Below are 67,725 nucleotides of genomic sequence, written 5' to 3'. Positions count from 1 at the left end.
GGATAATGGATATGACATATAGCTTTGGCAAAACAAAATAAATCAGTAACAGACGAGCAAAATATGAAAAATATGCCAAAAGAAAAAATAAATAAATAATCCAGTTAGAAGCGGCAGCACAAGTGTGCACAGCGTGCTGTAACTGGAAGTGATGTTAATCATGAAAGGTCTCTTATACTAACACTCTTACACTCTTACAACTGATAATGTACATAATTACTGATATGAAATGGCATTTCCATTTAATGTAGAATATTAGCTGGTTAAATGTCCGCCTGTATACCTGTGACTCTTGCAGAGGGACCTTGCTCTTGCCTGGTTGTGGTCTACAGGCTTGCACCACCTGTATGACTTTTGGTACAGGGAGAGCCTGAGCTGAGGTGCAGCTAAACCCCTGGAGTACTGCATCTGACAATCTGCAGAAACACACACACACAAACTTCAAATATTTTGCTTTTATAATCACATACAAAAATTATATTACATATAGCAACATTTATTGGACACATGGAACTATTTGTGTTTGTGTACATGTTTCATGTTCACACAGGTTATGTGTGTGTGTGTATGTGTGTGTGTGTGTATATACTGTGCAGCAGAGTGTGTTATTTAACTCACTCTTCTACATTTTTACTGACACTGACCACATCAGAGAAAAGCACAAGAGCCTAGAAAAAGCAAAACAATAATGACGCATTTATGTATTAATGTATTTTCCATACACATACATACATTTCATACACATAACAGCAGACTCCTTAAAAGAAATGAAAACGGTATGTATTATCTTACCTGTTCCTGATTCCAATTCTTTGGGTTCACAACTGAAATGTTAACAGTGTCCAGTGATGCCAGTATCACACGTGGGATGTATGTTGCTAATGCGTTTGGAACGTTCACCACTGCCTGAGGCTCATTTATAGAGACAATCTAGAAGAAAGTGTATTAGCATATCACCTTTTCTAGAATAACAAAATACTTTAAGTTGTTTTTTTTTTATATTTTGTACAGTGCTTTAAATCCTATATTTATAGCTAATGGCAGATTATTATTGTGAATGTGTGTGTCTCATCTGAAGTACCTTCCGAACATACGTCTCCTGCAGAATCACTGGTGCTGTCAGAATGTTGTTAATGAATGTTGGATTCTGGGATACAATCTGAAGCTGAGAGGATGGAATACTGGACATGGTTGCTGTGGAAACACCTCCAATGAGCGTGCCCAGAGTCACCAAGGAGGAGGCACTGTTGATCTGTCAAAACACCATCCAATCAGAACACAGATCAACAAAGTACAATAGGTCATCCTTCAGAATGAAGAAGTTGAGTGAGCTACAGTCAAATACCTACAGAGACTGAGGTAAGTCCTGAGATGTCACCTGAATGTGAAGGACACCATCTGGGCTATCAACACTACCAGTCAACATATATCCTGCTAGCATAAAATGTTGGCCAAATGACACTGACATAAACACAAGGAAACCCACCACAATGCACAGAGGGTTCCATCCCAAGTCCAGCACTCAGAGACTGTACAATAAGTGGAAGGAGGGGGTCTGAGGACTAGTGAGCATCTGAGCTACTACTCAGAACAAATCCTACCAATGGACTGAAAGAAGGCACTTAGACACTAGTCATAGCAGCCCAGGAACAAACTCTGAACACAACGTCAATACAGACGGGGATCTACAGCACAAGGCAGGACCCCAGGCACAATCTCTGCCCTTGAGACAATCAAGCATATCACAGCAGGATGCTATATAGCAGGAGTATATATGAAAAACCACATCATATATCATATATGAAATATATGGAACACCATCTGGGCCGAGCATGGACTGGAAGTCCCAAAGTCAAAGTGTGGCACTCCCTGCTAAACTGGGACATCATCAAACATCAAACATCTCCATCCAGAGAAGTGCAGATCTAGGAACAGCTAAGAGTGAAGGAAAAAGACTACCCATAGGAGGGCAAGTGGAGGAGTCTTAGGTTGAACATTAACACAAAAGAGTTTTGGTTGTGGGCATTGTTCTGGAATTAATTACAGGCACTACTGTAGTGTGTAGAGTGTCTCACATAGTTTACACTTACCTGATACCCTGAATTAGTGACCCTCTGAATGATGTCGTTGACCTGACCTTGATTCCAGCCTGTGACTGTACTGAGAGTGGATATAGAACTGTTAATGACGCTTGGGTTCGCGGCCAGTATCTGACCCTCGGTCAGGCCGATGTTCTGTGTGCCAAGTGACTGGATAGTGTCTGTGGTTAACGTGGAGTTAAAATTTGCTACCAGCGCTGTTGTGACCTGTGAAGAGAGAATTATGGGTAACTGACAAGACTGTTCACACAAATCAAAGGGTAGTGAGAGGTTGCATGTTTGATTACCTCTAAACTAATTGTTGCATGTTTGATTACCTCTAAACTAATTTTTGCATGATTGATTACCTCTAAACTAATTGTTGTATGTTTGATTACCTCTAAACTAATTGTTGCATGTTTGATTACCTCTAAACTAATTGTAGTGCAGCTGTTGTTGAGGACTTTCAGGATGGTTTTACTTTCTGATTCTGGACGATTCACAAATGCAGAAGCAGGTGTCGCACACAGGAGATTGGCTGGCAAGCTGCAGACACACACCCCACACAGAGCCACACAGCCATGCAGAGATAAGACAGATGCACATATAGAACAGTTTTCTCTTTTTCTTTTAACATCTGAAGCAGGACAACTACAGGGCTCCAGTAGAGGGATTGTAACAGGGAGGTGACATGGGAGAACTTTGGGTTCCTGATAACAAGTATGACATGCAGCTGCATTCTGGATGTGTTGTGCAGGTCTAATGACACAGTGGGGAAGGTCGACTAGGACCAAACTGCAGTCATCCAGTCTCAGGATGACAAGGCACTGAATAAACACCAACATGCTCACTGCCAACATATACAACATTGACTTTCTGCACAAACTGCAACATATACAATTAAAATTCATGAAGGCATTTGTGAAACATTCTGGTAAGCAGCTTGGTTCCATCAAATTTACTTTTATCAATGCAATTATGTTAAATTATGGAATTCCCTGTAAACTATAATCACAATTTTTGATTTGCTGACAAAAAGTATTGACATTTATATTATATACAAATAATTTTTTCTATTTAAATTATAACCAAGGCTTAAATCCTTTTAATTACCTAAGCTTAATTACCTAGCTAGCTTGCTACATTTAAAGAGCTAATTATATTAATTATTCTACTAATTACTAATTCAGTCCCATTCTATGTAATGAGATACTGTACCAGGTACCATATAATGACTCTTACCAGGTCATGTTTAGTCTATATTGTGGAAGCGTTTTGAAACATATTTATCATTTAAATGACCTGTGATAAAATCTCTTACTTTTCACTTGGCAGTCACTGCTTATATCACTGGTTAGCTTAATGCTCTTCAAATGTAGCTAGCTGGGTATCTAGACACTTTTTAGCTCCATTTAAAGAACTTTACTACTTAAGTCCTGTTCAACGTAATACAATACTGTATTACACAAATCTTTTTTCTGGCTCAAAAACTACAGTCCCTGCTTAAAATAATTACAGAAACATTTCAGTTGTGTTGTGGCCCACTGCCATTGTGTTGTGACTGGATTTCAGCGTTTCTGAATTTACAGCGCATTTCCGATATGTAGTGTATGTGTTGTGATTTTGATTAATTTGCTTTGTCTATTTGGAGTGCGATTTTCTTTTGCAGCATGATGGGTTTTCTCAGCCACCGTAGATGTGGGCTTTACTGATCATAAGCTTATTGAATGTCAATTCAGTTTGTCAGCTTCTAAAAGTCTTTATTTCCATAAGCTTCGCCCCACTGCCTCCCCTCTCCACACCTCATTTCATTTTCTCACATTGTAACTATTGTATCCAACACACTCAATCGTTTTGCTCCTCTTAAGACATATCCCTGCTATACATGCTTCACCATGGTTTACTCCCGAGCTCAGGTTTATGAAGGCTGAAGTTAGGTGTCTTGACCATCTTCATGAAATGACTGGACTTTCTGTTATTCTCATCCTCTTTAATGAGCAGGTCAAGTTTAAACACTGGCTGATCTTCCCACTACTCCAGCATCATTAGTGATAGCAGACTCAGGCCTGTAAGCCTTCAGCCTTGTTCAGTACCATAGCTATGCTGCTCCAACCAAGATCCCTATTTCCCTTCACAATAAAATTTACCTTTATCAGCTTTTTCCACTCTCACTACCTCATCTGCATCTCACGCTTCTCTTTTAAATACAAATCAGTGTCTCTCTCCTTTTTCTTTAGTTGATCCTTCTGCTGTGACTGATATCCTTACTAAATCCTCTTCTTCCTCCTGCTTACTGGACCTGCTGCCTCTCATTTCTGCTCCAATTTCACAACTGATGAATCTGTTTTTCTTCTGGCACTGTTTACTCTCCTCTAAATCCTGCTGTTGTCACACCTAGTCTGGAGAACCCCGGACCCTTCTGTGTTATCTAACTTTAGACCCATCTCAGATCTCTTCACCACTGCTATACTGTCTCCTCTTCATCACTTCACAACTGTTCTACTGTCTCCTATTCATCTTTTCACCACTGTTCTACCATCTCCTCTTCATCTTTTCACCACTGCTCTACTTTGAAATCTCAACTCCAATCTTTCTTTATTGTTTCTTACTTTTCCTTAGTCTTTTTTATGTAGAGCATCCTTGGGTTTGTGAAACAATCTACATAAATATAGCATATTATTATTATTATTATATATAAATATTATAAACAAAATTAAACATTCTAAACATGACTGTGTCATGCCTCTCATTTTGATATAAAAAGTCTTTTATAGATATTTTTTATTTTTGTATTCCAATATCACACATTATAAACATTCTAAAATTATTGTTTTTTATTGCTAATGTGTGTAGTGTATAATCTGAAGGAACTGAAGATTCCGGGTGTATAACTGTGCTGTAGTGTATAATATATCATTTATGTTGTATGTAGTGCACAATGTGTGTAGTGTATAACCTGAGAGGGTCGAATTTAGGATTCGTTGCAAATAGCCGTGCCATGTAATGTGCAGTAACGTTGGCTGCAATTCCTGGAGTGCTGAACAACTGAAGGTTGTCTGGATTCACTGCAAACACACTGATCTACAAAACACAAACACATGCATTTAGCTATGAGAACAATGTCCATCCATTCATGCATCCATCCATTTATATTAGCCCAAGCGAAGAGGCCCAGTTCAGCATGCTTCAAACCCCTCACCAGGGAGGTTCACGGGAGGGGGGGGGCATCTGGCCCACATGCCAGAAACACCTCAACTGGCTCCTCTACATGGAGGAGCAATGGCTCTCTCTTGGATGAGGAAACATCTCACCCTATTTCTAAGGTAGGTAGCTAATGAAGAATTGCCTTTGCTTACAACTTTTTCATCTTCATGACTGGTTGTCAGACACAACCATTGATGGGGATTCTATGTCACCTGACTGTGTGTGTGTGTGTGTGTATGTATGTATGTGTGTATGTGTGTGTGTGTGTGTATGTGAGTGTGTGTATGTGTGTGTGTATGTGAATGTGTGTGTGTATGTGTGTGTATGTGTGTATGTGTATGTGTGTGTGTGTGTATGTATGTGTATATGTGTGTGTGTGTGTATGTGTGTGTCTGTGAGTGTGTGTGTGTGTATGTGTGTGTATGTGTGTGTGTATGTGTGTATGTGTGTGTGTATGTGTGTGTGTGTGTGTGTGTGTCTTACCTGGCTGTCTGACACAAATGTCTGAAGGTCACTAAGAGACATGAAGGTGATGAAAGGTCCGATGTTGTTGGTGAACCAGGCGGTGGAGTTCAGGTTGGGATCTGAGGAGTTATAACAGCGAGGAGTGCCACCTACAACACACACACACACACACACACACAATATAAGTACTGTTTCTAAAACATGAACATAAAACAATAAACAGAAAGTGAATTGTAACCATTCTTACTGCTGTTGGTCAGATAAGCCTTTATAGACTTGTACACATCAGCTGAGGTGAAATCAGTGTTGGAGAAATTATAGTTGTTCCCCAGGACTGACACTCTATACACACACAAAGACACACACACACACACACACACGTGTGTGTAAAAGTTGATGAGACGATGAGAGTTTAGGTCTAGTGGTGGGTCAATACATTAAGCAGTTTATGCTATATCAAATAAAAACGTACAGTTTCCTGTATGACAGACAGGAGGCGCTGTTGAGTTGATCAGGTCTGATCAGCTGATAGCTGAGGTAGGGCAGGTAGTGAGCCAGATAGACATTAAACCACTGATTTACATCAACCTGAGATGATACACTGAGAGCAAAAGGCCACACACACACCAACGTCTGTCTGGCGAGAACTGGAGACTGAACTGGATGCTGCAGAGAGAGAAACAGAGAGTAAAAGAGAGAGAAAGTTAGGAATAGAAAGAAAAAAAATTTAAAGTTTGAAAATTTAAACATGGATTACTGCACTAAACAATGATGAGATGATGAAAAATCAGGAATGAGGAACAAGCTTGAGACACATGGAGTAGAAAGTTAGACACAGACCATCTGCAGGTACAGGATGGCTTGGCTGTAGTTTCTGAGGAGTGTGCACAGGTCTGACCCATTCTTAATGGTGTTGGAACTTGACAGCTACAAATAGAAGAGATGGTTTCTGAGATGTCAGAAGTAACATTTGTGGGGGGAAACATTGCTGAAAGAAGATGTTGGGGATGAGTATATTGGAGGAAGAAGAATGTGTTGACATTGGTGTTTGTAGATAAACTAGCAATGGTGCTTGTTATTGGTTTTTCCTAAAAGATGTAGAAATATTCGTTTTTTCTTTTTACTAACGTGTACAGTCTGGCTGTTTTATGTATTGTGGATGTGGATTTCCCATTTATCTGTCTTAACAGAAGCTCTGGTTGTGGTAGGAAAGGTAGTAGAAAGTTAAGTGGTGCTAATGGTAGAAATTTTCTAAAGTAGTAATTGTGTGTAGTGGTGGTACTAACCGTAGATGTAGAACTGATGGCATGGGTGATTGTCATTGTTTTGATGGTCTCAGTGGTTGTAGCAATAGAGGTTGTTGATGGGGTGGATGTAGTGGTATGAGTAGTGCTGGTAGTGGTAGTAGCAGTAGAGGTTGTTGATGGGGTAGTGGTAGTGGTAGGAGTAGTGCTGATAGAAATAGAGAAAGTTGTTGATGGGGTGGATGTAGTGGTAGGAGTAGTGCTGCTAGTGGTAGTAGCAGTAGAGGTTGTTGATAGTGTGGAGGTAGTGCTAGGAGTAGTGCTGGTAGTGGTGGTAGCAGTAGACGATGTCAAAGTTGTTTTGATTTTGCTGGAAATGGGAGGAGCAGTAGATGATGATGGGGTGGTGGTAGAGGTAGGAATAGTGGTGGTAGTGGTAGTAGCAGTGGAGGTTGTTGGTGGGGTGGTGGTAGTGATAGGAGTAGTGCTGTGAGTGTTAGTTGCTGTAGAGGTTGTTGATGGGGTGGTGGTAATGGTAGGAGTAGTGCTTGGAGTGGTGGTATCAGTAGAGGTTGTTGATGGGGTGGTGGTAGTGGTTGGAGTAGTGCTTGGAGTGGAAGTAGCAGTAGAGGTTTTTGATGGTGTGGTGGTAGTGATAGGAGTAGTGCTGCTAGTGGTAGTAGCAGTAGACAATGTCAAAGGTGTTTTAATTTTGCTGGAAATGGGAGGAGCAGTAGATGATGATGTGGTGGTGGTAGTTGTTGGAGTAGTGCTGGTAGTGGTAGATGCTTCAGAAGTTGTTGATGGGGTGGTAGTAGTGAAAGGAGTTGTTCTGGTAGTGGTAGTAGACGTAGGGGTTGTTGATGGTGTGGTAGTTGTTGGAGTCTTGCTTGTTGAGGTACTAGCAGTAGAGGTTGTTGATGGGGAGGTGGTAGTGGTAGGAGTTGTGCTGGTAGTGGTAGTTGCTTCAGAGGTTGTTGATGGGGTGGTAGTAGTGGTTGGAGGAGTGCTGGTAGTGGTAGTAGAAGTAGCGGTTGTTGATGGTATGGTGGTAGTTGTTGGAGTCTTACTTGTTGAGGTAATAGCAGTAGAGGTGGTTGATGGGGTGGTGGTAGTGAAAGGAGTAGTGCTAGTACTCGTAGTAGCAGCAGAGGATGTAAATGGGGTCAAGGTAGTGGTAGGAGTAGTACTGGTAGTGGTAGTTTCTTCAGAGGTTGTTGATGGGGTGGCAGTAGGGTGCAGAGTAGTGCTTGTAGTGGTAGTAGCAATAGAGGTTGTTGAAGGGGAAGTGGTAGTTGTTGGAGTGTTGCTTGTAGAGGTACTAGCAGTAGGTGTTGTTGATGGGGTGGTGGTAGTGGTAGGAGTAGTGCTGATATTGGTAGTTGCTTCAGTTGTTGTTGATAGGGTGGAGGTAGTGGTTGGAGTAGTGCTTGCAGTGGTAGTAGTAGTAGAGGTTGTTGATGGGGTGGTGGTAGATGTAGGAGTAGTGCTGGTAGTGGTAGTTGCTTCAGAGGTTGTTGATGGGGTGGAGGTAGTGGTAGGAGTTGTGCTGGTAGTGGTAGTAGCAGTAGAGGTGGTTGATGGGGTGGTGGTAGTGATAGGAGTAGTGCTGGAAGCGGTAGTTGATTCAGAGTTTGTTGATGGGGTGGTGGTAGTTGTTGGATTAGTGCTGGAACTGGTAGTAGCAGCAGAGGTTGTTGATGGGGTGGTGGTAGTGGAAGGAGTAGTGCTGGTAGTGGCAGTTGCTTCAGAATTTGTTGATGGGGTGGTGGTAGTTGTTGGATTAGTGCTGGAATTGGTAGTAGCAGCAGAGCTTGTTGATGGGGTGGTTGTAGTGGAAGGAGTAGTGCTGGTAGTGGCAGTTGCTTCAGAATTTGTTGATGGGGTGGTGGTAGTTGTTGGATTAGTGCTGGAATTGGTAGTAGCAGCAGAGGTTGTTGATGGGGTGGTTGTAGTGGAAGGAGTATTGCTGGTAGTGGTAATTGCTTCAGAGGTTGATGATGTGGTGGTGGGGGTTGTGGTTGGAATAGTGCTGGTAGTGGTAGTTGCTTCAGAATTTGTTGATGGGGTGGTGGTAGTGGTTGGAGTATTGCTGGTAGTGGTAGTTGCTTCAGAGGTTGTTGATGGGGAGGTGGTAGTTGTTGCAGAAGTGCTGGAAGTAGTAGTAGCAGCAGAGGTTGTTGATGGGGAGGTCGTAGTTGTAGGAGTAGTGCTGGTAGTGGTAGTAGCAGCTGAGGTTGTTGATGGGGTGGTGGAAGGGTTAGGAGTTGTGCTGGTAGTGGTAGTTGAAATAGAGGATGTGGATAGGGAGGTGGTAGTTGTTGCAGAAGTGCTGGAAGTAGTAGTAGCAGCAGAGGTTGTTGATGGGGAGGTCGTAGTTGTAGGAGTAGTGCTGGTAGTGGTAGTAGCAGCAGAAGTTGTTGATGGGGTGGTAGTGGTAGCAGTAGTGCTAGTACTCGTAGTAGCAGCAGAGGATGTAGATGGGGTGGTGGTAGTGGTAGAAGTAGTGCTGGTAGTGGTAGTAGCAGTAGCGGTTGCTGATGGTTTGGTGGTAGTGGTAGGAGTAGTGCTGGAATTGGTGGTAACAGTAGATGTTGTTGATGGTTTGGTGGTAGTGGAAGGAGTAGTGCTGGTAGTGGTGGTAGCAGAAGACGATGGCAAAGATGTTTTGATTTTGCTGGAAATGGGAGGAGCAGTAGATGATGATGGGGTGGTGGTAGAGGTAGGAATAGTGCTGATAGTGGTAGCAGCAGTAGAGATTATTGATGCAGTGGTGGTAATGGTAGGAGTAGTGCTGGTAGAGGTAGTAGCTGTAGAGGTTGTTGATGGGGTGGTGGTAGTTGTTGCAGTAGTGCTGGAAGTGGTAGTAGCAGCGGAGGTTGTTGGTGGGTTGGTGGTTGTGGTTGGAATAGTGCTAGTAGTGGTAGTTGCTTCAGAAGTTGTTGATGGGTTGGTGGTAGTGGTTGGAGTAGTGCTCGTAGCAGTAGTTGCTGCAGAAGTTGTTGATGGGTTGGTGGTAGTGGTTGGAGTAGTGCTAGTAGTGGTCGTAGCAGTAAGGGTTGTTGATGGGGTGGTGGTACTTGTTGGAGTGTTGCTTGTAGTGGTAATAGCAGTAGAGGTGGTTGATGGGGTGGAGGTAGTGGTAGGAGTAGTGCTGCTAGTGGTAGTTGCTTCAGAGGTTGTTGATGGGGTGGTGGTAGTGGTAGCAGTAGTACTGGTAGTAGTAGCAGCAGAGGATGTAGATTGGCTTGTGGTATTGGTTGGAGTATTGCTGGTAGTGGTAGTAGCAGTAAAGGTTGTTGATGGGGTGGTGGTAGTGGGAGCAGTAGTACTGGTAGTTGTAGTAGCAGCAGAGGATGTAGATTGGCTTATGGTATTGGATGGAGTATTGCTGGTAGTGGTAGTAGCAGTAAAGGTTGTTGATGGGGTGGTGGTAGTGGGAGCAGTAGAACTGGTAGTTGTAGTAGCAGCAGAGGATGTAGATTGGCTTGTGGTATTGATTGGAGTATTGCTGGTAGTGGTAGTAGCAGTAAAGGTTGTTGATGGGGTGGTGGTAGTGGGAGCAGTAGAACTGGTAGTAGTAGCAGCAGAGGATGTAGATTGGCTTGTGGTATTGGTTGGAGTATTGCTGGTAGTGGTAGTAGTAGCAGAGGTTGTTGATGGGGTTGTCGTAGTTGTAGGAGTCATTCTGGTAGTGGTAGTAGCAGCAGAGGTTGTTGATGGGGTGGTGGAAGGGTTAGGAGTTGTGCTGGTAGTGGTAGTTGCAATAGAGGTTGTGGATAGGGAGGTGGTAGTTGTTGCAGAAGTGCTGGAAGTAGTAGTAACAGCAGAGGTTGTTGATGGGGAGGTCGTAGTTGTAGGAGTAGGGCTGGTAGTGGTAGTAGCAGTAGAGGTTGTTGTTGGGCGGGTGGTAGTGGTAGCAGTAGTGCTAGTACTCGTAATAGCAGTAGCGTTTGCTGATGCTTTGGTGGTAGTGGTAGGAGTAGTGCTGGAATTGGAGGTAACAGTAGAGGTTGTTGATGGTTTGGTGGTAGTGGAAGTAGTAGTGCTGGTAGCAGTAGATGATGTCAAAGGTGTTTTGATTTTGCTGGAAATGGGAGGAGCAGTAGATGATGTTGGGGTGATGGTAGAGGTAGGAATAGTGCTGATAGTGATAGTAGCAGTAGAGATTATTGATGCAGTGGTGGTAATGGTAGGAGTAGTGCTGGTAGAGGTAGTAGCTGTAGAGGTTGTTGATGGGGTGGTGGTAGTTGTTGCAGTAGTGCTGGAAGTGGTAGTAGCAGCAGAGGTTGTTGGTGGGGTGGTGGTACTTGTTGGAGTGTTGCTTGTAGTGGTAATAGCAGTAGAGGTGGTTGATGGGGTGGAGGTAGTGGTAGGAGTAGTGCTGGTAGTGGTAGTTGCTTCAGAGGTTGTTGATGGGGTGGTGGTACTGGTAGGAGTAGTGCTGGTAGTGGTAGTAGCAGCAGAGGATGTAGCTGGGGTGGTGGTAGTGGTAGCAGTATTACTGGTAGTGGTAGTAGCAGCAAAGGATGTAGATTGGCTTGTGGTATTGGTTGGAGTATTGCTGGTAGTGGTAGTAGCAGTAAAGGTTGTTGATGGGGTGGTGGTAGTGGGAGCAGTAGTACTGGTAGTGGTAGTAGCAGCAGAGGATGTAGATTGGCTTGTGGTATTGGTTGGAGTATTGCTGGTAGTGGTAGTAGCAGTAAAGGTTGTTGATGGGGTGGTGGTAGTGGGAGCAGTAGAACTGGTAGTTGTAGGAGCAGCAGATGATGTAGATTGGCTTGTGGTATTAGTTGGAGTATTGCTGGTAGTGGTAGTAGTAGCAGAGGTTGTTGATGGGGTTGTCGTAGTTGTAGGAGTCATTCTGGTAGTGGTAGTAGCAGCAGAGGTTGTTGATGGGGTGGTGGAAGGGTTAGGAGTTGTGCTGGTAGTGGTAGTTGCAATAGAGGTTGTGGATAGGGAGGTGGTAGTTGTTGCAGAAGTGCTGGAAGTAGTAGTAGCAGCAGAGGTTGTTGATGGGGAGGTCGTAGTTGTAGGAGTAGTGCTGGTAGTGGTAGTAGCAGCAGAAGTTGTTGATGGGTTGGTAGTGGTTGGAGTAGTGCTAGTAGTGGTAGTAGCAGTAGAGGTTGTTGTTGGGCTGGTGGTAGTGGTAGCAGTAGTGCTAGTACTCGTAGTAGCAGCAGAGGATGTAGATGGGGTGGTGGTAGTGGAAGGAGTAGTGCTGGTAGTGGTAGTTCCTTCAGAGGTTGTTGATGGGGTGGTGGAAGTGGCTGGAGTAGTGCTAGTAGTGGTAGTAGCAGTATAGGTTGTTGATGGAGTGGTGGTAGTGGTAGGAGTAGTGCTAGCAGTTGTAGTAGCAGCAGAGGATGTAGATGGGGTGGTGATAGACGCTGGAGTAGTGCTGGAAGTGGTAGTAGCTGCAGAGGATGTAGATGGGCTGGAGGTAGTGGAAGGAGTTGTGCTGGTAGTGGTAGTTGCTTCAGAGGTGGTTGATGGGGTCGTGGTAGTGGCTGGAGTAGTGCTAGTACTGGTAGTAGCAGTAGAGGTTGTTGATGGGGTGGTGGTAGTGGTAGGAGTAGTGCTGGTAGTGGTAGTTGCTTCAGAGGTTGTTGATGGGGTGGTTGTAGTTGTTTGAGTGGTGCTGGTAGTGGTAGTAGCATTAGGGGTTGTTGATGGCTTGGTGGTAGTGGTAGGAGTAGAGCTCATAGTGGTAGAAGCAGGCAAGATTGGTGATGGGGTGGTGGTAGTGGCTGGAGTAGTGCTAGTAGTGGTAGTAGCAGTAGAAGCTGTTGATGGGGAGGTGGTAGTTGTTGAAGTGGTGCTTGTAGTGGTAGTTGCTTCAGAGGTTGTTGATGGGCTGGTGGTAGTGGCTGGAGTAGTGCTAGTAGTGGTAGTAGCAGTAGAGGTTGTTGATGGGGTGGTGGTAGTGGTAGGAGTAGTGCTAGCAGTGGTAGTAGCAGCAGAGGTTGTTGATGGAGTGGTGGTAGTGTTAGGAGTAGTGCTGGTAGTGGTAGTTCCTTCAGAGGTTGTTGATGGGGTGGTGGTTGTGGCTGGAGTAGTGCTAGTAGTGGTAGTAGCAGTATAGGTTGTTGATGGAGTGGTGGTAGTGGTAGGAGTAGTGCTAGCAGTTGTAGTAGCAGCAGAGGATGTAGATGTGGTGGTAGTGGAAGGAGTAGTGCTGGTAGTGGTAGTTGCTTCAGAGGTTGTTGATGGGGTGGTGGTAGTTGCTGGAGTAGTGCTAGTAGTCGTAGTAGCAGCAGAGGATGTGGATGGGCTGGAGGTAGTGGTAGCAGTAGTGCTAGCAGTGTTAGTAGCAGCAGAGTATGTAGATGGGGTGGTGGTAGTGGAAAGAGTAGTGCTGGTAGTGGTAGTAGCAGTGGAGGTTGTTGATGTGGAGGTGGTAGTTGTTGGAGTGGTGCTTATAGTGGTAGTTGCTTCAGAGGTTGTTGTTGGGGTGGTGGTAGACGCTGGAGTAGTGCTGGTAGTGGTACTAGCAGTAGAGGTTGTTGATGGGGTGGTGGTAGTGGTAGGAGTAGTGCTGGTAGTGGTAGTTGTTTCAGAGGTTGTTGATGGGGTGGTGGTAGATGCTGGAATAGTGCTGGTAGTGGTAGTAGCTGCAGAGGATGTAGATGGGCTAGAGGTAGTGGTAGGAGTAGTGCTGGTAGTGGTAGTTGCTTCAGAGGTTGTTGATGGGGTGGTTGTAGTTGTTTGAGTGGTGCTCGTAGTGGTAGTAGCATTAGGGGTTGTTGATGGCTTGGTGGTAGTGGTAGGAGTAGATCTCATAGTGGTAGAAGCAGGCAAGATTGGTGATGGGGTGGTGGTAGTGGCAGGAGTGGTGCTAGTAGTGGTAGTAGCAGTGTAGGTTGTTGATGGAGTGGTGGTAGTGGTAGGAGTAGTGCTAGCAGTTGTAGTAGCAGCAGAGGATGTAGATGGGGTGGTGGTAGTGGAAGGAGTAGTGCTGGTAGTGGTAGTTCCTTCAGAGGTTGTTGATGGGGTGGTGGAAGTTGCTGGAGTAGTGCTAGTAGTGGTAGTAGCTGTATAGGTTGTTGATGGAGTGGTGGTAGTGGTAGGAGTAATGCTAGCAGTTGTAGTAGCAGCAGAGGATGTAGATGGGGTGGTGGTAGTGGAAGGAGTAGTGCTGGTAGTGGTAGTTGCTTCAGAGGTTGTTGATGAGGTGGTGGTAGTTGCTGGAGTAGTGCTAGTAGTGGTAGTAGGAGCAGAGGATGTGGATGGGCTGGAGGTAGTGGTAGCGGTAGTGCTAGCAGTGGTAGTAGCAGCAGAGTATGTAGATGGGGTGGTGGTAGTGGAAGGAGTAGTGCTGGTAGTGGTAGTAGCAGTAGAGGTTGTTGATGGGGTGGTGGTAGTGGTAGGTGTAGGGCTGGTAGTGGTAGTTGCTTCAGAGGTTGTTGTTGGGGTGGTGGTAGACGCTGGAGTAGTGCTGGTAGTGGTACTAGCAGTAGAGGTTGTTGATGGGGTGGTGGTAGTGGTAGGAGTAGTGCTGGTAGTGGTAGTTGTTTCAGAGGTTGTTGATGGGGTGGTGGTAGTGGCTGGGGTAGTGCTAGTACTGGTAGTAGCAGTAGAGGTTGTTGATGGGGTGGTGGTAGTGGTTGGAGTAGTGCTGGTAGTGGTAGTTGTTTCAGAGGTTGTTGATGGGGTGGTGGTAGACGCTGGAGTAGTGCTGGTAGTGGTAGTAGCTGCAGAGGATGTAGATGGGCTGGAGGTAGTGGAAGGAGTTGTGCTGGTAGTGGTAGTTGCTTCAGAGGTGGTTGATGGGGTGGTGGTAGTGGTTGGAGTAGTGCTAGTAGTGGTAGTAGCAGTAGAGGCTGTTGATGGGGAGGTGGTAGTTGTTGGAGTGGAGCTTGTAGTGGTAGTTGCTTCAGAGGTTGTTGATGGGCTGGTGGTAGTGGCTGGAGTAGTGCTAGTACTGGTAGTAGCAGTAGAGGTTGTTGATGGGGTTGTGGTAGTGGTAGGAGTAGTGCTGGTAGTGGTAGTTGCTTCAGAGGTTGTTGATGGGGTGGTTGTAGTTGTTTGAGTGGTGCTCGTAGTGGTAGTAGCATTAGGGGTTTTTGATGGCTTGGTGGTAGTGGTAGGAGTAGATCTCATAGTGGTAGAAGCAGGCAAGATTGGTGATGGGGTGGTGGTAGTGGCAGGAGTGGTGCTAGTAGTGGTAGTAGCAGTATAGGTTGTTGATGGAGTGGTGGTAGTGGTAGGAGTAGTGCTAGCAGATGTAGTAGCAGCAGAGGATGTAGATGGGGTGGTGGTAGTGGAAGGAGTAGTGCTGGTAGTGGTAGTTCCTTCAGAGGTTGTTGATGGGGTGGTGGAAGTGGCTGGAGTAGTGCTAGTAGTGGTAGTAGCAGTATAGGTTGTTGATGGAGTGGTGGTAGTGGTAGGAGTAGTGCTAGCAGTTGTAGTAGCAGCAGAGGATGTAGATGGGGTGGTGGTAGACGCTGGAGTAGTGCTGGAAGTGGTAGTAGCTGCAGAGGATGTAGATGGGCTGGAGGTAGTGGAAGGAGTTGTGCTGGTAGTGGTAGTTGCTTCAGAGGTGGTTGATGGGGTCGTGGTAGTGGCTGGAGTAGTGCTAGTACTGGTAGTAGCAGTAGAGGTTGTTGATGGGGTGGTGGTAGTGGTAGGAGTAGTGCTGGTAGTGGTAGTTGCTTCGGAGGTTGTTGATGGGGTGGTTGTAGTTGTTTGAGTGGTGCTGGTAGTGGTAGTAGCATTAGGGGTTGTTGATGGCTTGGTGGTAGTGGTAGGAGTAGAGCTCATAGTGGTAGAAGCAGGCAAGATTGGTGATGGGGTGGTGGTAGTGGCTGGGGTAGTGCTAGTACTGGTAGTAGCAGTAGAGGTTGTTGATGGGGTGGTGGTAGTGGTTGGAGTAGTGCTGGTAGTGGTAGTTGTTTCAGAGGTTGTTGATGGGGTGGTGGTAGACGCTGGAGTAGTGCTGGTAGTGGTAGTAGCTGCAGAGGATGTAGATGGGCTGGAGGTAGTGGAAGGAGTTGTGCTGGTAGTGGTAGTTGCTTCAGAGGTGGTTGATGGGGTGGTGGTAGTGGTTGGAGTAGTGCTAGTAGTGGTAGTAGCAGTAGAGGCTGTTGATGGGGAGGTGGTAGTTGTTGGAGTGGAGCTTGTAGTGGTAGTTGCTTCAGAGGTTGTTGATGGGCTGGTGGTAGTGGCTGGAGTAGTGCTAGTACTGGTAGTAGCAGTAGAGGTTGTTGATGGGGTTGTGGTAGTGGTAGGAGTAGTGCTGGTAGTGGTAGTTGCTTCAGAGGTTGTTGATGGGGTGGTTGTAGTTGTTTGAGTGGTGCTCGTAGTGGTAGTAGCATTAGGGGTTTTTGATGGCTTGGTGGTAGTGGTAGGAGTAGATCTCATAGTGGTAGAAGCAGGCAAGATTGGTGATGGGGTGGTGGTAGTGGCAGGAGTGGTGCTAGTAGTGGTAGTAGCAGTATAGGTTGTTGATGGAGTGGTGGTAGTGGTAGGAGTAGTGCTAGCAGATGTAGTAGCAGCAGAGGATGTAGATGGGGTGGTGGTAGTGGAAGGAGTAGTGCTGGTAGTGGTAGTTCCTTCAGAGGTTGTTGATGGGGTGGTGGAAGTGGCTGGAGTAGTGCTAGTAGTGGTAGTAGCAGTATAGGTTGTTGATGGAGTGGTGGTAGTGGTAGGAGTAGTGCTAGCAGTTGTAGTAGCAGCAGAGGATGTAGATGGGGTGGTGGTAGACGCTGGAGTAGTGCTGGAAGTGGTAGTAGCTGCAGAGGATGTAGATGGGCTGGAGGTAGTGGAAGGAGTTGTGCTGGTAGTGGTAGTTGCTTCAGAGGTGGTTGATGGGGTCGTGGTAGTGGCTGGAGTAGTGCTAGTACTGGTAGTAGCAGTAGAGGTTGTTGATGGGGTGGTGGTAGTGGTAGGAGTAGGGCTGGTAGTGGTAGTTGCTTCGGAGGTTGTTGATGGGGTGGTTGTAGTTGTTTGAGTGGTGCTGGTAGTGGTAGTAGCATTAGGGGTTGTTGATGGCTTGGTGGTAGTGGTAGGAGTAGAGCTCATAGTGGTAGAAGCAGGCAAGATTGGTGATGGGGTGGTGGTAGTGGCTGGAGTAGTGCTAGTAGTGGTAGTAGCTGTAGAAGCTGTTGATGGGGAGGTGGTAGTTGTTGGAGTGGTGCTTGTAGTGGTAGTTGCTTCAGAGGTTGTTGATGGGCTGGTGGTAGTGGCTGGAGTAGTGCTAGTAGTGGTAGTAGCAGTAGAGGTTGTTGATGGGGTGGTGGTAGTGGTAGGAGTAGTGCTAGCAGTGGTAGTAGCAGCAGAGGTTGTTGATGGAGTGGTGGTAGTGTTAGGAGTAGTGCTGGTAGTGGTAGTTCCTTCAGAGGTTGTTGATGGGGTGGTGGTAGTGGCTGGAGTAGTGCTAGTAGTGGTAGTAGCAGTATATGTTGTTGATGGAGTGGTGGTAGTGGTAGGAGTAGTGCTAGCAGTTGTAGTAGCAGCAGAGGATGTAGATGTGGTGGTAGTGGAAGGAGTAGTGCTGGTAGTGGTAGTTGCTTCAGAGGTTGTTGATGGGGTGGTGGTAGTTGCTGGAGTAGTGCTAGTAGTCGTAGTAGCAGCAGAGGATGTGGATGGGCTGGAGGTAGTGGTAGCAGTAGTGCTAGCAGTGTTAGTAGCAGCAGAGTATGTAGATGGGGTGGTGGTAGTGGAAAGAGTAGTGCTGGTAGTGGTAGTAGCAGTGGAGGTTGTTGATGGGAAGGTGGTAGTTGTTGGAGTGGTGCTTATAGTGGTAGTTGCTTCAGAGGTTGTTGATGGGGTGGTGGTAGACGCTGGAGTAGTGCTGGTAGTGGTAGTAGCTGCAGAGGATGTAGATGGGCTGGAGGTAGTGGAAGGAGTTGTGCTGGTAGTGGTAGTTGCTTCAGAGGTGGTTGATGGGGTGGTGGTAGTGGTTGGAGTAGTGCTAGTAGTGGTAGTAGCAGTAGAGGCTGTTGATGGGGAGGTGGTAGTTGTTGGAGTGGAGCTTGTAGTGGTAGTTGCTTCAGAGGTTGTTGATGGGCTGGTGGTAGTGGCTGGAGTAGTGCTAGTACTGGTAGTAGCAGTAGAGGTTGTTGATGGGGTGGTGGTAGTGGTAGGAGTAGTGCTGGTAGTGGTAGTTGCTTCAGAGGTTGTTGATGGGGTGGTTGTAGTTGTTGGAGTGGTGCTGGTAGTGGTAGTAGCATTAGGGGTTGTTGATGGCTTGGTGGTAATGGTAGGATTAGAGCTCATAGTGGTAGTAGCAGGCAAGATTGTTGATGAGGTGGTGGTAGTGGCAGGAGTAGTGCTAGTAGTGGTAGTAGCAGTAGAGGTTGTTGATGGAGTGGTGGTAGTGGTAGGAGTAGTGCTGGTAGTTGTAGTTTCTTCAGAGGTTGTTGATGGGGTGTTGGTAGTGGCTGGAGTATTGCTAGTAGTGGTAGTAGCAGTATAGGTTGTTGATGGGGTGGTGGTAGTGGTAGTAGTGCTAGCAGTGGTAGTAGCAGTAGAGGTTGTTGATGGGGTGGTGGTAGTGGAAGGAGTAGTGCTGGTAGTGGTAGTAGCAGTAGAGGTTGTTGATGGGGTGCTGGTAGTGGTAGGTGTAGTGCTGGTAGTGGTAGTAGCTGCAGAGGATGTAGATGGGCTGGAGGTAGTGGAAGGAGTTGTGCTGGTAGTGGTAGTTGCTTCAGAGGTGGTTGATGGGGTGGTGGTAGTGGTTGGAGTAGTGCTAGTAGTGGTAGTAGCAGTAGAGGTTGTTGATGGGGTGGTGGTAGTGGTAGGAGTAGTGCTGGTAGTGGTATTTGCTTCAGAGGTTGTTGATAGAGTGGTGGTAGTGGCTTGAGGAGTGCTGGTAGTGGTAGTAGAATTAGGGGTTGTAGATGGCTTGGTGGTAGTGGTAGGAGCAGAGCTCATAGTGGTAGTAGCAGGCAAGATTGGTGATGGGGTGGTGGTAGTGGCAGGAGTAGTGCTAGTAGTGGTAGTTGCTTCAGAGGTGGTTGATGGGGTGGTGGTAGTGGTAAGCGTAGTGCTGGTAGTGGTAGTTGCTTCTGAGGTTGTTGATGGGGTGGTGGTAGTGGCTGGAGTAGTGCTAGTAGTGGTAGTAGCAGTAGAGGTTGTTGATGGGGAGGTGGTAGTTGTTGGAGTGGTGCTGGTAGAGGTAGTTGCTTCAGAGGTTGTTGATGGGCTGGTGGTAGTGGTAGGAGTAGTGCTTGTAGTGGTAGTTGCTTCAGAGGTTGTTGATAGAGTGGTGGTAGTGGCTGGAGTAGTGCTATTAGTGGTAGTAGCAGTAGAGGCTGTTGATGGGGTGGTGGTAGTGGTAGGAGTAGTGCTGGTAGTGGTAGTAGCAGTAAAAATTGTAGATAGGCTGGAGGTAGTGGAAGGAGTTGTGCTGGTAGTGGTAGTTGCTTCAGAGGTTGTTGATGGGATGGTGGTAGTGGTTGGAGTATTGCTAGTAGTGGTAGTAGCAGTAGAGGTCGTTGTTGGGGTGGTGGTAGAGGCAGGAGTAGTGCTGGTAGTGGTAGTTGCTTCAGAGGTTGTTGATGGGGTGGTGGTAGTGGAAGGAGTAGTGCTGGTAGTGGTAGTTCCTTCAGAGGTTGTTGATGGGGTGTTGGTAGTGGCTGGAGTAGTACTAGTAGTGGTAGTAGCAGCAGAGGTTGTTGATGGAGTGGTGGTAGTGGTAGGAATAGTGCTGGTAGTGGTAGTTGCTTCAGAGGTTGTTGATGGGGTTGTGGTAATGGCTGGAGTAGTGCTAGTAGTGGTAGTAGCAGCATAGGTTGTTGATGGGGTGCTGGTAGTGGTAGTAGTGCTACCAGTGGTAGTAGCAGCAGAGGATGTAGATGGGGTGGTGGTAGTGGAAGGAGTAGTGCTGGTAGTGGTAGTAGCAGTAGAGATTGTTGATGGGGTGCTGGTAGTGGTAGGTGTAGTGCTGGTAGTGGTAGTTGCTTCAGAGGTTGTTGTTGGGGTGGTGGTAGTGGTAAGAGTAGTGCTGGTAGTGGTAGTTGCTTCAGAGGTTGTTGATGGGGTGGTGGTAGTGGCTGGAGTAGTGCTAGTAGTGGTAGTAGCAGTAGAGGCTGTTGATGGGGTGGTGGTAGTGGTAGGAGTAGTGCTGGTAGTGGTATTAGCAGTAGAAGATGTAGATGGGCTGGAGGTAGTGGAAGGAGTTGTGCTGGTAGTGGTAGTTGCTTCAGAGGTTGTTGATGGGGTGGTGGTAGTGGTTGGAGTATTGCTAGTAGTGGTAGTAGCAGTAGAGGTTGTTGATGGGGTGGTGGTAGTGGTAGGAGTAGTGCTGGTAGTGGTAGTAGCAGTAGAGGTTGTTGATGGGGTGGTGGTAGTGGCTGGAGTAGTGCTAGTAGTGGTAGTAGCAGTGGAGGTTGTTGATGAAGAGGTGGTAGTTGTTGGAGTGGTGCTGGTAGAGGTAGTTGCTTCAGAGGTTGTTGATGGGGTGGTGGTAGACGCCGGAGTAGTGCTGGTAGTGGTACTAGCAGTAGAGGTTGTTGTTGGGGTGGTGGTAATGGTAGGAGTAGTGCTGGTAGTGGTAGTAGCTGCAGAGGATGTAGATGGGCTGAAGGTAGTGGAAGGAGTTGTGCTGGTAGTGGTAGTTGCTTCAGAGGTTGTTGTTGGGGTGGTGGTAGACGCTGGAGTAGTGCTGGTAGTGGGACTAGCAGTAGAGGTTGTTGTTGGGGTGGTGGTAATGGTAGGAGTAGTGCTGGTAGTGGTAGTAGCTGCAGAGGATGTAGATGGGCTGAAGGTAGTGGAAGGAGTTGTGCTGGTAGTGGTAGTTGCTTCAGAGGTGGTTGATGGGGTGGTTGTAGTTGTTGGAGTGGTGCTGGTAGTGGTAGTAGCATTAGGGGTTGTTGATGGCTTGGTGGTAGTGGTAGGATTAGAGCTCATCGTGGTAGTAGCAGGCAAGATTGGTGATGAGGTGGTGGTAGTGGCAGGAGTAGTGCTAGTAGTGGTAGTAGCAGTAGAGGTTGTTGATGGAGTGGTGGTAGTGGTAGGAGTAGTGCTGGTAGTAGTAGTTTCTTCAGAGGTTGTTGATGGGGTGTTGGTAGTGGCTGGAGTAGTGCTAGTAGTGGTAGTAGCAGCAGAAGTTGTTGATGGGGTGGTGGTAGTGGTAGTAGTGCTACCAGTGGTAGTAGCAGCAGAGGATGTGGATGGGGTGGTGGTAGTGGAACGAGTAGTGCTGGTAGTAGTAGTAGCAGTAGAGGTGGTTGTTGGGGTGGTGGTAGTGGTAGGAGTAGTGCTGATAGTGGTAGTTGCTTCAGAGGTTGTTGATGGGGTGGTTGTAGTTGTTGGAGTGTTGCTTGTAGTGGTACTATCAGTAGAGGTGGTTGATGGGGTCGTGGTAGTGGTAGGAGTAGTGCTGGTAGTGGTAGTAGCAGTAGAGGTTGTTGATGGGGTGGTGGTAGTGGTAGGAGTAGTGCTGGTAGTGGTAGTTGCTTCAGAGGTTGTTGATGGGGTGGTGGTAGTGGTAGGAGTAGTGCTGGTAGTGGTAGTAGCAGTAGGGGTTGTTGATGGGGTGGTGGTAGTGGTAGGAGTAGTGCTGGTAGTGGTATTAGCAGTAGAAGATGTAGATGGGCTGGAGGTAGTGGAAGGAGTTGTGCTGGTAGTGGTAGTTGCTTCAGAGGTTGTTGATGGGGTGGTGGTAGTGGTTGGAGTATTGCTAGTAGTGGTAGTAGCAGTAGAGGTTGTTGATGGGGTGGTGGTAGTGGTAGGAGTAGTGCTTGTAGAGGTACTATCAGTAGAGGTCGTTGTTGGGGTGGTGGTAGAGGCAGGAGTAGTGCTGGTAGTGGTAGTTCCTTCAGAGGTTGTTGATGGGCTGGTGGAAGTGGTAGGAGTAGTGCTGGTAGTGGTAGTAGCAGTAGAGGTTGTTGATGGGGTGGTGGTAGTGGCTGGAGTAGTGCTATTAGTGGTAGTAGCAGTAGAGGCTGTTGATGGGGTGGTGGTAGTGGTAGGAGTAGTGCTGGTAGTGGTAGTTGTTGCAGAGGTTGTTGATGGGGTGGTGGTAGTTGTTGGAGTGGTGCTTGTAGTGGTAGTAGCATTAGGGGTTGTTGATGGCTTGGTGGTAGTGGTAGGAGTAGAGCTCATAGTGGTAGTAGCAGGCAAGATTGGTGATGGGGTGGTGGTAGTGGCAGGAGTAGTGCTAGTAGTGGTAGTTGCTTCAGAGGTGGTTGATGGGGTGGTGGTAGTGGTAGGAGTAGTGCTGGTAGTGGTAGTAGCAGTAGAGGTTGTTGATGGGGAGGTGGTAGTTGTTGGAGTGGTGCTGGTAGAGGTAGTTGCTTCAGAGGTTGTTGATGGGCTGGTGGTAGTGGTAGGAGTAGTGCTGGTAATGGTAGTAGCAGTAGAAGATGTAGATGGGCTGGAGGTAGTGGAAGGAGTTGTGCTGGTAGTGGTAGTTGCTTCAGAGGTTGTTGATGGGGTGGTGGTAGTGGTTGGAGTATTGCTAGTAGTGGTAGTAGCAGTAGAGGTTGTTGATGGGGTGGTGGTAGTGGTAGGAGTAGTGCTTGTAGTGGTAGTTCCTTCAGAGGTGGATGATAGGGTGGTGGAAGTGGTAGGAGTAGTGCTAGCAGTGGTAGTAGCAGCAGAGGATGTAGAAAGGGTGGTGGTAGTGGAAGGAGTAGTGCTGGTAGTAGTAGTAGCAGTAGAGGTGGTTGTTGGGGTGGTGGTAGTGGTAGGAGTAGTGCTGATAGTGGTAGTTGCTTCAGAGGTTGTTGATGGGGTGGTTGTAGTTGTTGGAGTGTTGCTTGTAATGGTACTATCAGTAGAGGTGGTTGATGGGGTCATGGTAGTGGTAGGAGTAGTGCTGGTAGTGGTAGTAGCAGTAGAGGTTGTTGATGGGGTGGTGGTAGTGGTAGGAGTAGTGCTGGTAGTGGTAGTTGCTTCAGAGGTGGTTGATGGGGTGGTGGTAGTGGTAAGCGTAGTGCTGGTACTGGTAGTTGCTTCTGAGGTTGTTGATGGGGTGGTGGTAGTGGTAGGAGTTTTGCTGGTAGTGGTAGTTGCTTCAGAGGTTGTTGATGGGGTGGTGGTAGTGGCTGGAGTAGTGCTATTAGTGGTAGTAGCAGTAGAGGCTGTTGATGGGGTGGTGGTAGTGGTAGGAGTAGTGCTGGTAGTGGTAGTAGCAGTAGAAGAGGTAGATGGGCTGGAGGTAGTGGAAGGAGTTGTGCTGGTAGTGGTAGTTGCTTCAGAGTTTGTTGATGGGGTGGTGGTAGTGGTTGGAATATTGCTAGTAGGGGTAGTAGCAGTAGAGGTCGTTGTTGGGGTGGTGGTAGAGGCAGGAGTAGTGCTGGTAGTGGTAGTTGCTTCAGAGGTTGTTGATGGGGTGGTGGTAGTGGAAGGAGAAGTGCTGCTAGTGGTAGTTCCTTCAGAGGTTGTTGATGGTGTGTTGGTAGTGGCTGGAGTCGTGCTAGTAGTGGTAGTAGCAGTAGAGGTTGTTGATGGAGTTTTGGTAGTGGTTGGAGTAGTGCTGGTAGTGGTAGTAGCAGTAGAGGTTGTTGATGGGGTGGTGGTAGTGGTAGGAGTAGTGCTGATAGTGGTAGTTGCTTCAGAGGTTGTTGATGGGGTGGTTGTAGTTGTTGGAGTGTTGCTTGTAGTGGTACTATCAGTAGAGGTGGTTGATGGGGTCGTGGTAGTAGTAGGAGTAGTGCTGGTAGTGGTAGTAGCAGTAGAGGTTGTTGATGGGGTGGTGGTAGTGGTAGGAGTAGTGCTTGTAGTGGTAGTTCCTTCAGAGGTTGTTGATGGTGTGGTGGTAGTTGTTGGAGTGTTGCTTGTAGTGGTACTATCAGTAGAGGTGGTTGATGGGGTCGTGGTAGTGGTAGGAGTAGTGCTGGTAGTGGTAGTAGCAGTAGAGGTTGTTGATGGAGTGGTGGTAGTGGTAGGAGTAGTGCTGGTAGTGGTAGTAGCATTAGGGGTTGTTGATGGCTTGGTGGTAGTGGTAGGAGTAGAGTTCATAGTGGTAGTAGCAGGCAAGATTGGTGATGGGGTGGTGGTAGTGGCAGGAGTAGTGCTAGTAGTGGTAGTTGCTTCAGAGGTGGTTGATGGGGTGGTGGTAGTGGTAAGCGTAGTGCTGGTACTGCTAGTTGCTTCTGAGGTTGTTGATGGGGTGGTGGTAGTGGCTGGAGTAGTGCTAGTAGTGGTAGTAGCTGTAGAGGTTGTTGATGGGGAGGTGGTAGTTGTTGGAGTGGTGCTGGTAGAGGTAGTTGCTTCAGAGGTTGTTGATGGGCTGGTGGTAGTGGTAGGAGTAGTGCTGGTAATGGTAGTAGCAGTAGAAGATGTAGATGGGCTGGAGGTAGTGGAAGGAGTTGTGCTGGTAGTGGTAGTTGCTTCAGAGGTTGTTGATGGGGTGGTGGTAGTGGTTGGAGTATTGCTAGTAGTGGTAGTAGCAGTAGAGGTTGTTGATGGGGTGGTGGTAGTGGTAGGAGTAGTGCTTGTAGTGGTAGTTCCTTCAGAGGTTGTTGATGGGGTGGTGGTAGTTGTTGGAGTGGTGCTTGTAGTGGTACTATCAGTAGAGGTGGTTGATGGGGTGGTGGTAGTGGTAGGCGTTGTGCTAGCCGTGGTAGTAGCAGCAGAGGATGTAGACAGGGTGGTGGTAGTGGAAGGAGTAGTGCTGGTAGTAGTAGTAGCAGTAGTGGTGGTTGTTGGGGTGGTGGTAGGTGTAGGAGTAGTGCTGATAGTGGTAGTTGCTTCAGAGGTTGTTGATGGGGTGGTTGTAGTTGTTGGAGTGTTGCTTGTAGTGGTACTATCAGTAGAGGTGGTTGATGGGGTCGTGGTAGTAGTAGGAGTAGTGCTGGTAGTGGTAGTAGCAGTAGAGGTTGTTGATGGGGTGGTGGTAGTGGTAGGAGTAGTGCTGGTAGTGGTAGTTGCTTCAGAGGTTGTTGATGGGGTGGTTGTAGTTGTTGGAGTGTTGCTTGTAGTGGTACTATCAGTAGAGGTGGTTGATGGGGTCGTGGTAGTGGTAGGAGTAGTGCTGGTAGTGGTAGTAGCAGTAGAGGTTGTTGATGGGGTGGTGTTAGTGGTAGGAGTAGAGCTCATAGTGGTAGTAGCAGGCAAGATTGGTGATGGGGTGGTGGTAGTGGCAGGAGTAGTGCTAGTAGTGGTAGTTGCTTCAGAGGTGGTTGATGGGGTGGTGGTAGTGGTAAGCGTAGTGCTGGTACTGGTAGTTGCTTCTGAGGTTGTTGATGGGGTGGTGGTAGTGGCTGGAGTAGTGCTAGTAGTGGTAGTAGCAGTAGAGGTTGTTGATGGGGAGGTGGTAGTTGTTGGAGTGGTGCTGGTAGAGGTAGTTGCTTCAGAGGTTGTTGATGGGGTGGTGGTAGTGGTAGGAGTTGTGCTGGTAGTGGTAGTTGCTTGAGAGGTTGTTGATGGGGTGGTGGTAGTGGTAAGCGTAGTGCTGGTACTGGTAGTTGCTTCTGAGGTTGTTGATGGGGTGGTGGTAGTGGTAGGAGTTGTGCTGGTAGTGGTAGTTGCTTCAGAGGTTGTTGATGGGGTGGTGGTAGTGGCTGGAGTAGTGCTATTAGTGGTAGTAGCAGTAGAGGCTGTTGATGGGGTGGTGGTAGTGGTAGGAGTAGTGCTGGTAGTGGTAGTAGCAGTAGAAGAGGTAGATGGGCTGGAGGTAGTGGAAGGAGTTGTGCTGGTAGTGGTAGTTGCTTCAGAGTTTGTTGATGGGGTGGTGGTAGTGGTTGGAATATTGCTAGTAGGGGTAGTAGCAGTAGAGGTCGTTGTTGGGGTGGTGGTAGAGGCAGGAGTAGTGCTGGTAGTGGTAGTTGCTTCAGAGGTTGTTGATGGGGTGGTGGTAGTGGAAGGAGCAGTGCTGCTAGTGGTAGTTCCTTCAGAGGTTGTTGATGGTGTGTTGGTAGTGGCTGGAGTCGTGCTAGTAGTGGTAGTAGCAGTAGAGGTTGTTGATGGAGTTTTGGTAGTGGTTGGAGTAGTGCTGGTAGTGGTAGTAGCAGTAGAGGTTGTTGATGGGGTGGTGGTAGTGGTAGGAGTAGTGCTGATAGTGGTAGTTGCTTCAGAGGTTGTTGATGGGGTGGTTGTAGTTGTTGGAGTGTTGCTTGTAGTGGTACTATCAGTAGAGGTGGTTGATGGGGTCGTGGTAGTAGTAGGAGTAGTGCTGGTAGTGGTAGTAGCAGTAGAGGTTGTTGATGGGGTGGTGGTAGTGGTAGGAGTAGTGCTTGTAGTGGTAGTTCCTTCAGAGGTTGTTGATGGTGTGGTGGTAGTTGTTGGAGTGTTGCTTGTAGTGGTACTATCAGTAGAGGTGGTTGATGGGGTCGTGGTAGTGGTAGGAGTAGTGCTGGTAGTGGTAGTAGCAGTAGAGGTTGTTGATGGAGTGGTGGTAGTGGTAGGAGTAGTGCTGGTAGTGGTAGTAGCATTAGGGGTTGTTGATGGCTTGGTGGTAGTGGTAGGAGTAGAGTTCATAGTGGTAGTAGCAGGCAAGATTGGTGATGGGGTGGTGGTAGTGGCAGGAGTAGTGCTAGTAGTGGTAGTTGCTTCAGAGGTGGTTGATGGGGTGGTGGTAGTGGTAAGCGTAGTGCTGGTACTGGTAGTTGCTTCTGAGGTTGTTGATGGGGTGGTGGTAGTGGCTGGAGTAGTGCTAGTAGTGGTAGTAGCTGTAGAGGTTGTTGATGGGGAGGTGGTAGTTGTTGGAGTGGTGCTGGTAGAGGTAGTTGCTTCAGAGGTTGTTGATGGGCTGGTGGTAGTGGTAGGAGTAGTGCTGGTAATGGTAGTAGCAGTAGAAGATGTAGATGGGCTGGAGGTAGTGGAAGGAGTTGTGCTGGTAGTGGTAGTTGCTTCAGAGGTTGTTGATGGGGTGGTGGTAGTGGTTGGAGTATTGCTAGTAGTGGTAGTAGCAGTAGAGGTTGTTGATGGGGTGGTGGTAGTGGTAGGAGTAGTGCTTGTAGTGGTAGTTCCTTCAGAGGTTGTTGATGGGGTGGTGGTAGTTGTTGGAGTGGTGCTTGTAGTGGTACTATCAGTAGAGGTGGTTGATGGGGTGGTGGTAGTGGTAGGCGTAGTGCTAGCCGTGGTAGTAGCAGCAGAGGATGTAGACAGGGTGGTGGTAGTGGAAGGAGTAGTGCTGGTAGTAGTAGTAGCAGTAGAGGTGGTTGTTGGGGTGGTGGTAGGTGTAGGAGTAGTGCTGATAGTGGTAGTTGCTTCAGAGGTTGTTGATGGGGTGGTTGTAGTTGTTGGAGTGTTGCTTGTAGTGGTACTATCAGTAGAGGTGGTTGATGGGGTCGTGGTAGTAGTAGGAGTAGTGCTGGTAGTGGTAGTAGCAGTAGAGGTTGTTGATGGGGTGGTGGTAGTGGTAGGAGTAGTGCTGGTAGTGGTAGTTGCTTCAGAGGTTGTTGATGGGGTGGTTGTAGTTGTTGGAGTGTTGCTTGTAGTGGTACTATCAGTAGAGGTGGTTGATGGGGTCGTGGTAGTGGTAGGAGTAGTGCTGGTAGTGGTAGTAGCAGTAGAGGTTGTTGATGGGGTGGTGTTAGTGGTAGGAGTAGAGCTCATAGTGGTAGTAGCAGGCAAGATTGGTGATGGGGTGGTGGTAGTGGCAGGAGTAGTGCTAGTAGTGGTAGTTGCTTCAGAGGTGGTTGATGGGGTGGTGGTAGTGGTAAGCGTAGTGCTGGTACTGGTAGTTGCTTCTGAGGTTGTTGATGGGGTGGTGGTAGTGGCTGGAGTAGTGCTAGTAGTGGTAGTAGCAGTAGAGGTTGTTGATGGAGTTTTGGTAGTGGTAGGAGTAGTGCTGGTAGTGGTAGTAGCAGTAGAGGTTGTTGATGGGGTGGTGGTAGTGGTAGGAGTAGTGCTGATAGTGGTAGTTGCTTCAGAGGTTGTTGATGGGGTGGTTGTAGTTGTTGGAGTGTTGCTTGTAGTGGTACTATCAGTAGAGGTGGTTGATGGGGTCGTGGTAGTAGTAGGAGTAGTGCTGGTAGTGGTAGTAGCAGTAGAGGTTGTTGATGGGGTGGTGGTAGTGGTAGGAGTAGTGCTGGTAGTGGTAGTTGCTTCAGAGGTTGTTGATGGGGTGGTTGTAGTTGTTGGAGTGTTGCTTGTAGTGGTACTATCAGTAGAGGTGGTTGATGGGGTCGTGGTAGTGGTAGGAGTAGTGCTGGTAGTGGTAGTAGCAGTAGAGGTTGTTGATGGGGTGGTGTTAGTGGTAGGAGTAGAGCTCATAGTGGTAGTAGCAGGCAAGATTGGTGATGGGGTGGTGGTAGTGGCAGGAGTAGTGCTAGTAGTGGTAGTTGTTTCAGAGGTGGTTGATGGGGTGGTGGTAGTGGTAAGCGTAGTGCTGGTACTGGTAGTTGCTTCTGAGGTTGTTGATGGGGTGGTGGTAGTGGCTGGAGTAGTGCTAGTAGTGGTAGTAGCAGTAGAGGTTGTTGATGGGGAGGTGGTAGTTGTTGGAGTGGTGCTGGTAGAGGTAGTTGCTTCAGAGGTTGTTGATGGGGTGGTGGTAGTGGTAGGAGTTGTGCTGGTAGTGGTAGTTGCTTGAGAGGTTGTTGATGGGGTGGTGGTAGTGGTAAGCGTAGTGCTGGTACTGGTAGTTGCTTCTGAGGTTGTTGATGGGGTGGTGGTAGTGGTAGGAGTTGTGCTGGTAGTGGTAGTTGCTTCAGAGGTTGTTGATGGGGTGGTGGTAGTGGCTGGAGTAGTGCTATTAGTGGTAGTAGCAGTAGAGGCTGTTGATGGGGTGGTGGTAGTGGTAGGAGTAGTGCTGGTAGTGGTAGTAGCAGTAGAAGAGGTAGATGGGCTGGAGGTAGTGGAAGGAGTTGTGCTGGTAGTGGTAGTTGCTTCAGAGTTTGTTGATGGGGTGGTGGTAGTGGTTGGAATATTGCTAGTAGGGGTAGTAGCAGTAGAGGTCGTTGTTGGGGTGGTGGTAGAGGCAGGAGTAGTGCTGGTAGTGGTAGTTGCTTCAGAGGTTGTTGATGGGGTGGTGGTAGTGGAAGGAGCAGTGCTGCTAGTGGTAGTTCCTTCAGAGGTTGTTGATGGTGTGTTGGTAGTGGCTGGAGTCGTGCTAGTAGTGGTAGTAGCAGTAGAGGTTGTTGATGGAGTTTTGGTAGTGGTTGGAGTAGTGCTGGTAGTGGTAGTAGCAGTAGAGGTTGTTGATGGGGTGGTGGTAGTGGTAGGAGTAGTGCTGATAGTGGTAGTTGCTTCAGAGGTTGTTGATGGGGTGGTTGTAGTTGTTGGAGTGTTGCTTGTAGTGGTACTATCAGTAGAGGTGGTTGATGGGGTCGTGGTAGTAGTAGGAGTAGTGCTGGTAGTGGTAGTAGCAGTAGAGGTTGTTGATGGGGTGGTGGTAGTGGTAGGAGTAGTGCTTGTAGTGGTAGTTCCTTCAGAGGTTGTTGATGGTGTGGTGGTAGTTGTTGGAGTGTTGCTTGTAGTGGTACTATCAGTAGAGGTGGTTGATGGGGTCGTGGTAGTGGTAGGAGTAGTGCTGGTAGTGGTAGTAGCAGTAGAGGTTGTTGATGGAGTGGTGGTAGTGGTAGGAGTAGTGCTGGTAGTGGTAGTAGCATTAGGGGTTGTTGATGGCTTGGTGGTAGTGGTAGGAGTAGAGTTCATAGTGGTAGTAGCAGGCAAGATTGGTGATGGGGTGGTGGTAGTGGCAGGAGTAGTGCTAGTAGTGGTAGTTGCTTCAGAGGTGGTTGATGGGGTGGTGGTAGTGGTAAGCGTAGTGCTGGTACTGGTAGTTGCTTCTGAGGTTGTTGATGGGGTGGTGGTAGTGGCTGGAGTAGTGCTAGTAGTGGTAGTAGCTGTAGAGGTTGTTGATGGGGAGGTGGTAGTTGTTGGAGTGGTGCTGGTAGAGGTAGTTGCTTCAGAGGTTGTTGATGGGCTGGTGGTAGTGGTAGGAGTAGTGCTGGTAATGGTAGTAGCAGTAGAAGATGTAGATGGGCTGGAGGTAGTGGAAGGAGTTGTGCTGGTAGTGGTAGTTGCTTCAGAGGTTGTTGATGGGGTGGTGGTAGTGGTTGGAGTATTGCTAGTAGTGGTAGTAGCAGTAGAGGTTGTTGATGGGGTGGTGGTAGTGGTAGGAGTAGTGCTTGTAGTGGTAGTTCCTTCAGAGGTTGTTGATGGGGTGGTGGTAGTTGTTGGAGTGGTGCTTGTAGTGGTACTATCAGTAGAGGTGGTTGATGGGGTGGTGGTAGTGGTAGGCGTAGTGCTAGCCGTGGTAGTAGCAGCAGAGGATGTAGACAGGGTGGTGGTAGTGGAAGGAGTAGTGCTGGTAGTAGTAGTAGCAGTAGAGGTGGTTGTTGGGGTGGTGGTAGGTGTAGGAGTAGTGCTGATAGTGGTAGTTGCTTCAGAGGTTGTTGATGGGGTGGTTGTAGTTGTTGGAGTGTTGCTTGTAGTGGTACTATCAGTAGAGGTGGTTGATGGGGTCGTGGTAGTAGTAGGAGTAGTGCTGGTAGTGGTAGTAGCAGTAGAGGTTGTTGATGGGGTGGTGGTAGTGGTAGGAGTAGTGCTGGTAGTGGTAGTTGCTTCAGAGGTTGTTGATGGGGTGGTTGTAGTTGTTGGAGTGTTGCTTGTAGTGGTACTATCAGTAGAGGTGGTTGATGGGGTCGTGGTAGTGGTAGGAGTAGTGCTGGTAGTGGTAGTAGCAGTAGAGGTTGTTGATGGGGTGGTGTTAGTGGTAGGAGTAGAGCTCATAGTGGTAGTAGCAGGCAAGATTGGTGATGGGGTGGTGGTAGTGGCAGGAGTAGTGCTAGTAGTGGTAGTTGCTTCAGAGGTGGTTGATGGGGTGGTGGTAGTGGTAAGCGTAGTGCTGGTACTGGTAGTTGCTTCTGAGGTTGTTGATGGGGTGGTGGTAGTGGCTGGAGTAGTGCTAGTAGTGGTAGTAGCAGTAGAGGTTGTTGATGGAGTTTTGGTAGTGGTAGGAGTAGTGCTGGTAGTGGTAGTAGCAGTAGAGGTTGTTGATGGGGTGGTGGTAGTGGTAGGAGTAGTGCTGATAGTGGTAGTTGCTTCAGAGGTTGTTGATGGGGTGGTTGTAGTTGTTGGAGTGTTGCTTGTAGTGGTACTATCAGTAGAGGTGGTTGATGGGGTCGTGGTAGTAGTAGGAGTAGTGCTGGTAGTGGTAGTAGCAGTAGAGGTTGTTGATGGGGTGGTGGTAGTGGTAGGAGTAGTGCTGGTAGTGGTAGTTGCTTCAGAGGTTGTTGATGGGGTGGTTGTAGTTGTTGGAGTGTTGCTTGTAGTGGTACTATCAGTAGAGGTGGTTGATGGGGTCGTGGTAGTGGTAGGAGTAGTGCTGGTAGTGGTAGTAGCAGTAGAGGTTGTTGATGGAGTGGTGGTAGTGGTAGGAGTAGTGCTGGTAGTGGTAGTAGCATTAGGGGTTGTTGATGGCTTGGTGGTAGTGGTAGGAGTAGAGCTCATAGTGGTAGTAGCAGGCAAGATTGGTGATGGGGTGGTGGTAGTGGCAGGAGTAGTGCTAGTAGTGGTAGTTGCTTCAGAGGTGGTTGATGGGGTGGTGGTAGTGGTAAGCGTAGTGCTGGTACTGGTAGTTGCTTCTGAGGTTGTTGATGGGGTGGTGGTAGTGGCTGGAGTAGTGCTAGTAGTGGTAGTAGCTGTAGAGGTTGTTGATGGGGAGGTGGTAGTTGTTGGAGTGGTGCTGGTAGAGGTAGTTGCTTCAGAGGTTGTTGATGGGCTGGTGGTAGTGGTAGGAGTAGTGCTGGTAATGGTAGTAGCAGTAGAAGATGTAGATGGGCTGGAGGTAGTGGAAGGAGTTGTGCTGGTAGTGGTAGTTGCTTCAGAGGTTGTTGATGGGGTGGTGGTAGTGGTTGGAGTATTGCTTGTAGTGGTAGTAGCAGTAGAGGTTGTTGATGTGGTGGTGGTAGTGGTAGGAGTAGTGCTTGTAGTGGTAGTTCCTTCAGAGGTTTTTGATGGGGTGGTGGTAGTTGTTGGAGTGGTGCTTGTAGTGGTACTATCAGTAGAGGTGGTTGATGGGGTGGTGGTAGTGGTAGGCGTAGTGCTAGCCGTGGTAGTAGCAGCAGAGGATGTAGACAGGGTGGTGGTAGTGGAAGGAGTAGTGCTGGTAGTAGTAGTAGCAGTAGAGGTGGTTGTTGGGGTGGTGGTAGGTGTAGGAGTAGTGCTGATAGTGGTAGTTGCTTCAGAGGTTGTTGATGGGGTGGTTGTAGTTGTTGGAGTGTTGCTTGTAGTGGTACTATCAGTAGAGGTGGTTGATGGTGTGTTGGTAGTGGCTGGAGTCGTGCTAGTAGTGGTAGTAGCAGTAGAGGTTGTTGATGGGGTGGTGGTAGTGGTAGGAGTAGTGCTGATAGTGGTAGTTGCTTCAGAGGTTGTTGATGGGGTGGTTGTAGTTGTTGGAGTGTTGCTTGTAGTGGTACTATCAGTAGAGGTGGTTGATGGGGTTGTGGTAGTAGTAGGAGTAGTGCTGGTAGTGGTAGTAGCAGTAGAGGTTGTTGATGGGGTGGTGGTAGTGGTAGGAGTAGTGCTGGTAGTGGTAGTTGCTTCAGAGGTTGTTGATGGGGTGGTTGTAGTTGTTGGAGTGTTGCTTGTAGTGGTACTATCAGTAGAGGTGGTTGATGGGGTCGTGGTAGTGGCAGGAGTAGTGCTAGTAGTGGTAGTTGCTTCAGAGGTGGTTGATGGGGTGGTGGTAGTGGTAAGCGTAGTGCTGGTACTGGTAGTTGCTTCTGAGGTTGTTGATGGGATGGTGGTAGTGGCTGGAGTAGTGCTAGTAGTGGTAGTAGCAGTAGAGGTTGTTGATGGGGAGGTGGTAGTTGTTGGAGTGGTGCTGGTAGAGGTAGTTGCTTCAGAGGTTGTTGATGGGGTGGTGGTAGTGGTAGGAGTTGTGCTGGTAGTGGTAGTTGCTTCAGAGGTTGTTGATGGGGTGGTGGTAGTGGTAAGCGTAGTGCTGGTACTGGTAGTTGCTTCTGAGGTTGTTGATGGGGTGGTGGTAGTGGTAGGAGTTGTGCTGGTAGTGGTAGTTGCTTCAGAGGTTGTTGATGGGGTGGTGGTAGTGGCTGGAGTAGTGCTATTAGTGGTAGTAGCAGTAGAGGCTGTTGATGGGGTGGTGGTAGTGGTAGGAGTAGTGCTGGTAGTGGTAGTAGCAGTAGAAGAGGTAGATGGGCTGGAGGTAGTGGAAGGAGTTGTGCTGGTAGTGGTAGTTGCTTCAGAGTTTGTTGATGGGGTGGTGGTAGTGGTTGGAATATTGCTAGTAGGGGTAGTAGCAGTAGAGGTCGTTGTTGGGGTGGTGGTAGAGGCAGGAGTAGTGCTGGTAGTGGTAGTTGCTTCAGAGGTTGTTGATGGGGTGGTGGTAGTGGAAGGAGTAGTGCTGGTAGTGGTAGTTCCTTCAGAGGTTGTTGATGGTGTGTTGGTAGTGGCTGGAGTCGTGCTAGTAGTGGTAGTAGCAGTAGAGGTTGTTGATGGAGTTTTGGTAGTGGTAGGAGTAGTGCTGGTAGTGGTAGTAGCAGTAGAGGTTGTTGATGGGGTGGTGGTAGTGGTAGGAGTAGTGCTGATAGTGGTAGTTGCTTCAGAGGTTGTTGATGGGGTGGTTGTAGTTGTTGGAGTGTTGCTTGTAGTGGTACTATCAGTAGAGGTGGTTGATGGGGTCGTGGTAGTAGTAGGAGTAGTGCTGGTAGTGGTAGTTGCTTCAGAGGTTGTTGATGGGGTGGTTGTAGTTGTTGGAGTGTTGCTTGTAGTGGTACTATCAGTAGAGGTGGTTGATGGGGTCGTGGTAGTGGTAGGAGTAGTGCTGGTAGTGGTAGTAGCAGTAGAGGTTGTTGATGGAGTGGTGGTAGTGGTATGAGTAGTGCTGGTAGTGGTAGTAGCATTAGGGGTTGTTGATGGCTTGGTGGTAGTGGTAGGAGTAGAGCTCATAGTGGTAGTAGCAGGCAAGATTGGTGATGGGGTGGTGGTAGTGGCAGGAGTAGTGCTAGTAGTGGTAGTTGCTTCAGAGGTGGTTGATGGGGTGGTGGTAGTGGTAAGCGTAGTGCTGGTACTGGTAGTTGCTTCTGAGGTTGTTGATGGGGTGGTGGTAGTGGCTGGAGTAGTGCTAGTAGTGGTAGTAGCTGTAGAGGTTGTTGATGGGGAGGTGGTAGTTTTTGGAGTGGTGCTGGTAGAGGTAGTTGCTTCAGAGGTTGTTGATGGGCTGGTGGTAGTGGTAGGAGTAGTGCTGGTAATGGTAGTAGCAGTAGAAGATGTAGATGGGCTGGAGGTAGTGGAAGGAGTTGTGCTGGTAGTGGTAGTTGCTTCAGAGGTTGTTGATGGGGTGGTGGTAGTGGTTGGAGTATTGCTAGTAGTGGTAGTAGCAGTAGAGGTTGTTGATGGGGTGGTGGTAGTGGTAGGAGTAGTGCTTGTAGTGGTAGTTCCTTCAGAGGTTGTTGATGGGGTGGTGGTAGTTGTTGGAGTGGTGCTTGTAGTGGTACTATCAGTAGAGGTGGTTGATGGGGTGGTGGTAGTGGTAGGCGTAGTGCTAGCCGTGGTAGTAGCATCAGAGGATGTAGACAGGGTGGTGGTAGTGGAAGGAGTAGTGCTGGTAGTAGTAGTAGCAGTAGAGGTGGTTGTTGGGGTGGTGGTAGTGGTAGGAGTAGTGCTGATAGTGGTAGTTGCTTCAGAGGTTGTTGATGGGGTGGTTGTAGTTGTTGGAGTGTTGCTTGTAGTGGTACTATCAGTAGAGGTGGTTGATGGTGTGTTGGTAGTGGCTGGAGTCGTGCTAGTAGTGGTAGTAGCAGTAGAGGTTGTTGATGGGGTGGTGGTAGTGGTAGGAGTAGTGCTGATAGTGGTAGTTGCTTCAGAGGTTGTTGATGGGGTGGTTGTAGTTGTTGGAGTGTTGCTTGTAGTGGTACTATCAGTAGAGGTTGTTGATGGGGTGGTGTTAGTGGTAGGAGTAGAGCTCATAGTGGTAGTAGCAGGCAAGATTGGTGATGGGGTGATGGTAGTGGCAGGAGTAGTGCTAGTAGTGGTAGTTGCTTCAGAGGTGGTTGATGGGGTGGTGGTAGTGGTAAGCGTAGTGCTGGTACTGGTAGTTGCTTCTGAGGTTGTTGATGGGGTGGTGGTAGTGGCTGGAGTAGTGCTAGTAGTGGTAGTAGCAGTAGAGGTTGTTGATGGGGAGGTGGTAGTTGTTGGAGTGGTGCTGGTAGAGGTAGTTGCTTCAGAGGTTGTTGATGGGGTGGTGGTAGTGGTAGGAGTTGTGCTGGTAGTGGTAGTTGCTTCAGAGGTTGTTGATGGGGTGGTGGTAGTGGCTGGAGTAGTGCTATTAGTGGTAGTAGCAGTAGAGGCTGTTGATGGGGTGGTGGTAGTGGTAGGAGTAGTGCTGGTAGTGGTAGTAGCAGTAGAAGAGGTAGATGGGCTGGAGGTAGTGGAAGGAGTTGTGCTGGTAGTGGTAGTTGCTTCAGAGTTTGTTGATGGGGTGGTGGTAGTGGTTGGAGTATTGCTAGTAGTGGTAGTAGCAGTAGAGGTCGTTGTTGGGGTGGTGGTAGAGGCAGGAGTAGTGCTGGTAGTGGTAGTTGCTTCAGAGGTTGTTGATGGGGTGGTGGTAGTGGAAGGAGTAGTGCTGGTAGTGGTTGTTCCTTCAGAGGTTGTTGATGGTGTGTTGGTAGTGGCTGGAGTAGTGCTGGTAGTGGTAGTAGCAGTAGAGGTTGTTGATGGGGAGGTGGTAGTTGTTGGAGTGGTGCTGGTAGAGGTAGTTGCTTCAGAGGTTGTTGATGGGCTGGTGGTAGTGGTAGGAGTAGTGCTGGTAATGGTAGTAGCAGTAGAAGATGTAGATGGGCTGGAGGTAGTGGAAGGAGTTGTGCTGGTAGTGGTAGTTGCTTCAGAGGTTGTTGATGGGGTGGTGGTAGTGGTTGGAGTATTGCTAGTGGTGGTAGTAGCAGTAGAGGTTGTTGATGGGGTGGTGGTAGTGGTAGGAGTAGTGCTTGTAGTGGTAGTTCCTTCAGAGGTTGTTGATGGGGTGGTGGTAGTTGTTGGAGTGGTGCTTGTAGTGGTACTATCAGTAGAGGTGGTTGATGGGGTGGTGGTAGTGGTAGGCGTAGTGCTAGCCATGGTAGTAGCAGCAGAGGATGTAGACAGGGTGGTGGTAGTGGAAGGAGTAGTGCTGGTAGTAGTAGTAGCAGTAGAGGTGGTTGTTGGGGTGGTGGTAGTGGTAGGAGTAGTGCTGATAGTGGTAGTTGCTTCAGAGGTTGTTGATGGGGTGGTTGTAGTTGTTGGAGTGTTGCTTGTAGTGGTACTATCAGTAGAGGTGGTTGATGGGGTCGTGGTAGTGGTAGGAGTAGTGCTGGTAGTGGTAGTAGCAGTAGAGGTTGTTGATGGGGTGGTGGTAGTGGTAGGAGTAGAGCTCATAGTGGTAGTAGCAGGCAAGATTGGTGATGGGGTGGTGGTAGTGGCAGGAGTAGTGCTAGTAGTGGTAGTTGCTTCATAGGTGGTTGATGGGGTGGTGGTAGTGGTAAGCGTAGTGCTGGTACTGGTAGTTGCTTCTGAGGTTGTTGATGGGGTGGTGGTAGTGGCTGGAGTAGTGCTGGTAGTGGTAGTTGTTTCAGAGGTTGTTGATGGGGTGGTGGTAGTTGTTGGAGTGGTGCTTGTAGTGGTACTATCAGTAGAGGTGGTTGATGGGGTGGTTGTAGTTGTTGGAGTGTTGCTTGTAGTGGTACTATCAGTAGAGGTGGTTGATCGGGTCGTGGTAGTGGTAGGAGTAGTGCTGGTAGTGGTAGTAGCAGTAGAGGTTGATGGGGTGGTGGTAGTGGTAGGAGTAGTGCTGGTAGTGGTAGTTGCTTCAGAGGTTGTTGATGGGGTGGTTGTAGTTGTTGGAGTAGTGCTGGTAGTGGTAGTTGCTTCAGAGGTTGTTGATGGGGTGGTTGTAGTTGTTGGAGTGTTGCTTGTAGTGGTACTATCAGTAGAGGTGGTTGATGGGGTCATGGTAGTGGTAGGAGTAGTGCTGGTAGTGGTAGTAGCAGTAGAGGTTGTTGATGGGGTGGTGGTAGTGGTAGGAGTAGTGCTGGTAGTGGTAGTAGCATTAGGGGTTGTTGATGGCTTGGTGGTAGTGGTAGGAGTAGAGCTCATAGTGGTAGTAGCAGGCAAGATTGGTGATGGGGTGGTGGTAGTGGCAGGAGTAGTGCTAGTAGTGGTAGTTGCTTCAGAGGTGGTTGATGGGGTGGTGGTAGTGGTAAGCGTAGTGCTGGTACTGGTAGTTGCTTCTGAGGTTGTTGATGGGGTGGTGGTAGTGGCTGGAGTAGTGCTAGTAGTGGTAGTAGCAGCAGAGGTTGTTGATGGGGAGGTGGTAGTTGTTGGAGTGGTGCTGGTAGAGGTAGTTGCTTCAGAGGTTGTTGATGGGCTGGTGGTAGTGGTAGGAGTAGTGCTGGTAGTGGTAGTAGCAGTAGAGGTTGTTGATGGGGTGGTGGTAGTGGCTGGAGTAGTGCTAGTAGTGGTAGTAGCAGTAGAGGCTGTTGATGGGGTGGTGGTAGTGGTAGGAGTAGTGCTGGTAGTGGTAGTAGCAGTAGAGGTTGATGGGGTGGTGGTAGTGGTAGGAGTAGTGCTGGTAGTGGTAGTTGCTTCAGAGGTTGTTGATGGGGTGGTGGTAGTGGAAGGAGTAGTGCTGGTAGTGGTAGTTCCTTCAGAGGATGTTGATGGTGTGTTGGTAGTGGCTGGAGTCGTGCTAGTAGTGGTAGTCGCAGTAGAGGTTGTTGATGGAGTTTTGGTAGTGGTAGGAGTAGTGCTGGTAGTGGTAGTTGTTTCAGAGGTTGTTGATGCGGTTGTGGTAGTTGTTGGAGTGGTGCTTGTAGTGGTACTATCAGTAGAGGTGGTTGATGGGGTGGTTGTAGTTGTTGGAGTGTTGCTTGTAGTGGTACTATCAGTAGAGGTGGTTGATGGGGTCGTGGTAGTGGTAGGAGTAGTGCTGGTAGTGGTAGTAGCAGTAGAGGTTGTTGATGGGGTGGTGGTAGTGGTAGGAGTAGTGCTGGTAGTGGTAGTTGCTTCAGAGGTTGTTGATGGGGTGGTGGTAGTGGTAGGAGTAGTGCTGGTAGTGGTAGTAGCAGTAGGGGTTGTTGATGGGGAGGTGGTAGTTGTTGGAGTGGTGCTTGTAGTGGTAGTTGCTTCAGAGGTTGTTGATGGGGTGGTGGTAGTGGCTGGAGTAGTGCTAGTAGTGGTAGTAGCAGTAGAGGCTGTTGATGGGGTGGTGGTAGTGGTAGGAGTAGTGCTGGTAGTGGTATTAGCAGTAGAAGATGTAGATGGGCTGGAGGTAGTGGAAGGAGTTGTGCTGGTAGTGGTAGTTGCTTCAGAGGTTGTTGATGGGGTGGTGGTAGTGGTTGGAGTATTGCTAGTGGTGGTAGTAGCAGTAGAGGTTGTTGATGGGGTGGTGGTAGTGGTAGGAGTAGTGCTTGTAGTGGTAGTTCCTTCAGAGGTTGTTGATGGGGTGGTGGTAGTTGTTGGAGTGGTGCCTGTAGTGGTACTATCAGTAGAGGTGGTTGATGGGGTGGTGGTAGTGGTAGGCGTAGTGCTAGCCATGGTAGTAGCAGCAGAGGATGTAGACAGGGTGGTGGTAGTGGAAGGAGTAGTGCTGGTAGTAGTAGTAGCAGTAGAGGTGGTTGTTGGGGTGGTGGTAGTGGTAGGAGTAGTGCTGATAGTGGTAGTTGCTTCAGAGGTTGTTGATGGGGTGGTTGTAGTTGTTGGAGTGTTGCTTGTAGTGGTACTATCAGTAGAGGTGGTTGATGGGGTCGTGGTAGTGGTAGGAGTAGTGCTGGTAGTGGTAGTAGCAGTAGAGGTTGTTGATGGGGTGGTGGTAGTGGTAGGAGTAGAGCTCATAGTGGTAGTAGCAGGCAAGATTGGTGATGGGGTGGTGGTAGTGGCAGGAGTAGTGCTAGTAGTGGTAGTTGCTTCATAGGTGGTTGATGGGGTGGTGGTAGTGGTAAGCGTAGTGCTGGTACTGGTAGTTGCTTCTGAGGTTGTTGATGGGGTGGTGGTAGTGGCTGGAGTAGTGCTGGTAGTGGTAGTTGTTTCAGAGGTTGTTGATGGGGTGGTGGTAGTTGTTGGAGTGGTGCTTGTAGTGGTACTATCAGTAGAGGTGGTTGATGGGGTGGTTGTAGTTGTTGGAGTGTTGCTTGTAGTGGTACTATCAGTAGAGGTGGTTGATGGGGTCGTGGTAGTGGTAGGAGTAGTGCTGGTAGTGGTAGTAGCAGTAGAGGTTGATGGGGTGGAGGTAGTGGTAGGAGTAGTGCTGGTAGTGGTAGTTGCTTCAGAGGTTGTTGATGGGGTGGTTGTAGTTGTTGGAGTAGTGCTGGTAGTGGTAGTTGCTTCAGAGGTTGTTGATGGGGTGGTTGTAGTTGTTGGAGTGTTGCTTGTAGTGGTACTATCAGTAGAGGTGGTTGATGGGGTCATGGTAGTGGTAGGAGTAGTGCTGGTAGTGGTAGTAGCAGTAGAGGTTGTTGATGGGGTGGTGGTAGTGGTAGGAGTAGTGCTGGTAGTGGTAGTAGCATTAGGGGTTGTTGATGGCTTGGTGGTAGTGGTAGGAGTAGAGCTCATAGTGGTAGTAGCAGGCAAGATTGGTGATGGGGTGGTGGTAGTGGCAGGAGTAGTGCTAGTAGTGGTAGTTGCTTCAGAGGTGGTTGATGGGGTGGTGGTAGTGGTAAGCGTAGTTCTGGTACTGGTAGTTGCTTCAGAGGTTGTTGATGGGGTGGTTGTAGTTGTTGGAGTGTTGCTTGTAGTGGTACTATCAGTAGAGGTGGTTGATGGGGTCGTGGTAGTGGTAGGAGTAGTGCTGGTAGTGGTAGTAGCAGTAGAGGTTGTTGATGGGGTGGTGGTAGTGGTAGGAGTAGAGCTCATAGTGGTAGTAGCAGGCAAGATTGGTGATGGGGTGGTGGTAGTGGCAGGAGTAGTGCTAGTAGTGGTAGTTGCTTCATAGGTGGTTGATGGGGTGGTGGTAGTGGTAAGCGTAGTGCTGGTACTGGTAGTTGCTTCTGAGGTTGTTGATGGGGTGGTGGTAGTGGCTGGAGTAGTGCTGGTAGTGGTAGTTGTTTCAGAGGTTGTTGATGGGGTGGTGGTAGTTGTTGGAGTGGTGCTTGTAGTGGTACTATCAGTAGAGGTGGTTGATGGGGTGGTTGTAGTTGTTGGAGTGTTGCTTGTAGTGGTACTATCAGTAGAGGTGGTTGATGGGGTCGTGGTAGTGGTAGGAGTAGTGCTGGTAGTGGTAGTAGCAGTAGAGGTTGATGGGGTGGTGGTAGTGGTAGGAGTAGTGCTGGTAGTGGTAGTTGCTTCAGAGGTTGTTGATGGGGTGGTTGTAGTTGTTGGAGTAGTGCTGGTAGTGGTAGTTGCTTCAGAGGTTGTTGATGGGGTGGTTGTAGTTGTTGGAGTGTTGCTTGTAGTGGTACTATCAGTAGAGGTGGTTGATGGGGTCATGGTAGTGGTAGGAGTAGTGCTGGTAGTGGTAGTAGCAGTAGAGGTTGTTGATGGGGTGGTGGTAGTGGTAGGAGTAGTGCTGGTAGTGGTAGTAGCATTAGGGGTTGTTGATGGCTTGGTGGTAGTGGTAGGAGTAGAGCTCATAGTGGTAGTAGCAGGCAAGATTGGTGATGGGGTGGTGGTAGTGGCAGGAGTAGTGCTAGTAGTGGTAGTTGCTTCAGAGGTGGTTGATGGGGTGGTGGTAGTGGTAAGCGTAGTTCTGGTACTGGTAGTTGCTTCTGAGGTTGTTGATGGGGTGGTGGTAGTGGCTGGAGTAGTGCTAGTAGTGGTAGTAGCAGCAGAGGTTGTTGATGGGGAGGTGGTAGTTGTTGGAGTGGTGCTGGTAGAGGTAGTTGCTTCAGAGGTTGTTGATGGGCTGGTGGTAGTGGTAGGAGTAGTGCTGGTAGTGGTAGTAGCAGTAGAGGTTGTTGATGGGGTGGTGGTAGTGGCTGGAGTAGTGCTGGTAGTGGTAGTTGCTTCATAGGTGGTTGATGGGGTGGTGGTAGTGGTAAGCGTAGTGCTGGTACTGGTAGTTGCTTCTGAGGTTGTTGATGGGGTGGTGGTAGTGGCTGGAGTAGTGCTGGAAGTGGTAGTTGTTTCAGAGGTTGTTGATGGGGTGGTGGTAGTTGTTGGAGTGGTGCTTGTAGTGGTACTATCAGTAGAGGTGGTTGATGGGGTGGTTGTAGTTGTTGGAGTGTTGCTTGTAGTGGTACTATCAGTAGAGGTGGTTGATGGGGTCGTGGTAGTGGTAGGAGTAGTGCTGGTAGTGGTAGTAGCAGTAGAGGTTGATGGGGTGGTGGTAGTGGTAGGAGTAGTGCTGGTAGTGGTAGTTGCTTCAGAGGTTGTTGATGGGGTGGTTGTAGTTGTTGGAGTAGTGCTGGTAGTGGTAGTTGCTTCAGAGGTTGTTGATGGGGTGGTTGTAGTTGTTGGAGTGTTGCTTGTAGTGGTACTATCAGTAGAGGTGGTTGATGGGGTCATGGTAGTGGTAGGAGTAGTGCTGGTAGTGGTAGTAGCAGTAGAGGTTGTTGATGGGGTGGTGGTAGTGGTAGGAGTAGTGCTGGTAGTGGTAGTAGCATTAGGGGTTGTTGATGGCTTGGTGGTAGTGGTAGGAGTAGAGCTCATAGTGGTAGTAGCAGGCAAGATTGGTGATGAGGTGGTGGTAGTGGCAGGAGTAGTGCTAGTAGTGGTAGTTGCTTCAGAGGTGGTTGATGGGGTGGTGGTAGTGGTAAGCGTAGTGCTGGTACTGGTAGTTGCTTCAGAGGTTGTTGATGGGGTGGTTGTAGTTGTTGGAGTGTTGCTTGTAGTGGTACTATCAGTAGAGGTGGTTGATGGGGTCGTGGTAGTGGTAGGAGTAGTGCTGGTAGTGGTAGTAGCAGTAGAGGTTGTTGATGGGGTGGTGGTAGTGGTAGGAGTAGAGCTCATAGTGGTAGTAGCAGGCAAGATTGGTGATGGGGTGGTGGTAGTGGCAGGAGTAGTGCTAGTAGTGGTAGTTGCTTCATAGGTGGTTGATGGGGTGGTGGTAGTGGTAAGCGTAGTGCTGGTACTGGTAGTTGCTTCTGAGGTTGTTGATGGGGTGGTGGTAGTGGCTGGAGTAGTGCTGGTAGTGGTAGTTGTTTCAGAGGTTGTTGATGGGGTGGTGGTAGTTGTTGGAGTGGTGCTTGTAGTGGTACTATCAGTAGAGGTGGTTGATGGGGTGGTTGTAGTTGTTGGAGTGTTGCTTGTAGTGGTACTATCAGTAGAGGTGGTTGATGGGGTCATGGTAGTGGTAGGAGTAGTGCTGGTAGTGGTAGTAGCAGTAGAGGTTGTTGATGGGGTGGTGGTAGTGGTAGGAGTAGTGCTGGTAGTGGTAATAGCATTAGGGGTTGTTGATGGCTTGGTGGTAGTGGTAGGAGTAGAGCTCATAGTGGTAGTAGCAGGCAAGATTGGTGATGGGGTGGTGGTAGTGGCAGGAGTAGTGCTAGTAGTGGTAGTTGCTTCAGAGGTGGTTGATGGGGTGGTGGTAGTGGTAAGCATAGTGCTGGTACTGGTAGTTGCTTCTGAGGTTGTTGATGGGGTGGTGGTAGTGGCTGGAGTAGTGCTAGTAGTGGTAGTAGCAGTAGAGGCTGTTGATGGGGTGGTGGTAGTGGTAGGAGTAGTGCTGGTAGTGGTAGTAGCAGTAGAAGATGTAGATGGGCTGGAGGTAGTGGAAGGAGTTGTGCTGGTAGTGGTAGTTGCTTCAGAGGTTGTTGATGGGGTGGTGGTAGTGGTTGGAGTATTGCTAGTAGTGGTAGTAGCAGTAGAGGTTGTTGATGAGGTGGTGGTAGTGGTAGGAGTAGTGCTCTTAGTGGTACTATCAGTAGAGGTCGTTGTTGGGGTGGTGGTAGAGGCAGGAGTAGTGCTGGTAGTGGTAGTTGCTTCAGAGGTTGTTGATGGGGTGGTGGTAGTGGAAGGAGTAGTGCTGGTAGTGGTAGTTCCTTCAGAGGATGTTGATGGTGTGTTGGTAGTGGCTGGAGTCGTGCTAGTAGTGGTAGTAGCAGTAGAGGTTGTTGATGGAGTTTTGGTAGTGGTAGGAGTAGTGCTGGTAGTGGTAGTTGTTTCAGAGGTTGTTGATGCGGTTGTGGTAGTTGTTGGAGTGGTGCTTGTAGTGGTACTATCAGTAGAGGTGGTTGATGGGGTGGTTGTAGTTGTTGGAGTGTTGCTTGTAGTGGTACTATCAGTAGAGGTGGTTGATGGGGTCGTGGTAGTGGTAGGAGTAGTGCTGGTAGTGGTAGTAGCAGTAGAGGTTGTTGATGGGGAGGTGGTAGTTGTTGGAGTGGTGCTTGTAGTGGTAGTTGCTTTAGAGGTTGTTGATGGGGTGGTGGTAGTGGTAGGAGTAGTGCTGGTGGTGGTAGTAGCAGTAGAAGATGTAGATGGGCTGGAGGTAGTGGAAGGAGTTGTGCTGGTAGTGGTAGTTGCTTCAGAGGTTGTTGATGGGGTTGTGGTAGTGGAAGGAGTAGTGCTGGTAGTGGTAGTTCCTTCAGAGGTTGTTGATGGGGTGTTGGTAATGGCTGGAGTCGTGCTAGTAGTGGTAGTAGCAGTAGAGGTTGTTGATGGAGTTTTGGTAGTGGTAGGAGTAGTGCTGGTAGTGGTGGTTGCTTCAGAGGTTGTTGATGGGGTGGTGGTAGTTGTTGGAGTGGTGCTAGCAGTGGTAGTAGCAGCAGAGGATGTAGACAGGGTGGTGGTAGTGGAATGAGTAGTGCTGGTAGTGGTAGTAGCAGTAGAGGCTGTTGATGGGGTGGTGGTAGTGGTAGGAATAGTGCTGGTAGTGGTAGTAGCAGTAGAGGCTGTTGATGGGGTGGTGGTAGTGGTAGGAGTAGTGCTGGTAGTGGTAGTAGCAGTAGAAGATGTAGATGGGCTGGAGGTAGTGGAAGGAGTTGTGCTGGTAGTGGTAGTTGCTTCAGAGGTTGTTGATGGGGTGGTGGTAGTGGTTGGAGTAGTGCTGGTAGTGGTAGTAGCAGTAGAGGCTGTTGATGGGGTGGTGGTAGTGGTAGGAGTAGTGCTGGTAGTGGTAGTAGCAGTAGAGGCTGTTGATGGGGTGGTGGTAGTGGTAGGAGTAGAGCTCATAGTGGTAGTAGCAGGCAAGATTGGTGATGGGGTGGTGGTAGTGGCAGGAGTAGTGCTAGTAGTGGTAGTTGCTTCAGAGGATGTTGATGGGGTGGTGGTAGTGGTTGGAGTAGTGCTGGTAGTGGTTGTAGCAGAAGAGGTTGTTGATGGGGTGGTGGTAGTGGTTGGAGTAGTGCTAGTACTAGTAGCAGCAGCAGAGGAAGTAGATGGTGTGGTGGTAGTGGTCAGAGTAGTGCTGGTAGTGGTAGTTGCTTCAGAGGTTGTTGATGGGGTGGTGCTAGTTGTTGGAGTAATGCTAATTGTAGTAGCAGTAGAGGTTGTTGAAGGGGTGGTGGTAGTGGTAGGAGTAGTGCTTGTACTGGTAGTTGCAGTAGAGGTTGTTGTTCGGGTGGTGGTAGTGGTTGGAGTAGTGCTGGTAGTGGTAGTCACAGTAGAGGTTGTTGATGGGTTACTGGTAGTTGTCGGAGAAGTGGTAGTAGTTGTAGTTGCTTCAGAGGTTGTTGATGGCGTGGTGGTAGTGGTAGGAGTAGTGCTGGTAGTGGAAGTAGCAGTAGAGGTTGTTGATGGGGTGGTAGTGGTAGGAGTAGTGCTGGTAGTGGTAGTAGCTGCAGAGGTTGTTGATGGAGTTTTGGTAGTGGTAGGAGTAGTGCTGGTAGTGGTAGTTGCTTCAGAGGTTGTTGATGGGGTGGTGGTAGATGTTGGAGTGGTGCTTGTAGTGGTACTATCAGTAGAGGTGGTTGATGGGGTCGTGGTAGTGGTAGGAGTAGTGCTGGTAGTGGTAGTAGCTGCAGAGGTTGTTGATGGAGTTTTGGTAGTGGTAGGAGTAGTGCTGGTAGTGGTGGTTGCTTCAGAGGTTGTTGATGGGGTGGTGGTAGTTGTTGGAGTGGTGCTAGCAGTGGTAGTAGCAGCAGAGGATGTAGACAGGGTGGTGGTAGTGGAATGAGTAGTGCTGGTAGTGGTAGTAGCAGTAGAGGCTGTTGATGGGGTGGTGGTAGTGGTAGGAATAGTGCTGGTAGTGGTAGTAGCAGTAGAGGCTGTTGATGGGGTGGTGGTAGTGGTAGGAGTAGTGCTGGTAGTGGTAGTAGCAGTAGAAGATGTAGATGGGCTGGAGGTAGTGGAAGGAGTTGTGCTGGTAGTGGTAGTTGCTTCAGAGGTTGTTGATGGGGTGGTGGTAGTGGTTGGAGTAGTGCTGGTAGTGGTAGTAGCAGTAGAGGCTGTTGATGGGGTGGTGGTAGTGGTAGGAGTAGTGCTGGTAGTGGTAGTAGCAGTAGAGGCTGTTGATGGGGTGGTGGTAGTGGTAGGAGTAGAGCTCATAGTGGTAGTAGCAGGCAAGATTGGTGATGGGGTGGTGGTAGTGGCAGGAGTAGTGCTAGTAGTGGTAGTTGCTTCAGAGGATGTTGATGGGGTGGTGGTAGTGGTTGGAGTAGTGCTGGTAGTGGTTGTAGCAGAAGAGGTTGTTGATGGGGTGGTGGTAGTGGTTGGAGTAGTGCTAGTACTAGTAGCAGCAGCAGAGGAAGTAGATGGTGTGGTGGTAGTGGTCAGAGTAGTGCTGGTAGTGGTAGTTGCTTCAGAGGTTGTTGATGGGGTGGTGCTAGTTGTTGGAGTAATGCTAATTGTAGTAGCAGTAGAGGTTGTTGAAGGGGTGGTGGTAGTGGTAGGAGTAGTGCTTGTACTGGTAGTTGCAGTAGAGGTTGTTGTTCGGGTGGTGGTAGTGGTTGGAGTAGTGCTGGTAGTGGTAGTCACAGTAGAGGTTGTTGATGGGTTACTGGTAGTTGTCGGAGAAGTGGTAGTAGTTGTAGTTGCTTCAGAGGTTGTTGATGGCGTGGTGGTAGTGGTAGGAGTAGTGCTGGTAGTGGAAGTAGCAGTAGAGGTTGTTGATGGGGTGGTAGTGGTAGGAGTAGTGCTGGTAGTGGTAGTAGCTGCAGAGGTTGTTGATGGAGTTTTGGTAGTGGTAGGAGTAGTGCTGGTAGTGGTAGTTGCTTCAGAGGTTGTTGATGGGGTGGTGGTAGATGTTGGAGTGGTGCTTGTAGTGGTACTATCAGTAGAGGTGGTTGATGGGCTCGTGGTAGTGGTAGGAGTAGTGCTGGTAGTGGTAGTAGCTGTAGAGGTTGTTGATGGGGTGGTGGTAGTGGTAGGAGTAGTGCTGGTAGTGGTAGTAGCATTAGGGGTTGTTGATGGCTTGGTGGTAGTGGTAGGAGTAGAGCTCATAGTGGTAGTAGCAGGCAAGATTGGTGATGGGGTGGTGGTAGTGGCAGGAGTAGTGCTAGTAGTGGTAGTTGCTTCAGAGGTGGTTGATGGGGTGGTGGTAGTGGTAAGCGTAGTGCTGGTACTGGTAGTTGCTTCTGAGGTTGTTGATGGGGTGGTGGTAGTGGCTGGAGTAGTGCTAGTAGTGGTAGTAGCAGTAGAGGTTGTTGATGGGGAGGTGGTAGTTGTTGGAGTGGTGCTAGCAGTGGTAGTAGCAGCAGAGGATGTAGACAGGGTGGTGGTAGTGGAAGGAGTAGTGCTGGTAGTGGTAGTTCCTTCAGAGGTTGTTGATGGGGTGTTGGTAGTGGCTGGAGTCGTACTAGTAGTGGTAGTAGCAGTAGAGGTTGTTGATGGAGTTTTGGTAGTGGTAGGAGTAGTGCTGGTAGTGGTAGTTGCTTCAGAGGTTGTTGATGGGGTGGTGGTAGTTGTTGGAGTTGTGCTTGTAGTGGTACTATCAGTAGAGGTGGTTGATGGGGTGGTGGTAGTGGCAGGAGTAGTGCTAGCAGTGGTAGTAGCAGCAGAGGATGTAGACAGGGTGGTGGTAGTGGAATGAGTAGTGCTGGTAGTGGTAGTAGCAGTAGAGGTGGTTGTTGGGGTGGTGGTAGTGGTAGGAGTAGTGCTTGTAGTGGTAGTTGCTTCAGAGGTTGTTGATGGGGTGGTGGTAGTGGTAGGAGTAGTGCTGGTAGTGGTAGTTGCTTCAGAGGTTGTTGATGGGGTGGTGGTAGTGGTTGGAGTAGTGCTAGTTGTGGTAGTAGCAGTGGAGGTTGATGGGGTGGTGGTAGTGGTAGGAGTAGAGCTCCTAGTGGTAGTAGCAGGCAAGATTGGTGATGGGGTGGTGGTAGTGGCAGGAGTAGTGCTAGTAGTGGTAGTTGCTTCAGAGGATGTTGATGGGGTGGTGGTAGTGGTTGGAGTAGTGCTGGTAGTGGTTGTAGCAGAAGAGGTTGTTGATGGGGTGGTGGTAGTGGTTGGAGTAGTGCTAGTACTAGTAGCAGCAGCAGAGGAAGTAGATGGTGTGGTGGTAGTGGTCAGAGTAGTGCTGGTAGTGGTAGTTGCTTCAGAGGTTGTTGATGGGGTGGTGCTAGTTGTTGGAGTAATGCTAATTGTAGTAGCAGTAGAGGTTGTTGATGGGGTGGTGGTAGTGGTAGGAGTAGTGCTGGTAGTGGTAGTCACAGTAGAGGTTGTTGATGGGTTACTGGTAGTTGTCGGAGAAGTGCTAGTAGTTGTAGTTGCTTCAGAGGTTGTTGATGGCGTGGTGTTAGTGGTAGGAGTAGTGCTGGTAGTGGAAGTAGCAGTAGAGGTGTTTGATGGGGTGGTAGTGGTAGGAGTAGTGCTGGTAGTGGTAGTAGCTGCAGAGGTTGTTGATGGAGTTTTGGTAGTGGTAGTAGTAGTGCTGGTAGTGGTAGTTGCTTCAGAGGTTGTTGATGGGGTGGTGGTAGTGGTAGGAGTAGTGCTGGTAGTGGTAGTTGCTTCAGAGGTTGTTGATGGGGTGGTGGTAGTGGCTGGAGGAGTGCTGGTAGTGGTAGTAGCATTAGGGGTTGTTGATGGCTTGGTGGTAGTGGTAGGAGTAGAGCTCAAAGTGATAGCAGGCAAGATTGGTGATGGGGTGGTGGTAGTGGTAGGAGTATTGCTAGTAGTGGTAGTTGCTTCAGAGGTTGTTGATGGGGTGGTGGTAGTGGCTGGAGTAGTGCTAGTAGTGGTAGTAGCAGTAGAGGTTGTTGATGGGGTTGTGGTAGTCTTAGGTGTGGTTCTCATAGTGGTAGTAGCAGGAGAGGTTGTGGATTCGATGGTGGTAGTAGTCGGAGTAGTGCTAGTAATGGTAGGAGCAGCAGATGATGATAATGGGGTGGTGGTAGTGGTAGTAGCAGTTGCAGGGGTGTTGCTAGTTGTTATTTTGCCATTAGTCATATCAACAGTAGAGGATGTTGGGGGGCTGTTGATACTGGTTGAGCTTGTAGGAACAACAGAGGATGTTGAAATTGTGTTGCACAATGTTACACCACTGTGACAGTATTTTGTATGTTTATTTTCTATTGATGTTACTTATTAAAATATTATATTATGAAATATTAAAAGATATACACACCTCTGTGTACTGCATGATACTGTGGTTGGGGTACAAATTTTAAACATATTAGAATTAGTTATTTGACATATGACACTCAGTCTAAAATTGTAATGATGTTTCTTATATTAGCAGATATGTGTCCTACCTATGCAGAGAGCAGAAAGGACGAGTGTTCCACACGTGATGATTTTTGACCTCATTGTGTCTTTAGCAGTTTCACCACATCATTGTTCACTTGTTCTAAAACATCCAAAATGATTTTTTAGGGTTGTCGTAAAAATTGTCAAACAACTTTCTTATTATGTAGACAAGACATTTTTGTTTATTTTCTTTACATCAATTATAAAATCTAAAATTAGCATTCTGTGTACAAGTAATTTTGAGGTTACAAATGATGGAGTAAGTCACAAATTAACATTTTTCAAATGTTAACATACTCACACCAACATAGGCTAATACACACACACGAAAACAGGCTAAAATGCATGTGTAGCAGATAAGAATAAAATAAAATTATTTTTAATATAATATATAATTTAGTATAATTTATATTTATAATTAGGGGTGGGCATAAATTAGTTTTTTTAATCTAGATTAATCTCACTGAAATCTTGAAATTAATCTAGATTAATCTAGAATAAAATGGCTCATATGCGTGCTACCCAAGTAATGACTAAAAGTCAGTTTTTGAGATAGGGTTTCTTTATACAGAGGATGCATTAGACCAGGAGCTCATCTCCTGTTTCAAAAATGCATCAATAACTGCTTGAGGAAGCTGTTCTACTTTGATACTTGAAGAAAAAAAAACATGCTCAATAAAATGTAGGCTACTTGTGTTCAATGGTTTATTCAGTCAAACATGAATTTGTAAGCCTACATACTGTACATTAAAAGGGGTTGATAACATGTTTATTCAGCTAAACATGATATTTGAAATGTAAGCCAACATTTAGTACATTTAACCTCATGGACGTAATTTGGGGGGGACTTATTCAAAAGCCGGTTTTGGTCCTCTGCAGTTTTAACGGTTAAAAATAAATATTTAAATCGAATCTAGCGCTAGGACCATGCAGAAAACTTATAATGCACTGAATAAGTTATGTGAAATGTATTTTAGTATTGAGAGTTAAACCTTGGTGATTTTGGGTGTGTGTACTTAGCGTAGAGGGTGGTTCTTAATCCGTGCAGCAGATTTCACGAGTTAATGGAGGTTCGGCTACCAGTTATTAATTAAGCTAAAATGGTGTGCTTTACACAGCTGCTTGTGTGTGTGAGACAGAGAATTTCAGTGAACTTATCCAATGCTGTACTTTTTGCCACTATCATTTTGATGCACAGGAGAGAGAGAGGGAGAAAATAAACTTCCAGTAATATGGCAGAACGTGTCCAGTCTTTACATCCCGATTACACAACAGAGAGAGTGTCAAGGGGGCGGAGTCATGTCAACTTGGGTAGAGACAGACACAAGTCAGCTACACATGCACACTAACACAGGCTAGTACACAAACACTTAAACACACAGGCTAACACGCATGCACATTAACACAGGCTAATACACAGACATACTAAGACATAGGCTAATACACACTCAGACAAATGCACATGCATAATACATGCTAAAAAGGAAAACAGCCACACAGCCAACTAATAATACTGTAACTAATAATATTTTTCATTATTGTGATGGTAAATTTCATATTTTATTATGTCTCATTAATCATATTCATTTATGCACATTTCTTTATTAATCTACATTGAAGATAAGTAAATCAATAACACATTGATTATTGTATGTGTGACGGGCAGGGTGAGCGAAATAAAATGGAAGCGATCACACCGAGTCTCAGGGAAAATGGATGGTTTAATGAGAGTGCACAAACCAAAAACCCATGAGTCTATCCAAATTAAAAGTATATAATAACCAGCGATCAACTGGTACAAAGACAAGACATATATAGACGAACAAACGACCCTCAGGTGAGACAGATCGCAGGCCCCGCCCACCTGAGGGACAAACACAACACAACAACAAGACAGCTGCCGCTGTGGATGGGGGCGACCGGCAGGGGGTCCTCCGCAACGTGACAGAATGCTATTCTTTCTTTCTTTCTTTGGGCAACACGGTGGCTTGGTGGTTAGCACGTTTGCCTCTCAGTGCTGGAGGTTGGGTGAATTGGCAGTCCCTGACAAGTTTTCCCTGAGTGTGTGTCTGTGTTTCTCTGTTCAATAAAAGCAGTTGTCTGAGTGTTGTAATGCTTTAGGGAGTGGATATCAAGTCTCCACTCCAACCTGGATAGAAGGGAGCCTAGTTTAAGGGATGAGTCATGGAGGAGGGAGGAGGCCGGAAACAACCGCAGCAGTCTTGTAGACGGTATGAATCTTGGTTTATTTGACACAGTCTGAGCTCCAGCTCTACGGGACCATCCATACATGAATAAAGACCGTTACAAGCTCTCTTGTGTTACTCACAATGAAAAACAACATGAACGAGCAGGGCCAAGTAGTCTGTTGGTGAGTCGAGGGAAAACTAAACTAACTCTCTCTGCACGCTGCGTACTGATGCAGGCACACTCGCTGCTCCTTAAAGAGACAGTGTACAGTTCTGACTGTTACAGTGTGTGTGCATAAATGTGTGTGTGCTTGTATGCCCAGTGGTGGATGGTGCTCTGTCACTAGGGTCTGTCCTCTCTCCCCTTCCTGCATCCCATTCAGTCCCCCAGGGGGCTGTGGATCCTGGTAGAGAGTACGCTGTGTGTGATTGGCTGCTGCTTCTCGCCAGTGTGTGATTGGTCATGTAAGACTTGTACCTGGCAATCTTGAAAGGTGCTCATTAATTAATTAATTCATTCATTCATTCTCACTCTTCAATCAATCAATCAAATTTTATTTATATAGCGCTTTTTACAACAGTTGTTGTCACAAAGCAGCTTTACAAAGCAGCTCTTGTATTGAACCATGTATGTGAGCACCCTTTGTAAGTTGGAGGCAGACATTCTTTGTACTAGGGTTAAGGTACTTTGTCTTCCGACAAAGACGAGCAACAAACATAACATATCCACACTTAAATATACAGATGCTAACAAGACACAAGTGTGACATAATAAGATAAGATGAAACAAGTAACATGCACACATGGTTCTGACAAATACGAGCCACAAACATGACACATGCACACTTAATGTCTATCATTCTTATTATTTATAATTTTATTTTACTTCTCAGTGTACTTTCGTGTTGTTATTTTGTTGTAACTTGGGAAGGAGAGTAATGTAATTTCTGTTCTCTGTATGTCCTGTAGGCTACATATGCAGAATTCTTCTAGTTTACCTTTAATAATCTCAATATTTATACTCCTAATTATTGACTAACATGCATTCTGATTTTTGTTTGCCTTCCTCCCTTCTGGGTGACTATTACGGTCCTACATATTTGTTATGTTTGTGGTGTTGTTGTTTCTTCCGTCACGCTTTCTTTGCACCGGAACCCTTTGCTATGCCTTCTTCAGGATTCCACCATGCGTTTTTCATCTCTAACTCCTTCGCCATGCCTTCACCACTGGATTCTCCATTGATTGGTGGATAGGACCTGCATACCCAAGATCTGATAAAGGCCACACAGAGTCAACAGGGACGGGTCAGAGAGAGAGAGAGCAGGAGATTGATGAGGGAAAGAGTGAACGCTTGATATAGGGAGGTGATTGGTGTGTTTATATTGTGATTAAATTGGATTTGTACATACAGATTAGGTTTGGTTTCTGATAACAACTCTGGTTTCCCCTATTTGTTTGGTCGCTAGTGTATGTATTTGTACATAGCTTGTATTTAGCCCTGTGTATTGTAAATAATTCCTTGAGTGTCGTTTGAGTTACAAGGGAAAACGATGCTCTTTTATTTGCAGTTGTGTCTATTTTGTTTGTTGGTTTGTTATTTTGAGCTTGGTTGCTTCTTGAAGACACAACCCTCCACTGCATGTTCTGATTGAATAAATATAACTCCAATCATCTTTAATGCATCGTATTTTGTTACATTTGTTCTTCATCCTTATTTTTTCTTCATCCTTATACCATGTATCTTAGACCGGGGTGTACCAGTGACAAAGATGTCACACACGGTCTAAAGCAGGGGTTCTTAACTGGTCTCAGCCCGGGACTCACATTTTCTAATTAACTAGGTGGATTAACTTGCTAGTTAGGTACTTTAGAATGAGTGAAGCTGTTGTTTTGTGTACACATCATGGATAAATGGTTAAAAACAAGGTCTTTGACAACAAAAGACCCTGAAGCTGGACCAAAGAAGGAAGAAAATATAGTAGTGAGTACCTAACATTAGTATTCATGTGCACAGGGACAGAAAACAAGCCACTACCACTCTGCGTTGTGTGTTCGGAGGTCTTGGCAAATGAAACATTGAAGCCAACCAAGTTACGTCGACATTTGGAGACTAAACACATTTTTTTAGAACAAACTTAAAGAATACCAAAACAGGAAAAAGACCCTTGAATTGGCCCAGGAACCGATAACACTAAAAGATCTGCCAAATGCATTTTTTTTGTTGAGCACCTACAAAATTTGAAAATGCAGCCACGTGTAACGGACTAACATCCGGGGGATCAGTGAAAAGACACAGAGAAAGATGAGACCGACGCAGTTAACGCATCCAACGCAGTTAAAGAAAGACTGGGAAATGTTAAGGATTACCAATACATAACCTTACCACCTAACACTAAGACACTGAATATTTAAATCAAATAGACCAGACAAGACAATCACAACTATACCAGGAAACTACATCAGATACTCGAATCTCCTGGTACAGATCAGGATCAGGGCTGTACCAGGAGATTACTACACAAACTCTAACGATTAAACCTCAAACACGATTCTAGGTCAATATCCCTACCCCTGTGTTATTTTAGACCAATAGCCCTAACCACAGTGTTATTTTAGGCCAATAGCCCTAAACACAGTGTGAGACACCTGCTCCAGTAGCTCACTTTTTTTGCACTTTTTCTACTTTTTTGTTCTTCTTGCTAAGACGTAGTGTGTTTCACAAATATATCCCATGGATATTTGGGCTGTGGCTGGACAGCAAGCTGGACTGGTCCAGGAAGGGACATAGCAGACTGTACTTTCTGAGGAGGCTGCAATTGGAAACTCCTGTGGATGTTTTACTTGTCTATATCAATAGTCTATATCAGGTCAATAGCCCTAACCACATTCTTATTTTAGGTCAATGGCCCTAATCACAGTGCTATTTTAGGTCAATAGCCATAATCAGTGTTTTTTAAAGCCTATAGCCCTAACCAAAGTGTTATTTTAGGTCAATAGCCATAACCAAAATGTTATTTTAAGCCTATAGCCCTACCCACATTATTATTTTTGGCCTATAGCCCTAATCTCAGTGTTGTATAAAACAATGGAAAAGTGATTTTAGGGCGTATTTATGTCCATCATAGCAGATTAATTAGATCCACTTCAGTTTGCATGTAAAGCTTATAGAGCTTTTTGAAGATGCAGCTGTCATGTTCAGTACCCCAAGGCCAGAGCTCTGTTTTTAGACTTTAATACAGTAATGGTGAATTGTGGAATTATTTGGGGGATTATGGAATTTTGTCAGATTGTCCCCAAAGGTTGACTGTAGATGGAATGACACCAGGAGTGTATAATCTAGATGTATAGTTCACGCTGTCACGTGTTCGTGCACCTATCGATTTTTGTAACTTTGTGTAACAGTGTTAAGAAATTGTTAAATAAATCCTGCATAAATGGGTTGAGGCTTTTATTTTGTAATCGGACTATACCATTTTGCATTGTGGGATTTCTGCAGCAGGAAGAGAATTCCATTGCTGCAGGTAGGTGGGATAATCGTGGGTCTGAGAAAAGTTATTAAAATCCATATTTGAACTATTTTGTATGTCTTAGATCTAACATCAATTTAACATAATATGTAAGGTGATCTATGAATCGCATTTGTGTGATGTTTTCTCGTTTTGTTTTTTTTTTTTTTGTTGGCCTTAATGTGTTCTTATTGGAAAGTCCAAATTATAATGCAGCATTTCTTTTGTTTAGGCGGACTCCACATTTAATCCAACCCATTCTAAATGTCATTTTATCAACCCATGTGCAGGTAATTGATGATATTTCTATTTTCAGTTGTTCAGTTGCATTTTGTATGTTCTATGTGCACCTCGTGGAGTTTTGCCCTGGAATTACAAGCAGCTAGTATTTGTAAACGTAATACAAGCAAACTATTCAGTCAGATAGCAATCTTATGTGAAACAAAATACAGTTCCAATTTCAAGCATTTTCAAGTACCAGAACTCCAGAACTTTTCAAACCTGGATCACAATGCAATGTTTAAATTCGTCAGGTAAATTTCCCTTCACCTATATGCAGTGGTATTCCTTTACACTACACTTTACATTTTAGTATTCCACAGGATCAGGTATTTTTCACATTAATGTTTTGGAGAACACTGCAATGAATCACGCATCAAGTATAAATGCTTCCACTTTTCTCACAGGTTCGTACACAGTGTGCGGAGTCAAGCGCTACACTCAAATGTGAAAGTAAATCCAGCCATTATTGTCAACCATATATAAACACTCCAGACTGTTTATAATAGTCAACAGGCAAACAGCTACAAAGACCATGTGAATGGTAAGCACTCAAGTAAGGTACACAGATCCCATATAATTTAGGAAACCAAAAACCCAGCTGCCTCTCCCCACATCTGCCAAAGATGCAGCTGTCTCAGGGAGCCCTCATGCCTACACTGCCTTCTGCTTCTCCCCCGTAGCTCAGCTGCTGTAGCTGGGTCCCTCCTGCCTTCTGGTCCTGCCTGATTCTGCTTCAACATCACCGTGATTCAGCCTGCTTCTCCAATTTGTAGACAATTGTACATACTGTAGTGTCTGAGGCTACGTTTAAACTGTAAGTGTCTAAAATTCATTATGGTGAGTTGAGCTGGACAAAGAGGCTGAAGAATGTGGTTAGTATATGTTTTTTGGTTTAGGTGAAAAGGTGCCCTAGTCCAAAGGTCAAAGGTCAGGTGGGCTCTACTCCTGTTTATACTGAGATTAAAAATATTGAAGCCCTTTCTCTCCTATTCTTTATAAATGTTTAGTACGTATGAGATGCTATGCAGATGTGAGGGGCCCTAAACTTCTTTGAACAACTCACGTATAAATATGTGTGATAAAGATAGTGTTCAAGAGAGGAGATTCACAATTGCACCGAGACCTCTCTCAAGCAAGACCATGGTGCTTGATAAGATGCTGTTCTTTTTTGTAATAAATAAAACAATATTATTGCCAGCTAAGTCAGTGTTGGCGGAGATTTCTTCATTCATCATCACAGCATTGCTAAAGAAGAAATACACCTCAATACAACTCCTGCTGCGATAAATAACCTCATCTGTGGGTTTCTGTTTGTCATCTTATTGTCAAACAGACAATTCTTGTCATCAAGAATTCTGTTTGTCAAACTTATGCTCTGATTTAAGAGCTCCAGAGATTCACTAATATGGCAGAGACATTTATTATGTGCCCTCTACCTACACTGGAGGATCTTCACAGTTCTTACTGTCTTAGGAGACAATACCATCCTTGGACTCATTCCATCCTGGCCATTCTCTGTTTGAGTCACTGCCGTCAGGCAGATGGGACAGACTGAATAACAGTCATGCCATATGCCTCATTAATATAAGTACAATATATGTTAATGCACAATCACCACTGTCACAGTGCAATATCCACCTGGGGAATCAATCATAGTTCTGAATCTGAGATAAGCAGTTATGGAGTTCTTACACTAACCATCCTGGTTATATTCAGCACAGTCATGACTGGTCACACATCCTATAAGTGACCTGATCATCCCACTGAGGATGCATCACACAGAAGATGAGCATCTTTCTCATGCTTTCTCAAAGTTCTCCCTGCCACTCTCAGCTTTGGCTTGTTATTACAGTCCTAAACTGAGATCTATGCCTTCGGTGGTATAACTAAACATTGGTACAATTAAAAAGAAATAAAATTAAAGCAAATATCAAACATAGTACTCCAAAATCTCTTTAACACACTTTAACCACTTCAACACTGTAGGCTATGGATGTTCCTCCAAACATCACTTCAACAACATCAAATCCATATTTAAACAATCAAAGAAAAGCATGTATTACCTACTGTTTACAAGTGTAGAGTGACAGACCTTTGTAATACAGAAATCTCAGAAATAATGATAAAATACGAAGCAATGTTGTCCACTCTGTTGCGTGTATCCTTGCAAGGGAGAGAATCGCTCAATAGTGTGATGGTACACTGAAGGTGAATAGCAGCATGCAGGGAGGAGAGGGACTGTGGAACATGTGCAGGGTGGGGTTGGACACATATATTATCAGTCAGTCCTACTAGATTCCTGCTAACCCCCAGGCCTTTCCTTTCACCACTCACCCAACAGCACCAACCAGTGCTGCTCTCACTTTAACATCACAACTATGTGTTTATATCATTGAATTTTGAAGTTTTGTCACTTGTAGGTGGCAAGTTACAAGTGACAAAAAAAAAACAACCAGACCAGAAAAAATGAGAATCCTAATAAATACAATTGTATTATATATATATATATATATATATATATATATATATATATATATATATATATATATATCCACCAGATCTTGATCACAGCATTTCTATGGGATTCAGGTGGGAGTCCAGAGTCCGGAATGCTTTGTGTCATTGTTATGTTGCATAATCAATTTCCATCCCAGCTTAAACTCCCTGACTAATTGGAGATTTTGGTCAAGAATGTTTGGATTGGCCTGAGAATTGATGGCTCCCTGGATAATATAAAGTTGTCCAGGTCTGGGAGCAGAAAAAACAAGCCCAGAACTTAACATTACCACTGCCATGCTTCACTCTGGGGAGGAGGTTCTCCTCTTTAAATGCAGTGTTGACTTCTCTCCAAACATGGTGCTTGTAATTGTGGCCAATTACATTTTGGATTCATCTGTCCAGAGAATAGACTTATAGAAAGTCTCTGGTTTGTCTGAGTGCTCTCTGGAAAAGTTTTAATTGGCAACTTTGTTGTTTCTTGAGAGCAAAAGCTTCCTTCTAGCAACTCCCTTGAATGCCGTTTATGTTGATTTTTCGCCTGACTGTAGATGCTCACTGGAGGTAACATCTGGGTTGGCCTTTACCTGAGTTATTATTTTTCGGGTGCCTTTTGGTGTATGTTTTGAGGGCTGTCCACTTCTGGGCAGAGTTGCAATGATGCTGAGGGCCCTCCATTGGTAAATGACTTGTTTTACAGTGGATGGATGGAGCTGGGATATTTTGGAGATGCTCTTATAGCTCTCCCTAGATTGATGGACTGTCACCACCTTCTACCTGATGTCCTTTGACATTTCTTTTCCTCTCAGCATTGTTGGTCTGTGTGCTTTACACCTTGTCATGACAGAGATTTGGTTGGTTTCCTCTGCCTTTTAATCAGTGTCTCAAATCTTTTTCCAAGGATGTCTCATTTGATTGGACTGCTTATTTGATCACTTGAGCACTCAAATGTGTTTCACCTTTTACTTAATTGACTTTACCAATCTAGATGTCCAATTCATTTACTTTTGCACATGCTCTGATTCCATGTTTCATATTTCTGCTGGCAACTCACGCATTTCCCTCTAAATAAGTAAATGGAATTGATGAACATAGACCTGATATTTCATATACAAACACTGGTGATGACAAAATAAGAGAATCATGATAAAACAAAATCTAAACTTTGAGTTCATGAGTTTATTTGAGTTCACAAGTTTATTTATATAGGGTGGGGGTGGTAGCTTTGGGTTTGGTTAGTCAGGGTTGGGACACATAGTTCTTCAGATTGCCTCAGTTTATTCTCGTGTTAACATTCTCATGTTGAAAATACCAGCTATTATCTCTGACACATCTGTTTGGATTGTTATCAACTGTGAGATTCAACAACCTGAGTGACTTGTTTTCCTACATTCTGTAAAGATGCTGGGGTAGTCCAAGACAATAACTGTATTAGTTAAAGAAACACACACGGAGACACACACACACTAAAATTAAGTTCTACAGTTTAGCTATGTTCAGAGGGCACAATTCAAATATAATTGTTTTTACAATAGCTGCCATGGAAAACTCTAATTAAATCAATTAAATGGAGATAAAATCTATACTCCAAAAACAATACTCATTCCCACTCTGACAATCTTCAGAAATCTTATGTTTATTTCATTTTAACAAGATATGTATTATTATTTTATTATTATTACTACAACTACATTATAATAATCATAATAAAAACAAATGTATGTGTCCTGTTATTAGATTCATTTGGAGCGTGGGATCTCATTACTAAACAACACCCAACATAACAGCAACAAAAACAAAGGAATCTGTACTATTTCTCCAGCAGTAAATCACAGAACAGAATGAAAGACAGTCGCTTTAGATCAACACCTTATATTAGTCTTTTTTCCCCATTTTCTGTTTACTCTTTTCATTGTGATCTTGTGCTTTATCTAAGGCTAGTGCTTGGATTGTAAACATTAGCTTTATTAAAGAAGATGATGGTGACTACACTTGATTGTGCTCTCCAATATGATGATGACTGGATGAAACAAACAAGTCTGGGCGGAGGTGCATCAACACATCTCCCAGGTGTTGAAGGCACAATCAGATCAAAAGAGGGGCCCGATGCTTGACTACTGGGTTGGTGACAGTCTGGTTTTCTACATGAGATTCCCAGCTACCAGGAGTCTGCAACAAATTGAGGCCCAGACACATTAGCCCCTTTGAAATCACAAAGCAGATTAATGAGGTTACTTTCCAACCTTCCTCCTCATTACCACACCTCGTGGTCATTCCATGTTTCCCTGTTAAACCTATGGTTTCAGGTCCTCTGACCAGGACATGCCTGAAGCCATCCTCCTCTGGCCATTGATTACAATGGCATTCCTACAATGGCATTCCTATGAATACAGTGTTGTGGAAATTCTCCATCACAATAACCAAGAAAGTTATGAGTGACAGTTATTGAAAGCAACACACACACACAGAATGGTTACTTCACCAAAATCACTCTAGTTTATTGCTAATGCCGCCAGTCCTTATATACAATGAGGGCTGGCTGATCATGTGAAATAAAGTCATTACAAATACAAAGTCATATGATTTAAATGTCATGATTATATATATATATATATATATATATATATATATATAAGTACCAAATATAGGAATATAAGAATAAATTCTGCACTCTTAGGGGAACGTGTTCTTCATCGAGCATGGGTCTTCTGTCTAGAACATGGAACATGTCTCCTGTCTGGAACATGTCACCTTTCACGCCTTCTCCCTGTCTAGTCTTCTTGACCCAAAGGGTGACCTCAAACTTCCTCATTTGGTTGCACGCTATGTTTAAAAATACTCTCTGAGAAAACAGCATTTCTATAACAGTGTGTGAGATCCTGGACTCTAGGAGGCGGGGTGGTGCTATTCAGTACATTCAGTACACATTCAGTACACATTCAGTACAGTACAGACTGATTGCAGAGGAACAGAGGTCCTAGCTCAGGACGTGCAGTATAAGGGACTGTTGGACTTTCACCTCCGACACCCCGGCCACCCATTTCCCAAAATTCCATGAGCTGGTGTCCCAGATCATCGTCCCCTGAGCACTGACCTTACACTTACCGCTCATTAACATAATCCACTTTATACCAGAGGCAGTGAGTCTGTACTCTGCAAAGTATTGCCAAACCTTGTGTGACACGTACTGGCCATTCTTGGATATAGTTACAGTGAGGAAAATAAGTATTTTGCAAGTTCTCCCACTTAGAAATCACGGAGGGGTCTGAAATTTTTATCTTAGGTGCATGTCCACATACATGCATAATCTAAAACCTAATCTAAAACAAGAAAATCCGGAAATCACAATATATGATTTTATTGAATATATGAATTTATTTGAATGTGCAAATGTTCCATATTTTAAATTTTTATATTTTTTCACCGCAATCGAAATTTGTCCTCTGCAGCGAAATTCATATTAATTTAGACTGAAAGAAATCTGGGGTTTGGTTCCCATGCTACACTGCTACACTCCTTCAGTAAGACTCCTAACATTATTTTGATCTACCTTTAAAACAGGTAACCTTGTAAGTCACTCAGAATAAGATCATCTACCAAATGCCATACGAGTAAATGTTTCAGTATTTGCTCTGCTTCATTAGCCTGCTGAACACGATCAACATAGGTTCTTATTTGACTCTATCATCAAAAAGACACATGCAAAAGTAGTACTGAAGAAGATCAAATCTATCCACACCATCCAAGCAGGCTCTTATTATTGTTAAACAGTAATAAGAACACTGACTTAGAACATCATATATTCAACAAGTTATAAAATTACTCACAGGCAAAATCATGAGTCTGAGAGGATGGTCTGCTTTGAGATGTTACACGTCCTGTCCAGGGGCTCGCTGGTCCAGGGACTCGCCGGTCCACATTCGGTCCCATGGATCGCCGGTCTCGGTTGAATCTTGGAGCTATGCGATCTTGGGTTTGGGTGCATTATGATTTGTGGTGGTGGGAGTTTTCTGCTCTTTTTGATAGGGTGGTCATCATCACTTTCACTGTCAAGAAGTCTTCTGTTGGGTCTTGAGGGGAACACATAGAAAGCTAATAATAGGAATAGTTACAGGAAACAGCAATAGGAAAATAACTAACTTAAATTTTTTTTTCATGGACATTTTTGTCACTGTGTCATCTTGATCTTCTTCCGTCATGGCTTCCGCCTCAGGGAGTTTCAAATGTGCACTGGTGTAGTTGTCTGAACAGAAAGAAAGGGAGAAAAAGGGGAAAATTGTTAGATTAGTTGCAAGTACAGTTTGAATTCCTTGTAAACAGAAGAAACCACTCACAATGAAGAAAAAGAGGTATAAATGCACAATCCTTTGGTGGTACGTCTCCACAAGTATTAATTAGAGCTAAACTCTTATTGATATGGTGGTCAAACCTGCAAATAAATACTTATTGTACATACCAGTTGTATATAAAATCTTTATACTGAACAACTCCCAATGGTCTCCAGGCTGCTGATGATGTCACTCATTTTAGATGTCAGAGGCCACTGACACATTCCAGTTTTAACCCAGATTTGAAGGGACAACTGCAACTTCATTTGTTTGGAGAAACTCTACAATGTAATACATGATCTACAAATCAAGCAAACACACACGTGAACACACACACACACAATTATTTTGAGTCATTAAACAACAACAGTAGGAATGGGTATTAAGATATTGATATTGACCAATAGAAATATTGATATTGACCAATATAGATATTGATATTGACCAATATAGATATTGATATTGGGTCCTGGGTGGTCAGTACTGAAATAATGAGAACATCTTTGTCATATTTAAAGTTTAAATAGCATTACTGAAACCTTCCTCTCTCATTATACATATACACATAAATACACACACACATACACACACACACACACACACACACACACACACACACACACACACACACACACACACACACACACACACACACACAGGTAAACAGAGGAAACAACAACAAACCCTCTACTCATCGACTTCTATTCACTGACCAGATCTTTCAGGTAATCTGACAATGACTGAGGCTTCGAATTACTACAAAATATGGCAATCACGACAGGCTGAACCTCCACCTTTACCTTTGGACCTCCACATTTACCGCTGGACCTCCACCTTTACAGCTGAACCTCCACCTTTACTGCTGAACCTTCACCTTTTATCATTGGCTCCAGAGAGATTTATGAATTTGAAGTTTGGCGGTGTTATTGTAGTGGTATGGCCAAAACCAAAAAGTAACTCCGACTACGCCACCCCCGGGGGTATAAGCTCCCGGGGGACAGTAAATTTTGATCCTCCGACCTCCCAAAATTAGTCCCAAATTACCCAGGTTCCCGCACACTTCAGGTTCTTGCAATACACAGAGACAGGGTCAGAATAGAAATGTTTATTAATAACAAGGTCAATTTATAAATCTATTTACAATTTATAAATCTATTTAAAACCCGCACTCCCAAACACACACCGACTCACTCACACATTGGGTATACTCAGCTCCAAATCACACAACTCCAAAATGGCAAATAACTCAAATAAAGAACAAAAGAAATATTATGGGCCTTATGCCTGCCCTCCCCAGAGAATGACTGAGCACACCAAGCAGCAGCACGATAATCCCCCAAAACCCAGTGATCACACACAAGAGTTTACGCACGTGATACAGATAGTACACCCCAGCGGCACCGCAGATATCACCCCCCAACAAGGGCACCACAAACGGCCCAACCACCCCCCCAGGAGGAACCCAAGGCCCAACGAAATTGAAACCAAAGAAACGAAGCAAATCCACACAGCGATAAATTAACCCAACCAAAGCAATAAACACAAGAACTGGATACCCACTTACACCCACACACGCGCGCACACACACACCCACACACGCGCGCACACACACACCCACACACGCGCGCACACACACCCACACACGCGCGCACACACACCCACACACGCGCGCACACACACCCACACACGCGCGCACACACACCCACACACGCGCGCACACGCTGTCGTACGCAGGGACCGACACTCGGCCCCGCTCACCGTAATGCCACCGTTGGCGGGGTCAACACCATGTGCGAGTGCACTATAATAAACACATAAAACTAGCAGCAGAACACCAGTCGGAGCGAAGCCCAGCACCGCGCGGCTGATGGTAGGTCCGGTAGAGAGAGAGAGAAGCTGGAACATCCCGGTAACCTATAACAAACCAAGCGACCAGATTAGCCAACCCCTCCATAATTACTACGCCTGGTGCGGCGATATTAAAACGCTACTTACCCCGATCCAGTGTGACTAGACGCCCAACCCGAGTGCTAGTCTCGGGGTTAACAGGCACAAATATGGAGCCTACAAGGGAGGACGAAACGTTAGCCTCAACGCTATAAACGGTAGCATTTAGCGAATACGTGACCAAGTGATCACCTACCAAACCACGAGGAGCCCACGAATGAGATAACCCGCTGTAATGGGTTACCAGCGCGTAGCGCAGGACACAAGAACTTCTCAAAGCCACGGCAGAAAGCCGGCCACTGAGTGAATCACCTGAACACACATAACGCTAGCGTTAGCAAGTGATAACTAACCTAGCCTTCAATGCCCGGAGAAAGCAATTTACGTACCTCCAGAAAAGTGTAGTTTAAACGAGCCCAACACAGCCTCAGCAGAAATTGCCCACAGATAACACACAGCAAACTAATGCCGATGACCGGACAGAACGGCGTAGGGCAGCCAGAACGTGCATCTGACAGTGTCGGCGCCCCGAATTTAAAGCCCAGCCCTACGTAAGATGCCCGAGCAGCGTGATGACGCAACCCATGACGCGGCATGGCTGCAGCACCCGTAGTGGTGCCGAGGCACCACTACATTATGGTTGTGGCATTACATTAATTTAACCATGTTTATGTTAAAAACATAAAATCAATCCTGTCGGTTATAAGAAAATCAATAATTGTTATTTGTTTGTTAGTCACCTAATATTAAGAAGAGCTGATTTAACTGTTGTGCTCAGCATCAAACACTGTGGCTCATATCTTACATAGTGCAGGTTTGACACATTTGCAGTATTCAAGATTAACTCCCTGTTTTCCTGTTTCTGATAAGTACTGGAATGTGACAGATAACAGGCATACTGGATCCAAGATTCTTGAGAAGACATTACTGCTGACTGCTGACTTGCCAACACTAGAAATAGATTCTTTACTGGGCAGGCTGCAGGTTCATCTGATTACATAAACATCTGCAGATGACAGATATGGAGATGCTTGTGTGAGCTGCATCAGTAGGTATTATATTACTCTGATAAATGGTGCACCTTCAAACTCAATGGATTTGATTAACCACTGGAAATAATGCAGGTGAAAAATAAAAATAATATATTAGGCTATATATTTGTAAGTATATATAAGTTTGAGGTTAACATGTTTTATCTCATCTCACTAGGGTTGAGATTAACATGTCTCATATCATCTCACTAGGGATGAGCTTTACACATTGTATATGTAACACTAACAAATATTTTAACACTTTTACTGGATGTGTGTGTTTGCACATATGTATTGAGATAGTGGGCACCTATAAGCACCTGGGTTTTCACCTGAACAAAAAACTGGAATGGACTCACAACACTGATGCGCTTTACAGGAAGGGTCAGAGCAGACTCTATCTGCTGAGGAGGCTGAGGTCTTTTGGAGTGCAGGGGGCACTCCTGAAGACCTTCTACAACTGTAGTCGCATCAGTCATCTTCTATGCAGCAGTATGTTGGAGCAGCAGCTTATCCATAGTGGAGAGTTTAGATTCTATATGAACAAGGAAGAGCAGTCAATACAGAACGCAGGAGTTACAATGTAAAACACGGGACAGAAGGTAAAAGTTACAATGTAAAACGGGACAGAATGTAAAAGTTACAATGTAAAACACGGGACAGAAGGTAAAAGTTACAATGTAAAACGGGACAGAATGTAAAAGTTACAATGTAAAACACGGGTCAGAATGTAAAAGTTACAATGTAAAACACGGGTCAGAAGGTAAAAGTTACAATGTAAAACACGGGTCAGAATGTAAAAGTTACAATGTAAAACGGGACAGAATGTAAAAGTTACAATGTAAAACACGGGACAGAAGGTAAAAGTTACAATGTAAAACACGGGACAGAAGGTAAAAGTTACAATGTAAAACACAGGACAGAAGGTAAAAGTTACAATGTAAAACACGGGACAGAAGGTAAAAGTTACAATGTAAAACACGGGACAGAAGGTAAAAGTTACAATGTAAAACAAGACAGAAGGTAAAAGTTACAATGTAAAACACGGATCAGAATGTAAAAGTTACAATGTAAAACACGGGACAGAAGGTAAAAGTTACAATGTAAAACACAGGACAGAAGGTTAAAGTTACAATGTAAAACACGGGACAGAAGGTAAAAGTTACAATGTAAAACACAGGTCAGAATGTAAAAGTTACAATGTAAAAGACAGGACAGAAGGTAAAAGTTGCAATGTAAAACACAGGACAGAAGGTAAAAGTTACAATGTAAAACACGGGACAGAAGGTAAAAGTTACAATGTAAAACAAGACAGAAGGTAAAAGTTACAATGTAAAACACGGATCAGAATGTAAAAGTTACAATGTAAAACACGGGACAGAAGGTAAAAGTTACAATGTAAAACACAGGACAGAAGGTAAAAGTTACAATGTAAAACACAGGACAGAAGGTAAAAGTTACAATGTAAAACATGGGACAGAAGGTAAAAGTTACAATGTAAAACACAGGACAGAAGGTAAAAGTTACAATGTAAAACACGGGACAGAAGGTAAAAGTTACAATGTAAAACACAGGACAGAAGGTAAAAGTTACAATGTAAAACGGGACAGAATGTAAAAGTTACAATGTAAAACACGGGACAGAAGGTAAAAGTTACAATGTAAAACACAGGACAGAAGGTAAAAGTTACAATGTAAAACACGGGACAGAAGGTAAAAGTTACAATGTAAAACACAGGACAGAAGGTAAAAGTTACAATGTAAAACGGGACAGAATGTAAAAGTTACAATGTAAAACACAGGATAGAAGGTAAATGGCACAATGTCAAACACAGGACCGAAGGCAGGTGATACAATATAAATTATTTTATAATACTGTTATTTTTATGTGGTTAGAGGTAGATACATTGATGATAATAATGATAAAAATAATTAGGGTACACTGGACTTATGTTTTGTGGCAAAGCAAGTTTGTCGAGCATTTATCACATCAAGGCTAGATTATTGTAACGCTGTTCTATCTGCTCTTCCAAAGAGCTCTATTTCTCACCTACAGCGAGTTCAGAACGCTGCTGCAAGGGTTCTGACCCACAGGAGAAAGAGCGATCATATTACACCTGCACTCCACTCACTGCACTGGTTACCTGTCAGCTTTAGAATAGATTTTAAGGTTCTAGTCATGCTTTTTAAATGTCTTCATGGTCTTGCTCCTCTTTACCTCAGTGAAATGATGGTTAGATATGTTCCAGTCAGGTCTCTCAGGTCTTCAAACAGTAATCTACTTGTGATTCCTAAAAGCCGATTAAAGATTGGCGAGGGTGCTTTTAGCCACTATGGCCCAAAGCTCTGGAACTCTCTTCCTGAAGAGCTCAGAGGCATTTCATCCCTGCACAGCTTCAAGAAGAGTCTCAAAACCTTCCTGTTTAGATCTGCTTTTAGTTAAGAAACTCTAACTCTGTTCCATCTTAGTAACTTTATTACATTATGTTGTCTATTATTTTATAATTTGTCACTTTATTACATAATTTTATTGTGTTTGTTTCCTTTTTATCTTTAACTTCTTATCTTATCTAATTGTGTTCTTATTTTTGCTTCTTTTTAATGTTTCTTTTTAAATTATTCTATAAAGCACTTTGAGTTGCATGTATGTATGAATAATAAATAAAGATTATTATTATTATTATTATTATTATTATTATTATTATTGAAGCTGAGGGAGAGTGGGGTGTCAAATCTTCATCAACATCCTCATCTGTTTTAGCCATAAATAGTGTTTGTTAATCAACCCAGTACCTTGGCTCACATGGTCATGTGCGACATGGTTGTCATGGTTATCTTTTCCTGTAGCCTGTAGATGTTAATAAATAGTTGTATTTCACTCTTACTTTTCTCAGGCATGAAGTCATGGAACACAGTCTTGTCAGTCATGGAACACAGTCTTGTCAGTCATGGAACACAATCCTGTCAGTCATGGAACACAATCCTGTCAGTCATGGAACACAATCCTGTGAGTCACTGAACACAATCCTGTCAGTCATGGAACACAATCCTGTGAGTCACTGAACACAGTCCTGTAACTTATGGAACACCGCCATTTATGTGACCATAAGGATAACTCATTCTCTCATTTGTCAAGGGGGAGGAGTGACACTTGCCTAATTTGCATATATGCCTGCTTTATGAAGGAGGATGAAGAGTGCAGGAGGATGAAGAGAGGAAGGAGGATGAAGAGTGGAGGAGGATGAAGGGTCATCTTCTCAGTGTGGTGGTTTGCTCCTTCCCCTTGTTTCCCTGAACTGATCTGATGACAGCAGTGCTTAACAAGCGTGGTCCAACCTTCTAGTCCACATTAACTGTGGTGAGGGATGTAAATGCACAAATCCTGATCCTAACCCTAAATCTAACCTGACCCTAACCCCTACCTCTAACCATAACCGTAACATCTAACCTTAACTCTAACCATAACCCTAATCTGTTTGAGTTCTCCCTTGTTTCATGGTTCTTTGTGTCTGAACTGTGTGGCATGATCTGTGTTCATTAATTATTTCTGACTTTATAAATAAAGATGAAAAACAGGCGTATACAACCAATTCCTTCATCATCAAAGATAATGAGAAAGGTTGTTGCCATA

At 46.0% G+C, this 67,725-nt stretch overlaps 5 protein-coding genes and 1 long non-coding RNA gene across 6 annotated transcripts in view; 1 reads left to right on the top strand and 5 right to left on the bottom strand.

Annotated features, from left to right (window-relative positions):
* Window positions 1–11,931, bottom strand: part of LOC143484526 (uncharacterized) — a 27,874-nt gene extending 15,943 nt beyond the window's left edge. The window contains exons 1-12 of the mRNA XM_076983302.1: window positions 7,034–11,931; window positions 6,588–6,674; window positions 6,220–6,413; window positions 5,995–6,089; window positions 5,766–5,896; window positions 5,035–5,159; window positions 2,507–2,624; window positions 2,091–2,306; window positions 1,082–1,252; window positions 793–930; window positions 619–668; window positions 284–416 (exon numbers count right to left, since the gene is read on the bottom strand). Of these exons, the coding sequence (XP_076839417.1) occupies window positions 284–416; window positions 619–668; window positions 793–930; window positions 1,082–1,252; window positions 2,091–2,306; window positions 2,507–2,624; window positions 5,035–5,159; window positions 5,766–5,896; window positions 5,995–6,089; window positions 6,220–6,413; window positions 6,588–6,674; window positions 7,034–11,854 (6,279 nt within the window). The 5' untranslated portion in view covers window positions 11,855–11,931. The remainder of the gene's footprint in view (window positions 1–283; window positions 417–618; window positions 669–792; window positions 931–1,081; window positions 1,253–2,090; window positions 2,307–2,506; window positions 2,625–5,034; window positions 5,160–5,765; window positions 5,897–5,994; window positions 6,090–6,219; window positions 6,414–6,587; window positions 6,675–7,033) is intronic.
* Window positions 11,932–16,307: 4,376 nt separating this feature from the next.
* On the bottom strand, window positions 16,308–39,373 carry LOC143484594 (uncharacterized). Its single transcript, XM_076983404.1, has 11 exons — window positions 38,385–39,373; window positions 36,325–38,303; window positions 35,719–36,033; window positions 31,111–35,373; window positions 26,659–30,483; window positions 23,419–24,036; window positions 20,817–22,233; window positions 20,122–20,432; window positions 17,775–18,579; window positions 17,387–17,606; window positions 16,308–16,349 (listed from the first exon to the last, which is right to left on the bottom strand). Exons 1-11 carry the CDS (start codon window positions 39,371–39,373, stop codon window positions 16,308–16,310), a joined length of 14,784 nt encoding a protein of 4,927 aa, XP_076839519.1.
* On the bottom strand, window positions 18,839–19,519 carry LOC143484277 (uncharacterized; the record flags this gene model as incomplete). Its single annotated transcript, XM_076982927.1, has 1 exon — window positions 18,839–19,519. A coding segment is annotated over one exon (681 nt), but the record flags the coding sequence as incomplete, so codon positions are not given.
* Window positions 39,374–39,667: 294 nt separating the features above from the next.
* LOC143484593 (uncharacterized) lies at window positions 39,668–41,407 on the bottom strand (the record flags this gene model as incomplete). The annotated part of the gene is made up of 2 exons (XM_076983403.1): window positions 40,500–41,407; window positions 39,668–40,385 (listed from the first exon to the last, which is right to left on the bottom strand). Coding segments are annotated over exons 1-2 (1,626 nt in total), but the record flags the coding sequence as incomplete, so codon positions are not given.
* A 330-nt stretch (window positions 41,408–41,737) lies between these two features.
* LOC143484592 (uncharacterized) lies at window positions 41,738–48,376 on the bottom strand (the record flags this gene model as incomplete). The annotated part of the gene is made up of 4 exons (XM_076983402.1): window positions 48,322–48,376; window positions 45,364–46,146; window positions 43,477–44,652; window positions 41,738–43,284 (listed from the first exon to the last, which is right to left on the bottom strand). Coding segments are annotated over exons 1-4 (3,561 nt in total), but the record flags the coding sequence as incomplete, so codon positions are not given.
* A 5,623-nt stretch (window positions 48,377–53,999) lies between these two features.
* On the top strand, window positions 54,000–55,481 carry LOC143483986 (uncharacterized). The gene is made up of 4 exons (XR_013122519.1): window positions 54,000–54,026; window positions 54,244–54,301; window positions 54,698–54,834; window positions 54,974–55,481. It is a non-coding gene; the product is annotated as an uncharacterized LOC143483986 (long non-coding RNA).
* The last annotated feature ends 12,244 nt before the right edge of the window (window positions 55,482–67,725 follow it).

Source organism: Brachyhypopomus gauderio, chromosome 20 (assembly GCF_052324685.1).
Source record: "Brachyhypopomus gauderio isolate BG-103 chromosome 20, BGAUD_0.2, whole genome shotgun sequence".
Lineage (NCBI taxonomy): Eukaryota > Metazoa > Chordata > Actinopteri > Gymnotiformes > Hypopomidae > Brachyhypopomus > Brachyhypopomus gauderio.
Note: the sequence above shows the minus strand (reverse complement) of the source record. Positions and strands in the feature narration are given on the sequence as shown.

Bases quoted from the DNA above. Each gene is read 5' to 3' on its own strand.
- LOC143484594 (XM_076983404.1), bottom strand. From the start codon at position 39,373: ATGAGCTCTACTCCTACCACTACCACCAAGCCATCAACAACCCCTAAT. The intron at 30,484-31,110 runs GTACCACTACAA...CTACTCCTACCA, and splicing joins ATCAACCACCTCTACTGATA to CTACCACGACCCCATCAACC. The intron at 17,607-17,774 runs GTCTACCACCAC...TAACACTGCTAG, and splicing joins ACTACCAGCACTACTCCAGC to CACTACTGCTACCACTACCT.